Below are 60,948 nucleotides of genomic sequence, written 5' to 3'. Positions count from 1 at the left end.
TTAGTTTTTTAATTCAGAATAACCAATAAAATGATTTGTAACATTATGGTTTAGTTTGAGAATGTGTAATATCCTGGCATAGGGAATATCTGCAATATTTTGGTGTGTGTGTGCGTGCGCGTGTGTGGACCTCTGTGTGTGTGTGTGGACCTCTGTGTATGTTACTGTATGGTAACTGTAGTTTGATTGTACATGTAATGGAATATTGTGTTTGTATATGTGTGCTGTGGCACTATACATGTTTGAATGCACAAGACAAATGTCTCCTAAAGGAGACAATAAAGGCTTATCTTACATTATCTTATCTTAAATCTAATATCAATACAGATAAAAAATAATTAAGAGATTTTTGAAACATGCATTCAGCAGTGAAATTTTCCATCCATGTGTGGATGTTTGTCAAACTGTTAATTTTAAGGGGGAAATCTATTTTGGCGTGTGGGAGGAAAGAAAAACTATACTATTGGCAGTAGTGAAATACTACCATTAGTTCTACTAGACAGTTACATTTTCAAATTAAATCAAGGTCATCGAAATGCTGTTAAAGTCAGCTGATGCAGTCCTCAACAGAAACTGACATTGCTTCAAATTCAGAGAAAAGAAAGTGTCACTTCAATAAAATTATGTTTACTGGTTTCTCTTCTGCATCTCTGCTCCCGTCTTCAGTGGGAGGGACTAAGGTGAATGGTAAAGGAAACATGGATGCAATTAAATGACCAGTGTGAAGGATTTAGTGACATCAGGTGGTGAAATTACAGATTGCGACCAACTAAATATCACTTCCCTCAACCCTTCCTTTTCAAGCATGTAGAATACCTACCAAGAACATGGACATTGAGCAGTACAAAGCCAAGAGGAAAAACAAAAGCATCCATTGGGAGAAGATGCAAATTTAAGTTAAAAATTGTATTCTTTCAATGATTCATAAATCTTAAGACACAGACTGTCTATCACCGCCCAGGAATGTCATTATCTCCAATGTCTGTTACCAATGATCATCCATTAATCTGCTTTAATAATAATAATTTGTCAAACTGCAAATACGCACAGACAGAGCGACACATGGATAGCAACATGTTTCTGTCCTTTTATCTCAGTCTATTCTCCTGACAGATAGCTATCACAAAGCAGAAGCTCCATCTTGTGGTGAAACTCAGTTGCTACATCAACAATGTCCAATGCCTGTGTAATCTAGTTGGAGCCTAATAACTATACATCAAACACATAACATCAGCAATAAATGATACACATACAGAGATCTGAGACAATAAAACAAACACATATGTTGGGGGTGTCCTTGTTTTAAAGTCATTATTCTCACACTATCCTATACATCTTTAAGAAAACTGAGACTATGAATCCCCGCAGACACACATGGCAGAGATCTGCACTCTTCTAGTCAAAAAACATCTGTCATTTACTTCACTGTCTTGATAGTTCCAACATTTAGTGGAATTATTTGCAGAGTTCAGTATTTTATTCATAGTAGTAAGCACTGTAATACTGTGACCTCAGAGGTTTTGATAAATATCCTGTTGTTCTACGTAAAATACGGTTTGTTCACAAAATAATCAGTTTAGCCCACATTTTCATAGTCATCTTCATCATCACTGAATTCATCTTCTTCTTCTTCTTCCTCTCTGATGTCCTCTACAGTGACCTCCACTTTTATGTAATTTGCATCATTGTCCACGTCCTCATAATCATGATCTTCGTCACTCTCTGGCTGCTCATAATCATCACCGTCCTCCTTCTCAGCTACCCCCGCTTGCTCTCTGAGTTTCTTCTCATTGTACACTGGCTCAATGTTCTCATAGTTTTCCCTGTCCTCCTCATCTTCATCATCTTTGAGTTTCTTCTCAGTGTACACTGCCTCAACATTCTGATAGTCTTCCCCATCCTCCCGTTCCTCCTCTTCACCGTCATAATGGTTCGAAGCACTGAAAGCCACTGAAACGCAAGCATCAGAACAAAACTGTGTCATTAATGTGAAATCAGTTTGTTAAAAGAACTAAATTCCTTGGATTAAAGTGTGTATTAAAAATGAAGGAATTGTGTTTTCTCCACAGACCTGGACTCATGGCGAATGCTATGGGATATTTGGCTCGTTGTCTTCTCCTGCAGACCAGACAGAACACCAACAAGACCAGCAGGAACAGCAGCAGACTCCCAGCAGCTACTGAGGACACCAGCAGCAACAAAGGGACTATAGGAGGAAATAACATCATAGTCAGTTATGGTTCATCTTCACTGCATACCTGATACTCTACAAGTATATATTACTCCACAAGTCATTGCTACAAGATTGCTGTATGTTTTCTGACTGTGATTATGCTATTTAAACTAAATCATTGCTAAATCTGTAGGCTAACCCCAATCCTAACCTTAACCCTTAACCCAAATTTAAAATAAGCCTGACAGAGCTCCAGAGATATCATCTAAAGCAGGGGTCACCAACCCTGCTCTTGGAGAGCTACTGTCCTGCATGTTTTAAGTATCTCCCCACTCTAACACACCTGATTCTAATAATTAACTTGTTATCAAGCAGCTGAAGCTTGTCGATGGGCTTGATAACGAGTTAATACTTAGAATCAAGTCTCCTCTCTTAGTTTGATTTTCATGCTCATCCATGTTCTGTTTTGTGTGTTTCATGTTTCTCTCTCTGTCTGTCTCAATGGCTTTCTCTCATATATATATCAAGGCTTGTTTGTGTGGTGGGAGGAGAAATAGGAAGAAACTGTGCCTGAACCTAGTCTTTGGTGGTTGATGATTACAGTGTGCATGTGAACCTACACACTTTATCCTCCAGTGAAGAAGTGTGGAAAGTAACACCAGTGGGTCAGTCACCATCTTTAGTTGTGTTTAAGTTCATAATATTAACAGGTTATATGACTGACACGAGGGCCATTGTCATATAATTGGCAAATGTATCTTTCAGTGATGTTCATAAAATATAACAATGCTTAGTTTAAATTCTACTGTCTACTTACATTTAATGATGACAATAAGTGGTGCTGTCTCTGGTGACCTGAAGTCCCGTCTGGACAGAGTGACTTCATACACACAGCTGTAGTTGCCCTCATATTCATACTCAGCTACAGGGAAGTTAAAGGAGGCTGACAGGTTGACTGCTGGCTTGGTGGTGATGTTGGAGCCAGAGAAGATGAGCAAGAAACGGCCTTCACCATGGCTGGAATTAATGGAGCAGGTCAAGACAAAGCTGTAGCCCCTAGTGACCTCTGCACCTTCAGGACCCCAGACCAGTCCTCCATTAGGAGATGTCAGGGAGATATTGGGCTGTTGCAGTGGCACTGAGGGGAAAAGGGGAAACAGGCTTTGAAAACTTCCCTAATTTTTAAATCAGCAAAGATGAGATTTATTCTGAACTCTGTATATTCAAGTTACATTATGTCAAATCAATGGTTCACAGAACTAATCTACATGCAACTTTTTAAAAATGAAAGAAAAACAAACTTAAAAAACATCCAAAAAACATTATATAAAATAAGAGAAAAAAACAAAGAACAGAAAGGATAAGTGATGATACTATGATTTTGAATTAGAGCTGGCCTGTGACGATAGTATAATTGTAGATGTTTCTGTGATTGATTATTGTCAATCAACACACTGATTTGCTGTGAAAACAATGAAGTCAATAATAAAATGAGTTGGTTATGGATTACTACTGTATTCTACTATTATTGTAGTAAAATAATGAAAAGAGAAAAAAATGAAAAGAATTCATAGAAAAATACTAATGAACATATTTAGAAGGCTTTTAAATTTCACAGTTCACAGTAAATTAAATGTTCACAGTTAAACACATGAAACACATTAACAATAACCCTAACCTTCATTAACCTGAAAACCATGATGTGGACCTCAGGAAGAGCATCTAATGAAGCTTAGCGAAAGTTCAGACAGGAAGACCACCTTTTTGTATGCTCATATCATAGTTTTATTTCTCATTCTTTAGTCATCCTGATCCTTCTTACAGCTCATACTGATCTCTTTCAAAGCTCATATTTTCCTTGCTGTTATTTCTGGAGCATCCATTGACACATCAGCTGTTCACATCACCTGGTCAAGTCTAACCAATAGCATGGTGACACACCTTCATTGTCAGCCTATCATATTGCAGCTGTCTATTTAAATGTTGTCCCTCTCTGCGCAACCTACCACCTCCCCATCAACACCCAGTCTTCAGATTCCTCAAAGCAACACTTCAACTTCATCCGCCCGATCAGTTTCAGCCTTAAAATGACTTGTTGGGATTTGGCCCAAGATTGATCGAAGTCACCAGCCACCACCACCAGTGTCTGGACTCCATGGGGGATCTATCATGCTGATGCTCAGGACTTACGTCCTTCGATTGAAAAATTCTCCCTGCAGAGTCCAAGCGCCAAAGGCTATGACAATACCTAATCATTAATATCATCTGCATAATAAACATATTTTACTTCATATCTGGTCTCTCCTGATTGAACTGCTTTTAGTTCTTACTATTAATTACTTGTTGGTTATGCAGACATTTTGGGTTCTTTTAACAATAACCGTTTCTCAAACATTTGTAACATGACAGCAAAGAAAAAAGCACATTTAACTGCATCACAATTTGATTTGTTGCGAGAGCATAATGCCTTTCATCTTGTGATGTTTTCAGACAGATTTGATGAGGTTTTTGATGGTGTGCTGCAGTATAGTGTTGTGTGATTTTTGTTTTGTTTTAAAAGTGATTGCATTATATCAATTCATTTGATTTTCTTACCAGTGACAGAGAGACTGAAAGAGTCACTCAGTAGGGAGCTGAACGATAGACTTGAAATGTTTTTCTCATACTGACATTGATATGATCCCTCATTATCAAAGTTCACGTTATTGATGTTGAAGGTAGCAGAGTTGGTACTTGATGTTTGATTGTCTCTGAATGAACCTGAAGTCTTATTCAGAGTGAATGTTCCACCTAAAAGCTGAGTTGAGATTGAACAAGTGATGCTGATGCTCTGACCCCAGCTAACCTCACCAGCAGGATTCATGGAGATGCTGGGCTTTGGGAGATCCGCTGAAAAAAAAAGCAGAGTAATCAAGTTGAGTCACAGCATTAAGTGTTAGCATACATGTTTGCCTGTTGTTTTTCCCTTTTTTAATAGTTTTTTTTCAGAGCTCAATGAGAATGTAGTGGACACAGAGGCAACTATGTGGACTACTACCAAGGACAGAATTGACTCCAACTATCAAATAATTACCAACTTACATTTATTTTTATCCAATCCTGCCTTTAACTGGATTAATGATCATTCCAACTTCGCCTTCGAAAAGATGTAGTACATTAAGCCTACTTAAAGTATCATTTAACAATACCGCTTCTGCGTTGATATACTATTATACTGTATATTGTATTATTAGATCGTTATTGTAAAGGGTGGGGAAAAAACCTTTATCAGAAGTTAATGGAAAATGATAAAACAACTTGGGGGGTTTACATACTACCTGGATGTTAGAGAAGCATTGGACTAAATTGAATCTGAAATATTACATATGTTTTAAATTGTAGCAATAACTGAAGATACAGAAGATAGTATCAGTTTAAAGGGAATGTATGTTTATTTTCGTTATATAAAGTCACTTTTGGTGAATGAGGATTATACTAATTTGAAATGATTGTAGTTTTGTTGAGACAGTATAAAATGGCTCTTGAGTTGGTCCTTAGTGCTCCACAACCATCAAGGACTGTGTAGCAAAATAGCTACTGGCCCATGTGGGCAAATGTGAATAATCTGACCTGATCATGAGGAGGGAGTAAAGGTAGCTGTAAATGAAGAATTCAGGACATGTTACAGCCCTGGCTTTTGCAGGGAAGATTTTTTCTCCTCAAGTTTGACCATTTTTAACATAAACATCCAACAACAGTATAGAAGTAACAGAAAGTCTCAAACCGCACATTTAAAATAAATGTGCACATTTTATTTGTCTGTATTAATGCATGCATGAACTTATGAAGAGATATGATACATTGATGACGTGGTAGGTTATATTTACTTGTGTAGTGATAGTCATCCCACTAAAGAATTAATTAGTGATTCTTTTTGTTTAATAATAATCTAATTGTTTACTCCTTATGTGATGTTGATTTACTGAATGAAGTTGACAGGTTATCAAAGCCTGAACAATACATTCTCTGTTATGTGTCTCTTTATTACAGTATATCATTTATACTCATGATTAAATGCCCTTAATGAAAAAATTGTGCAGAAAACTAGAAATCAAAAGAATTATTTAGAAATTATACCCTCACCAGTGAGACCAAAATAAGAAAAAAAAGGTAACCCGATTGGCTGGGACACGTCACCACACCCAGCCTACAAGCCGCCCCAGGGGAAAGAAAACAGTCTCTTCCACTGGCTCCTATTGTGCTCCTGTACTTTTTTTTCTGAGGACTCTTTTTTATCGTTTTCCCTATTTCTATACTTTGAGTGCCAATCTATTATTCTTGCTGATTTGGTCATCTTTTTCTGATCACTCAAGCGAGTGCACAGAGAGGCCAATTACAAGCGTCTAAAGTCTAACAAGTTTGTGATGTTTCTTGAAGTTTTTGTAGTGTGGCCAATGGCAATTGCTCCGAAAAGTTATTGAATTAGTTAGTGAATTGGATCTTTTTCCTCCATCTGTCATAAACCTGAGTGAGAGCTTTTAGACAAATACAATTTGAGATTAAAGTGATCAGCATAGTATGTATGCTGATCAGACTGCCAATATTATATTATATTATTACAGTACATTGTTATCAGTGATTCACATGTTTCCTCACCTGAACAGACGACACTAGCATCCTCTCCATGTTCACAGTCATGTGTCCCATATTCAAAGTGTTGACACTCAGTTAGAGACTTTTCACTGCCTGAACAGCTCACGTAATGATGCCAGATTTGTCCTGTTCCTTCACCAAAAACAGCAGATGGAGGGGAACTAACAGCTGTCCCACAGGACAACTCTCTGCAGACAACCTCAGCATCCTGTAAGTCCCAGTCGTCATCACAGACTGTTCCCCAGGTGTTGTTGTGATAGATTTCAACTCTTCCAGAGCACTGAGTGGACCCAGACCCAGCTAATCTGACACCTAGACACAGAACACAGAAGACAAACTATTGTTGGATAGAACAAGTTTCTATTGTGTGTTTATCTTGAGAGTAGTTTTACCAAAATCATTATTATTCAAAGGCAAACAGACTGTGGAGCTCTTAAAAATGAAGGAGTACATTTATTCTTTATAGTTAATTACAAAGTTTTCTCACCCAAACAAATAACACCAGCGTCCTTATTGTGTCCACAGTTGTGTGTCCCAAATCCGTTATGTTTACACTCAGTGAGAGACTTTTCACTGCCTGAACAGCTCACATCATCAAGCCAGATTTGTCCTGTTCCTTCACCAAAGTGAGCTGATTGAGGGACACTGAGTAATGGCCCACAGCCCAGCTGTCTGCAAACCACTTGAACATCCTGTAAGTCCCAGCTGTCATCACAGACTGTTCCCCAGGTGTTGTTGTGATAAATTTCAACTCTTCCAGAGCACCGAGTGGACCCAGACCCAGTTATTCTCACATCAACTAATATAGAACACAGAGGACAAACTATTGTTGGATAGAACAAGTTTCTATTGTTTGTCAACAAAATATTAACAATTAAAAAATGGAAGTACAGACAAGGAATACAAAAGATTAAATAAACTAGTGCTGCTCAATCAAGTGAAACAGAAAGATCACCATGTTTTATTCTAACTCTCGCTACAGCCAATAGACCAGCCCCACATGTCTGAAGGTTGATATGTTTACGAGCATATCAGACATGTACAATATTTACACCAGAGGCACAGATTGATTTGTAGACTAGCAGGTAGGAATTTTCACATCACATCTTGTGCTGCAGCCACAAAGCATGAAGAAAGTGAAAGAGATGACGAGATCAGAGGTCTGGTTTGGTGTTAAAAGAGAGAGACAGGCTGTATGTACTACATCTATAAAAGAAACTATTTCAGTAGAACACATTTTGAAAATCTTTTCATTAATTTCTCTACTTAGCATCATACGGAGCCCATAAAGGGACATGGTGGAAATAAAATAAAACTTTGGTTTCCCGTGAGCACGAGAAACATTTCTGGTGAGCACGAGAAACCGAAGGTAGCCTAATTAAGGATAGTTGTGCCTCCTGTGCTTAAGCCTCCAGGCTGCTCAAAGAATGGCAGCAGAAGTGGATTTATTCTCTTTTCTCCAAACACTAAATATACCTGAAAGCGTCATCAAAAAGATCAAAGATGATAAGGTGAAGATAAATGTTAACTTTAGTCACATAAGGTAAGCAATAGCCTAATGTCCTAATTCTCCTTGCATTTTATGTACATCCACCTATATCCACAGAGCTGGCCAGATGTTTGTAAATGTTCATGAATGAAATTAACTACGCGATCCAAGGTGGTGTATCCCTTGCGCCGAAACAGACTACAATACCTCAAAATTTGTTTTAAATGTCTTTCATGGTGCACTCAGACTAGGGCCAGTTGTTCCCTGCCGTGCCCCACAGCTGTTAAAAATGAAGGTTTACTCTAAATACTTTAATAAAATGTTTCCTCACCTGAACAGATGACACCAGCGTCCTCATTGTGTCCACAGTTGTGTGTCACAAAACCACTGTGCTGACACTCAGTTAGAGACTTTTCACTGCCTGAACAGCTCACATCATCAAGCCAGATTTGTCCTGTTCCTTCACCAAAAACAGTAGATTGAGGGGCCCTAACAGCTGTCCCACAGTTCAACTCTCTGCAGACAACCTCAGCATCCTGTAAGTCCCAGTCGTCATCACAGACTGTTCCCCAGGTGTTGTCATGATAGATTTCAACTCTTCCAGAGCACCGAGTGGACCCAGACCCAGCTAATCTGACACCATCTAACATAGAACACAGAGGACAAATTATTACTGGATAGAACAAGTTTCTCCTGTGTGTTTATCTTGAGAGTAGTTTTACCAAAACCATTATTATTGATACTCTTTTATTATTGAGACTCTTGAAGAAACAAATAACTATAGTCACAACTGCCAGTAAGATATAATGCTTTTCACAGTTATTAAATGCTCAACAGACATCTACACTTACATCACAGTTTCATGAACAGTGAATTAAGCAACATTTCACACTTGTTATTCTGATTTTTGATTTTGAGAACATGCTGCTTTTCAACGACTGAACATCCAGCCCAGCCACTTCGTCCAGCTCTTCCCGGGGGATCCCGAGGCTTTCCCAGGCCAGCCGAGAGACATAATCTCTCCAGCGGGTCCTGGGTCTCCCCCGGGGTCTCCTACCAGTGGGACGTGCCCTGAACACCTCACCAGGGAGGTGTCCGTGGGGCATCCTAACTAGATGCCCAAGCCACCTCATCTGGCTCCTCTCAACACGGAGGAGCAGCGGGTCTACTCTGAGCTGCTCCCAGATGACCGAGCTTCTCACCCTATCTCTAAGGGAGAGCCCAGCCACCCTACTGAGGAAGCTCATTTCGGCCGCTTGTACCCGTGATCTTGTTCTTTCGGTCACTACCCAAAGCCCATGACCATAGGTGAGGGTAGGAACGAAGATCGACTAGTAAATCGAGAGCTTTGCCTTTCGGCTTAGCTCCCTCTCCACCACGACGGATCTGTGCAGAGCCCGCATTACTGCAGACGCCGCACCGATCTGCCTGTCGATTTCCTGCTCCATCCTTCCCTCACTCGTGAACAAGACCCTGAGGTACTTGAACTCCTCCACTTGGGGCAGGATCTCATCCCCGACCCGGAGAGTGCACTCCACCCTTTTCCGGCTGAGGACCATGGACTCGGATTTGGAGGTGCTGATTTTCATCCCGGCCGCTTCACACTCGGCGGCAAACCGGTCCAGTGAGAGTTGGAGGTCACGGTCTGATGAAGCCAACAGGACCACATCATCTGCAAAAAGCAGTGACCCAATCCTGAGGTCACCAAACTGGACCCCCTCTACGCCCTGACTGCGCCTAGAAACCAAGCTCTGACACCGGTCGTACAGGGAACGGATGGCCCGTATCAGGGGGTCCGATACCCCGTACTCCCGGAGAACCCCCCACAGGACTCGAGGGACATGGTCGAATGCCTTCTCCAAGTCCACAAAACATATGTGGACTGGTTGGGCAAACTCCCATGCACCCTCAAGGACCCTGCAGAGGGTGTAGAGCTGGTCCACAGTTCCACGACCCGGACGAAAACCACATTGCTCCTCCTGAATCCGAGGCTCGACTATCCGACGGACCCTCCTCTCCAGTACCCCCAAATAGACCTTACCAGGGAGGCTGAGGAGTGTGATCCCCCAATAGTTGGAACACACCCTCCGGTCCCCCTTCTTAAAAAGAGGGACCACCAGCCCAGTTTGCCAATCCAGAGGCACTGCCCCCGATGGCCACGCGATGTTGCAAAGTCGTGTCAACCATGACAGCCCCACAACATCCAGGGCCTTCAGGAACTCCGGGTGGATCTCATCCACCCCCGTGGTCCTCTTCGAAGCCACCCGGAAGTCGTTCTCCATGACCTCTGCGAACTCCTCCCATGTCCAGGTTTTTGCCTCAGCGACCGCCGCAGCTGCACTTCACTTGGCCTGTCGGTACCTGCCTGCTGCCTCCGGAGTCCCACAGGCCAAAAAGGCCCTATAGGACTCCTTCATCAGCTTGACGGCATCCCTCACCGCCGGTGTCCACCAGCGGGTTCGGGTATTGCTGCCGCGATAGGCACCGACCACTTTACGGCCACAGCACCGGTCAGCCGCTGAACAGCACACATCATCAAGCCAGATTTTGCCAGTTCTTTCACCAAAAACAGTAGTTTGAGGGGAAGTGGTTTGTAGCTATTTGGCAGCAGTGAATGGTGTTGACACACATCACAAGCCACACTAACTGGGTGAAAGAACTTTTAAATTTAAGGACAACATTTATTCTTAATTCTTTATTAAAATGTTTTCTCACCAGAACAAATAACACCAGCTTCCTTATGGTGTCCACAGTTGTGTGTCCCAAATCCGTTATGTTTACACTCAGTGAGAGACTTTTCACTGCCTGAACAGCTCACATCATCAAGCCAGATTTGTCCTGTTCCTTCACCAAAGTGAGCTGATTGAGGGGCACTGAGTGATGGACCACAGCCCAGCTGTCTGCAAACCACCTCAGCATCATTTAAGTCCCAGCTGTCATCACAGACTGTTCCCCAGGTGTTGTCATGATAGATTTCAACTCTTCCAGAGCACTGAGTGGACCCAGATCCGGCTAATCTCACATCTAGACACAGAACACAAAAGACAAAGTATTACTGGATAGAGCAAGTTTCTCTTGTGTGTTTATCTTGATAGTAGTTTTACGAAAACCATTAGTACCAATACTATTCAATGACAACAAATATGACTAGCAGTAAAAAAATAAAAAAAAAGGGAAAAAAAGAAGAAATAAAAGGGTGATATATGCAGATATATCAACAACACTAAACCAACCACAAGTAATATGAACATACACAAATGATCCCAATACATGAAATTATATTATCAATATCACAAGTAGGCTTTATGAGACTTGAAGCAGATTTTGGTGAATCTTGGACAGAAACAATGTCAGAGTCACTTTAACTTGTTTTTTATGGCAGAAGCCTCAAACCAGTGGGCTTTGAAAACAGTCTCTAGGCAGGGCAAGAGTAATATAAATACGGTAAATAAAAAGGAGATAATGGGGGTCTCCAGGAAGTTAGCTGGTTTAGAGTGGCAAGGTATGGGGAGTGTGTCCCGATTAAAGAACACGGATACAGATGTACGGAGTTATTTGCTTTATTACAGCTGTGGTCTGCAACAATAACACAAATGAAGACAATGATCAGTTCACTAGCATAAACAGTAGGCTAGCATAACACCTCTTTAGCTTAGGATTGCCTGAACAAACATGAACACAAATACTCATTATTCACCACAAATATAATCAAACTCACCCTTATACATTCACACACAGCAGGAAATCAGGGCAATAAAGATGCAAGATGCAAAAAGGCAAGGGAAAAACGTCAGCTCTCTAGCACATGGAGAAGGAGAATTGCACAGGTGTGGTGCGTTCAAGACTGTCTGTAAAACTCAGCTGCATTCAATAACGTAGGACAAATGAAACCTACAATGCAAACAGACTATAAACAGGTAAATATCACTCAAAACAATGTGGGCTTTTTAACACAGCCGCCCCCGACTGTCAACATGGACAGTCGAATCCAAGGCAGAAAGGCCACTCAGGTCAGTGAATCCTTGGATCCATCATCTTCAAGCTTAGGAAGCTGGACCAAACGGGCTACTGGTCGAATGTATGTCCGATCTTTGACCTTAACGGCAGCGGTCCGAATGCGTCCATCAGCTCCAGGGTAAGTATCCGTCACCATACCAACAGGCCATAAAGCTCGCGGGAGCTGAGGATCTACGATGAGCACCACTTGGTTTGGCATGAGGCTTTTCCCGTCTTTCTGCCACTTCTGTCGCTCTTGTAAACTGGGCAGGTAGTGACTAATGAATCTGGACCAGAAGTGGTCGACGAGGACTTGACTATGTCTCCATCTGCGATTTCCGAGGGTGTTACTGGGGTCATAAATGGCCTGAGGGAGTGATGCATCATAGCGTCCCATCAGTAGAATGCTAGGCGTGATGGGATCTGGATCAGATATGTCTGAAGAGACATAACCGAGGGGCTTAGCATTCAGAATCCCTTCCACTTCCACTAAAACTGTCTGGAGCACAGTTTCATGTACAGTCTGTTCTTTAAGTACGACCTTGAGAGCAGTCTTCACAGACCTCACTTCTCTCTCCCACACTCCACCAAAGTGGGGAGCACTGGGAGGATTGAAACAGAATTTAATCTGCTGTTCTGCCAGCTGTTCCTTCAGGTGAGGAGTCATGGCTTCGAAGGCCTCACGTAGCTCTGGGCTCCACCGACAAAATTTGTCCCATTGTCAGACAAGAGCTCAAAAGGTTTGCCTCTTCTGGCTATAAAACGAAGCAAAGCCATCAGGAAAGCGTCAGTGTCGAGCTTCTCCAGAAGGTCTAGATGCACACATCGAGTGGTCATGCATTTGAAGACTATGCCCCAACGCTTCTCTGTTCGGCGTCCAATCTTCACCGTGAAAGGACCAAAGCAATCAACACCAGTCGAATAAAAGGGTGGTTTATGCAGGCGCAGACGAGCTGGTGGCAAATCCGCCATCTTAGGAACTGAAGGCTTGGCTCGCCACGACTGGCACTGCATGCAGTTGCTCTGACACCTCTTGACTGCTTCCCTCCCTTGCAGAATCCAAAATCGGCGACGCAGTTCAGCCAGGACTCTCTCTGGTCCAGGATTCAGGAGGGTCTCATCGAAATCCTGGATGATGAGCTTAGTCAAAGGATGCTTTGGGTCTAGTAAGACTGGGTGGATGGTGTCTGACTCTAGCTGCTCAGCTCTTCGTAGTCTCCCCCCGACTCTAAGGAGTTCTGTCTCCTTATCATACTCAGGAGATAGGGAGCTCAAACGGCTATTGGTTGGTAGAGGTCGGTCTGACATGAGCGCCTTCACCTCCTCTGGGAATGACACAGATTGGGCATGCTTTAGAAGGAGATTCTCAGCTTTGATGTAATCAGCTGCCTCACTGGGTGAGCTGGAGCTTGGATTGGCCGCCCCATCCATGCATGAGGTCCTTCCATGTGGAGAACAGGCTAACTTCAGGAAGCTGAGGACAGGAGTCGACGGACACATGTCTACAGAAAGAGGATTTCTTCAGTTCACTATCCTCTGGCTCTGGATAGGCTGTTGGGCTGGTCGGCCAATGATCTTCAGAATGATGCAGAAAGTCAGGGCCTTGGTGCCAACGGTGTGGTCGAGACAGCTCCTTCAAGGTCTTACCTTGCGTGATATCATCAGCAGGGTTATTGGCACTATCCACATACCTCCAGTTATTCACATCTGTAAGGCTCTGGATCTCTGCCACACATATGCCCACGAAAACCTTATAATGGCAAGATTCCGACTTGATCCAGTGGAGAACCGTAGCGGAGTCCGACCAGAGAATGACCTTCCTGATGGGTAAGGTGAGCTCAGTTTGAAGGACACTGGCTAGTTGAGCCCCGGTGAGAGCGGCACTCAACTCCAACCGGGGCATGGATAATTGCTTCTTTGGCGACACACGGGATCTGGCTAGGACGAAGGAGACCTGAATTTCCTTCTGATCATCTTCTGTTCGTAGGTAAGCGACAGACCCGTATGTTCTCTCAGAAGCGTCGCAGAAGATATGGAGATCTCTGTTGGATGTCGGTGAGTCTGCAGATGCTGGTGCATAAGATCTTGGGATTTCCATCTGGATCAGGTCGGGAATTTCCTGTTCTCAGGTTAACCATCTGTCTCGCAGGCTCTGTGGCTGGATCGGATCATCCCAAACGATTTGTTCCTTCCAAAGATCCTGGACAAGAATCTTGGCTCTCGTTGTGAATGGTACAATGTATCCTAGTGGATCATATTGACAGGCAAGCACCTTATAGACGTTCCTCAATGTGGGTTCAGCTCTCTCCACTGTCGTATCTCAAAGCCCCCGGAGTGGAGCAGCTGGCACAGTCCTTCGACCAGTTCCTTAGCTTCCTCCTTCGAGTGGGTGCTACGGAGGCAGTTATCCACATAGAATGACCGCTCAACACAGTCAACGAGGTCGCTGTTGGTCTCACTTGACTCCTGAACGTGCCGCTGCAGGGCATAAATGGCACAGCAAGGACTGCACGTAGTGCCAAATGGCAGGACTTGCCATTCGTAGATCTTTGGCTCCTCAGTCCTCTGCATCTCCCGCCAGATGAAACGTAGGACTGGTTTGTCGGCTGGCAAAAGGCGTATCTGATGGAACATACCTTTGATGTCACCGCTTACCGCAACGGGATACTGCCGAAACCGAATGAGGACTCCTAGCAACGATGGACCTAAAGTAGGTCCGGGGAGGAGGAAGTCATTGAGGGACTTCCCTTCGTACTGGAAAGAGCAGTTAAAGACAATTCTGTCCTTGTTGTTGTGTCGCACCATATGATGAGGTATGAACCAGGATTCTGGGGTTGATGTAGCTACCTCAGGTGGCACCACCGCTACATAGCCCATCTTCTGCAGCTTCTGGATCTCCTGGCAGTATACCGTGGCACGTTCTGGGTCTTTACCAAGTCTCCGCTCTGTGCTTCGTAGGCTAGGCAACACCGCTTCCATAGGAGCCTGAAGGGTTGTGGAGTTGGCTCGACGAAGAAGAGGTGTAGCATATCTCTGTATCCCATCAACAGTGACCCTGATGGTGGATGTCTGGAGAAGGTTCAAGGCTTGTTGATCTTGCTTCGATCGAGTCACCTGCTTCTCACTCATATAAGGCAGAGTGTCAATCTGCCACAGACGCTCCACGTTCTTCAAGAGCTCACAGGTAGGTGAGACTGTTGTGGTGAACATGCACTGCTGCTCGGAGAAAGAAACTTGGTCGACGCTGGTGGGACCTTGGAGCGACCAGCCAAGCTTTGTGTGAACTGCGATGGGTCCTCCTAGTGGGCCAAAATGCACCGGCTCTGTAGGTGTCAGGAGATGAGGCATGTCGGATCCGATGAGCAATAGAGGTTGAACATGGTCCACAGGAGGTAAAGGTAGGTTGCGGAGGTGTTTATATCTCCGTTGGAGGGTTGTCACTAGATAGGAATGTTCTGAGAGACTCAGGTTGTCAGATGTAAATGCCTGACGTATATGATACTTATCGGCAGGTTTAGACAGGGAAGACACATGAAAGGCAACCGAAGCACCGTGAAGCTGCACTACATCTTGGTGAACAGTCCGGAGGGTGAGCATTTCAGGCTGTAAGGTGAGGTTCAGGTGTTGCACAGCTTGTGGCAATATGATGCTTCGCTCTGAGCCGTCGTCCAGCAATGCGTAAGTCTCCAAAACTCGACTTCCATTGTGAAGTAGGACTTTCAAAATCTTCAGCATCACTTTGGGGGATCTGTTTGGTCTATCTAAATAAACCTTGGTAGTGGGAGCAGTCACCATGAGCACACTCTTCTGGGTTTGCTGGACTGTATCATGCAGTACCGTCAGATGCTGCTCTTTGCAGGTATTGCAAGGTCGCTTGAGGGTACAGACATCAGGCTTGTGAAAGCGTCCACACCTCCAGCACCGTTGCCCATCAGTTAGCCACTTCACAATCTGTCCTGTGTTCAGTGTCTTGAACTTGGCGCAAGCATTCAAGAAGTGCTCTTTATTGTCGCAGTGGGGACAGTATGGTTTGGGTTTGGATGAGGACTTTGGCTGCGCAGACTGTCCTTTGGAGCCTTGCTCGTCACTAGCAGTGAGGAAAAAATGCTGTTGATTTCTCCTTTGGTTTACCGTAAGGATGTTGATCTTTCTTTGTTGGCTTGGGAACTTCATAGTGGTAGAGCAAAGCAGCTCTACCTGCTATGCGTTTCGCCTGGGATTTCATCTGCAACCAAGAACTCAGGTCAGGTAAGGTATAGGTTTGGTCAGTTCCTGTCCGAAGAATACCTTGGTTCAGACAGTATTCTACAAACCCATCGCGATAGCTCGGCGGCATCTTACTTAACAGTCGGTCAACATGAGATCCACATCTTAGTTCATAGCCGTTCTGTCCCTCCAGAGTCCTAAGCATGCCTACTAGCGATTGGATGGACAATGCGAACGCATCAAATGCTTCAGAGTCTCCAAACTTGATGGCTGGAGCATTCAGGATAGCACCCAGTTCGCTTTGGACAAGCTGGCGGGGTTGGCCATACTTGTCCTGTAGAGCTTGCATGGCCGTCGTATACAGCCTCAGGTCGTGCATGTAGGCCTTAGCGAGCTGGAGTGCACTTGGAAGTTTCAGGTGTCCAAGGAGCACTTGATACTTGTACTGTTCATTGAGGTGCTGATGACTGTTTAACAAATTGTCGAGGGCCATCTTTAGCAAGGCAAAGTCACTTTCTTTACCACTTTTGAATAAGGGGATCATCAGTTTCGGAATGCCGTAGGACGATGCGAGGATTGGATACGTATCAGACGCCTGTGGTTGATGTGGAACGGGTTGAGTCAAGGCTGGAGTGGTATATGACACTGCATGGACAGGGTGAGTGAAGGCTGCACTGGATTGGTGGTAGTTCACCGCTGCTGAGTTAGCAGGTAGGGTTGCAGAAGGTGGAGGTGATTGTAGCACAGGAGGCAAAGGTCGATGTTGAACTGCAGGCGGAGCCACGTGTAGCGCTGGAGGCGGAGCTGCGTGTAGAGCTGGTGGAAGAGCTGAATGGTTGTCTGATGGCGTAGGTGAGGCTCTGGCGCCATCAGGTTCTTGTGCTTTCTCTTTAAGGAGAGAGGTGACCATCTTGGCTATCTCCAGCTCATTAGATCTCTTCTTTAGTTGTCGCCTTTGTTCCAGTTGTCTGGTTAATGACTCTCGGGTTCTAAGAGCCTCCTCCTGTAGCTGTTGGGCCTCTCTGGCTTGAGCTTGGAGTCACTGACATTCTAATTCGACGTGTTGGTCCTCTTCCATCTGCTGCTGCAACTCCTCAAGCTCCATCTGCTTCACTCGCTCTTCAAGCTGGGCTGTTTCTAGGTCTGACAGAACATTGGAAGGGAATCTGCCTTTGGATGAACGCGTGAACCGTGTGGACCTGGAGCTGGAGCTCCTCCGGGATGAGCGTGTTCGCTCACTGCGTGAATGCTGGGAGGAGGGAGCCAGCTCTGTGGTATAGGTTTGTCCCTCTGGAGGTGGAGTTGCAACCACATAGTCATTCAGGTATGGTGGAGGGTGTCGTTCCCTCTGTGAAGCACGTTGGGGTGCAGATTCAGTCTGTGCATCCGCGTTTGTTGGTTCCATACCTTGATTGATGCTCTAATCCGGCTCGAAGGACCATAAAAGGAGATAATGGGGGTCTCCAGGAAGTTAGCTGGTTTTAGAGTGGCAAGGTATGGTGAGTGTGTCCCGATTAAAGAACACGGATACAGATGTACGGAGTTATTTGCTTTATTACAGCTGTGGTCTGCAACAATAACACAAATGAAGACAATGATCAGTTCACTAGCATAAACAGTAGGCTAGCATAACACCTCTTTAGCTTAGGATTGCCTGAACAAACATGAACACAAATACTCATTATTCACCACAAATATAATCAAACTCACCCTTATACATTCACACACAGCAGGAAATCAGGGCAATAAGGATGCAAGATGCAAAAAGGCAAGGGAAAAACGTCAGCTCTCTAGCACATGGAGAAGGAGAATTGCACAGGTGTGGTGCGTTCAAGACTGTCTGTAAAACTCAGCTGCATTCAATAACGTAGGACAAATGAAACCTACAATGCAAACAGACTATAAACAGGTAAATATCACTCAAAACAATGTGGGCTTTCTAACAGTAAAGGTAAAATATTTACAATTTAAAAAATGGAAAAGTACAGACATATGAAGTATAAGAAATTAAGAAAGACAAAAGATTAAGTAAACTAGTGCTGCTCAAATCAAGTGAAACAGAAAGATCACCATGTTTTATTCTAACTCTTGGGACAGCCAATAGACCAGCCCCACATGTCTGAAGGTTGATATGTCACGAGCATATCAGACATGTATAGTATTTGGGTCCAGAGCCACAGAGTGATTTGTAGACAAGCAGTAAGGGAGTTTCACATCACATCTTGTGCTACAGCCTCAATGCATGAAGAAAGTGAAAGAGATGAAGAGATCAGAGGTCTGGTTTGGTGTTAAAAGAGAGAGACAGGCTGTATGTACTACATCTATGACAGAAACTATTTTAGTAGAAAATATTTTCATTAATTTACCTACTTTGCATCACTCAAATTGACTGTTGAAGAAACAAATAATTATAGTCACAAAACCCAGTAAGATATAATACTATATAGAGTTATTAAATGCTCAACAAACATCTTCACTTACATCACAGTTTCATGAACAGTGGGCTAAGCAAAATTTCACACTTTGTGCTGCCCACAGTTTGTGGAGATTGTAGCCACCTAGTGGTTCTTTTGTGTAGTGTTTTTTTAGGTTAACCATAGTCTTTTGAGCTTTCCTTATGGCGCTTTTCCACTACACAGTTCCAGCACGACTCACTTCGCCTCGGTACGGTTCCAGAACAGACCTTTTCCATTACAAAAAAGTACCTACTCAACGTGGGCGGGGTTGTCATAGCACGGCTCCGCGAAACTGCCGTGACTTCGTTTTATACGCGACACAAAACACATAAACAATGGAGGACATTGAGGCAGTGGTGTACTTGCTGCTGTATGAGGCTTTTTGTCACACACAAAGCAAGATAATTGAGCCGTATAGCTCTAACGCTGCTGCCGGTATTTAAAAATGCCGGGTTTGATTCTTGTGTGGGACGGCTCATGACTCTTCCAGCGACAACTCTTCTGACCAATCAGTGGCCAGCAGTGTGTCGACGTCACATTTTAGTACCGGCTTGGCTCGCTTGGAACCTCACCAGAGCAGGTACTAAAAAAGTACCAAGTACCAGGTACTTTCCCTAGTGGAAACGCAAAAAAAAATCAAATCAAATAAAAAAATTTAAAAAACAGGCTCATTTAGCCCCATCTACTGCTCCTACTGCAAATTGGCAAATTGCCAGATTCCAACGCGACCAGACAAGAAAAACTAATCAGATTCAGGATGGTGTCTGATGGAGTGTCTGACAGCTGTCAATCACTGCTCACGCACACAGCCCCCTTCCCCTTCCTCCTCAGCTCGGGAGAGCGGCTTCAGGAGCGTAGAGAAAGTAATGGCGCAGCAACAACCATCAGCAAGGACAAAACTACCGATACCTCCGTTACCAACAAAAGCATACATGGTCACGTGCCTTCGCGCGCACGTCAGCCTCCTCTGGGGGAGGGACTTTGGAGGCAGAGCAGGAGTGAAGCGGGGAGGGAGGGGGAGAGATCTGAAAGTAGTACTTCTTCAAATTTGACGCTAAATCTTCTCTCTCCTCAAAGTTACCGACTGCAGCTGTAAAGCTTGTTAATTTCTAAAAGTTTCTGTTGCATAATAAGTCATGCTGTGAATATATTTGAACTATGTGATAGTAACAGCTGCATTTTTTCTTTATTTTCAGTTTTACAGATTACCCACGTGTAAATAAACAGCCTCAGCTTTACATCGACTTTGTGTTCACATGGAAGACTGTTTCCATTCTATTCTGCCAAACTAGCTGTCAGTTACACCTATGGGGAGGACAATATACACTTGTTATTCTGCTTTTTGATTCTGAGCACATGCTGCAGAGAGTGGTTAGCAGCTGTTTTCCAGCAGTGAACGGTGTTGAAAAAGCTGTTAAAAATGAAGGTTTACTCTAAATACTTTAATAAAATGTTGTGTCACCTGAACAGACGACACCAGCGTCCTCATTGTGTCCACAGTTGTGTGTCCCAAATCCTCTGTGTTGACACTCAGTTAGAGACTTTTCACTACCTGAACAGCTCACATCATCAAGCCAGATTTGTCCTGTTCCTTCACCAAAGTGAGCAGATTGAGGGGCACTGAGTGATGTCCCACAGGACAACTCTCTGCAGACAACCTCAGCATCATTTAAGTCCCAGTCGTCACCACAGACTGTTCCCCAGGTGTTGTCATGATAGATTTCAACTCTTCCAGAGCACTGAGTGGACCCAGACCCAGCTAATCTGACACCTAGATACAGTACACAGAAGACAAAGTATTACTGGATAGCACAAGTTTCTCTTATGTGTTTATCTTGATAGTAGTTTTACCAAAATCATTATTATTCATACTCAGTGTTAAAAAAACAAATATCTGTAGTCACAGATGCTGGTACGGTTTAATGCTTTTCAGTTATCAGTTGCTCAACAAGCATCTAAAGTTACATCACAGTTTCATGAACAGTTGATTAAGCAGTTTTTTACACTTTTATTCTGCTTTTTGATTCTGAGAAGATGCTGCAGAGAGTGATTAGCAGCTGGTTTCCAGCAGTGAACGGTGTTGACACACATCACAAACCACACTGACTGAGTGAAAGAACTGTTAAAAAATTAAGGACTACATAATTTATTCTTAATACTTTATTAAAACGTTTTCTCACCCAAACAATTAACACCAACGTCCTTATTGTGTCCACAGTTGTGTCTCCCAAATCCTCTGTGTTGACACTCAGTTAGAGACTTTTCACTGCCTGAACAGCTCACATCATCAAGCCAGATTTGTCCTGTTCCTTCACCAAAGTGAGCTGATCCAGGGGCACTGAGTGATGGCCCACAGCCCAGCTGTCTGCAAACCACCTCAGCATCATTTAAGTCCCAGCTGTCATCACAGACTGTTCCCCAGGTGTTGTCATGATAGACTTCAACTCTTCCAGAGCACTGAGTGGACCCAGATCCGGCTAATCTCACATCTAGACACAGAACACAGAAGACAAAGTATTACTGGATAGAACAAGTTTCTATTGTGTGTTTATCTTGAGATTATTATTGATACTATTAAATGACAACAAACATGACTAACAGTAAAAGAGGTGATATATGCAGATATATCATCAACACTAAACCAGCCACAAGTAATATGAACATACACAAATGATCCCAATACATGAAATTATATTATCAATGTCACAAGTAGGTTTTCTGAGACTTGCAGCAGATTTTGGTGAGTCTAGGAGGGAAACTGTCAGATTCACTGTTACTTGTTTTTTATGGTAGACACCTCGAACCAGCAGGGCTTTGAAAACAATCTCTAATGGAAGGAAGGCCAAGAGTAATAAAAATACAGTAAAGGTAAAATATTTATAATTAAAACATGGAAAAGTCTAACTCTTGCGACAGCCAATAGACCAGCCCCACATGAATGTTGATGTGTCATAGGCGAATCAGACTTCACATCACATCTTGTGCTACAGCCTCAATGCATGAAGAAAGTGAAATAGATGAAGAGATCAGAGGTCTGGTTTGGTGGTAAAAGAGAGAGACAGGCTATATGTACTACATCTATGAAAGAAACTATTTTAGTAGAACACATTTTGAAAATATTTTCATCAATTGACCTACTTTGCATCACTCAGACTGTTGAAGAAACAAATAACTATAATCGTGGCTATTGTGGCATATGGCCCCTCAGACTGCTGATCATCTATTATATTATTACTGTACATCATTATGAGTGATTAAAATGTTTTCTCACCTGAACAGACGACACCAGCGTCCTCTTCATGTCCACAGTAGTGTGTCCCAAATCCTCTGTGTTGACACTCAGTTAGAGACTTTTCACTGCCTGAACAGTTCACATCATCAAGCCAGATTTGTCCTGTTCCTTCACCAAAGTGATCTGATCCAGGGGCACTGAGTGATGTCCCACAGTCCAGCTGTCTGCAAACCACCTCAGCATCATTTAAGTCCCAGCTGTCATCACAGACTGTTCCCCAGGTGTTGTCATGATAGACTTCAACTCTTCCAGAGCACTGAGTGGACCCAGATCCGGCTAATCTCACATCTAGACACAGAACACAGAAGACAAAGTATTACTGGATAGAACAAGTTTCTATTGTGTGTTTATCTTGAGATTATTATTGATACTATTAAATGACAACAAACATGACTAACAGTAAAAGAGGTGATATATGCAGATATATCATCAACACTAAACCAGCCACAAGTAATATGAACATACACAAATGATCCCAATACATGAAATTATATTATCAATGTCACAAGTAGGTTTTCTGAGACTTGCAGCAGATTTTGGTGAGTCTAGGAGGGAAACTGTCAGATTCACTGTTACTTGTTTTTTATGGTAGACACCTCGAACCAGCAGGGCTTTGAAAACAATCTCTAATGGAAGGAAGGCCAAGAGTAATATAAATACAGTAAAGGTAAAATATTTATAATTAAAACATGGAAAAGTCTAACTCTTGCGACAGCCAATAGACCAGCCCCACATGAACGTTGATGTGTCATAGGCGAATCAGACTTCACATCACATCTTGTGCTACAGCCTCAATGCATGAAGAAAGTGAAAGAGATGAAGAGATCAGAGGTCTGGTTTGGTGGTAAAAGAGAGAGACAGGCTATATGTACTACATCTATGAAAGAAACTATTTTAGTAGAACACATTTTGAAAATATTTTCATCAATTGACCTACTTTGCATCACTCAGACTGTTGAAGAAACAAATAACTATAATCGTGGCTATTGTGGCATATGGCCCCTCAGACTGCTGATCATCTATTATATTATTACTGTACATCATTATGAGTGATTAAAATGTTTTCTCACCTGAACAGACGACACCAGCGTCCTCTTCATGTCCACAGTAGTGTGTCCCAAATCCTCTGTGTTGACACTCAGTTAGAGACTTTTCACTGCCTGAACAGTTCACATCATCAAGCCAGATTTGTCCTGTTCCTTCACCAAAGTGATCTGATCCAGGGGCACTGAGTGATGGCCCACAGCCCAGCTGTCTGCAAACCACCTCAGCATCCTGTAAGTCCCAGTCATCATCACAGACTGTTCCCCAGGTGTTGTTGTAATAGACTTCAACTCTTCCAGAGCACTGAGTGGACCCAGATCCAGCTAATCTGATCCGACCATCTATCAGACACAAAAGACTTGACTTCAAAATTTTACAAATCATTTTAAATTCTGATAATCTAAAATGATTCTATGCATCACACAGGGGAATGGACTGACCTGCAGTAGTTGAAGTTGAAGTGAGGAGAAGAAAGACTATAGGAAAGAAAAAACACGACATGGCTCATTATATAAGCTGAAAAGTGCTGAGATGAGAAATTGCCTTTTTTCTGATTTAAGTTTCTATTTTAATGAAAATAGAAAAATCTGTAAACTAAAATCTGAAAGTCCTCCTGCCTCTAAAATCTGTATACAGTATACAAACTGTTTTTTAGAAAATGCGTCGGGGTCAAAAAGCAAAGCCTTTTCTGTTGTATGCTCCTAATGAAGAGACAAAGACTTAACTTAACTAAAAATGAACTAAAAATTGCAATGTACAAGAAAACTTAAAAACACACCCTTTGCCTTTCCTGGACCACTTCTTCTTTCTCTTATGTTTTTTTTCTTCTTCTTAAAATAAAACCATAGTGTGAAAGGAACAAAAGCTGCAGCACTCAAGGGAAATAGGAAACACGGTTGTGCGTGAAAGGGAGTACAATTCTGACTTTTAAATATAAGAGCTGCACTTCTCTGCCATTACCAACAAATGATGTTGTATGTCAACATATTTACTGTATAATATATTTACTTAAAGTTATATTGCTTAATATTCTTTAGTCAAACCTGCATTTTTTTTGCAACTGTTATTCTATTTACTTAAATTCAGATATTTTCTTTCTAAATATTGGTATAGATTGGGTAATGTCAGAGTCCACCATGGTCACACACGAGAGACAATCTGAATCATGAAGGATTCACAGTAAACAACACATATATGTAGAAACAAGTTTATCTCATTGATAACATGTAATGTCCTAAAACTACTGTGCAAGAATGGAAACCTCGACAGTATATAGCAACAGTAACTATCCATACACTACTTTTACATACAAGTTAACATTTTAAGTGAATTGTAAACTTTTCATTAATACCACTGCTATAGCTGGCTCCTACAGGATGTAACAAAGCATTTAATTCAGTTTAAGAACCTTCACAGTTGTATAATCTGAATCTGAATGTGAACAGACTGAGTTTGGTATTCTGTCCTTGATATACTGTAGTTATGATATAGCCATAAGAAAAGTACAGGTCACATAGCCATACACTGCCAGTAACAGCAGTTTCATTTTAAGCAAGTTTTACTCACCAAAAACCAGTCTAGGTGTTAGTTTCAACATCCTGGTCAAACACAGAGAAGGATTCAGGCTCAGGAGGACTGGTATAGATGTAGATAGGCAGCTCTACTGCTTACTGCATGTGTTACTGCACTTCATCACACCAATACTTTCAAAAAAAAGCCACGAAGCAGTAGTTGCTTCCTGCCTACAGCTGGGAAACAGTATGAAACAGCACTAGTTCCTGTTCAGTTATCACTGACTTATCATGAACAAAAAACGTCTTACTTCTTTAAAATGCTCTTTTTAATAAACATCTACTATGCAGGATTTTCCACAAAAAAAACAATGCCTCGAATCATACAAGAATAATTCCTCTCAATCATCACTTATGACCCACTAAAAGTGTGTGGTGGTGTATCTACAGAAACCCTGCCCCCCTTCAACAAAACGTGTGTTGACTGGCTGCTTGCCTGCACGTGTTGAATAGGATTTGACTCTGGGTACAGGTGTCCAATTTGATTTGTTGCAGTGTACACTGTACGCATTTGTGTGACAATGTCATCTTTGTTTAAATAAAATGTAAATATTCTTCCTGTTTTATGTTTGCTTGCTTTATTTTACCCGAAAGACTGAAACATCGTGTTATTGGAAGTGTTGAAATATAGGAGCATTTGTGGGGATTCAGTGATTTCAGAGTCAGAATAACCTCTGGGACTGTTACATCAGACTGGCATTGATTGGAGAAGGAGATAATCACTGGATGCACAGTATCAGTCAACCTTTTAGCCATGGCTATGAACATGCTGGCTAAATCATCAGAGGTGGAGTACAGAGGCTAATTGTCCAGGTCCAAGTCTGTCAGCCACCAATCCAAGCATTTATTGATGATCTCACTGTAATCATAACATCGGTCCCAGAGTTGCAGCTAGCTACTGAGTGGTCTGGAGAGGCTTATCACATGGTACTGATTAGCTGTAAACCAATAAAATCCAGGTCTTTAGTGCTGAGGAAAGGGAAGGTGGCTGACCAGTTCTGCTTTTCCTACCTGGCATTCAGATTCCGTCCATCTCAGAGAAGCCAATTAAGAAGTTTAGAAAAGTGTTCAACAGTTTGCTGAAGGACACAGATTCCATCAAATCATCTGGGCCAGAATTTGAGAAACATCTGGTGGCAGTAGACTGTCTGGACTCCCAGGCAAGTTTAACACCTGGATCCAACAGCACGCAGTTTTTCCAAGGATCATGATAGAAATGATGGATTAGCCTATATGCATGCATTGTTTCATGACAGTTATGTCAGATATGTATTCAATTTAATCAATCAGACTTTATTTATATATATTTATTATTTATTTATATTTATAATTTTCATACAATAACATGTAGCACAAAGTGCTTTACACAATTAAAGCATGCAAAACAACCCCCCCCCCCCCCACACACACACACACACACACACACACACACACACACACTTTCTGTCACACATAACACATGCATACACACTTGAAAAAGGCAACTGAAGCACTTTCTTACTCTCAGCAATTTGCAGCGAGGAAACAACAGACTAGCTAAAAGCAAATAAATAAAAGGAGCTCAAAATAAATAATTAAATAATTAAATAAAATACATGAATATTAACATTAATACAAGGACATACAAATATAAACAACTAAAATTATACAAAACTAAAAGACTAAAATTAAAATAGATAAATAAAAGGACAGAATATAATAAAAACTATAATGAAATATAATCATAAACCAGGCTGAAAAGGTAAATCTTAAGTTTGCTTTTAAAAATGTGCACAGTCACAGCTGTTCTCAGGTCTTCAGGAAGGCCGTTCCATAGACGTGGGTCGTAATAATAATTATATTATATTTGGTTGGACACTACTAATGAATGACTGAGAACATATATGTAAATATGGATGGTAGCAGCTCTCATTCTGTGTAACCTAATCAGCATTTGACATTAGACACAATGACCCAAAACTCAAGATGGTTGCTCTAAAGTGTTTCCTGTTTAACATATAACCACGATGAATGATACTCATGCATGAGGCTTGTAAACAAACATGCTGATGTTCAACCATGTACAAATTTTCACTTCCTCTTCTCTGGTGCCATGAACATCTGCTGTCTGTTAATTGATTTTCTTTTCTCACACATTTGCTTTTCTCTCAATTATGCATGCATACTAATCTCAGCTGTATGAAAGCAGCAACGAGTGGCTGTGGGTTGGGATGTGAAATGGCCATATGTTCCTCATCATTTTCTTCAGTGTACCTCCACAGTGTGCAGACTTCTCTCTTTTCTGTCTGCTGCTGCAGAGTGGAAACGGATGGCACGTCAGATTTGTTTCCTTGTTGTTGTTTGTAATGTGTCTTTATGTGCCCTCGTTTGTCTTGATTCAAACATCAGCTGCAGATCTGTACACCTTGTCTCCAGTCAAGATTGTCTCTATCTTGATTGAAGACAATCAAGATGTATTTAACAGTGATCTTGTATGCAACATGTTTTGTGATCTACCTTCTATTGTTTCCAAGTCAATAGAAGCCCCAGCCAGTGATATTATCTGTTGCAGTCATAATCAACTCTGGGAGTTGAGGGAGCGCCATCACAGACTTTGGATCACAGGGTTCAGAGGCCCAATAAGAGTGGATCATGATTCACAGGTAACGGGAAGAAAAATGGGTGGAGGAGTTTGCATTTATGTAAATGAGCGATGGTGCAACAACTACAAACTCAGAGACATTGAGCTCTTATCCCTTTCATTTATGTCTTTCTACCTGCCCAGGGAGTTTGGACAATATGTTTGTCACTGTTGTGACACAGGTGTAACATATGACACAGTGGCTAAGTTAGGAAACATTGCACCTGATGTTCCTAAAACTTATACTCAGGGACTTCAATGGCTGTTCCATACTGTCCCATCACAAGCAAAAGGACACTTGATCTGTGTTTTGGGAGCATCACGGTTGCTTACAGGAGCTAACCAAAAGGTCCATCACGGTCCCTCACTATAAACAGAGGCTCAAATCCAGCAAGCCTGAACTAAGGCTGAACTATTACGGTATGGAGTGAGGCATCATTGGAGTGCTTTAGAGCTTCCTTTGACTGTACAACATGGGATACCTTTATTGACACTAGCAGGGATCTGGATTGGTTCAACTCTGTGGTGACAGATTATATACAATTTTGTGTGGATTGTGTGTTCCCAGTAAAGACAATGAGGAAACTCAAAGTGGCATTGAAGAATAAAAGGCAGGATTTTAAACAAGGGGATGTGTCCCAAATGAAAAGTATACACAAGGAAATAAGGTAAATAATCAGTGAATGCAATGTTCAAAGATAACACAGTAATGGCCTCATTCAAGATTTCAAAGATAGAAAATTCATGGTCTCTAATAAAGTTAAAGGACACATTCACAAGTTTTCAAGTCTCTCTTAAAACAGCAGTCAGGTGTCCATATGAAAAGTGAGGTTTTTCTCACTGTAATCATTCCTCCTGTTCATACTGACTATTAAAAGATCTCCTTCAAATGTGCTTTAAGTCATTTAAGTGTGTGTGATAGGTGTATATGTTCTGAGTACATAATGATAGTTTTGCTTATTATGTTTGTTTGGATTTTTTTTTCAATGTTGTTTTTTTCTTTTTCAAATTAAGAATAAACAATAAAATTGTTTGTAACATTATGGTTTAGCTTGAGAATGGTTAATATGGGGAATATATGCAATATTTTGATGTGAGCTTTGTTTTGTATGTGTGTGTGTATGTATGTGGACCTGTGTGTGTGTTACTGAATGTTAACTGTAGTTTGATTGTACATGTACTGGACAGTTGTATGTGTATATGTGTGTTTTGGTGCCATACTGTATATGTTTGAATGCCCAAGACAAATGTCTCCTAAGGGAGACAATAAAGGCTCATCTTACATTATCTTATCTTAAACTGCACAAAAATGCAGACAAAGGATATTTGAAATGTGCATTCAGCAGTAAAGTTTTCCATGCATGTGTGGATGTTTATCAAAGTGTTCATCTTAAGAGGAAAAATAAATTTTGGCGTGTGGGAGGACAAAACCAACTATTACTGCTACCAGTAGTGACATACTACCATACAGTTACATTTTCAAATTAACTCACGGCCACCAAAGTAGGATAATGCACATTTTTAATCTTTTAAAATAAAGAAAGATTCATTTAGATCTGTTAGCATGACTTAAATATAGAAGGGTCAATGATGTTTTTGTGTCCATGTGGTTTAGTCAAATTTAAAGGAGCTAAAATTTGAAAATAAACGTATGAATAACTTGCAAACCGAGCATCAAATTTCTGCTTTTAATCCATTTAGAGAGAATATATTAGAGGATTATGGCAAAAATGTCAAAGAGGTGTAACCATAAAAACTTTGTACCATATAATTCAACTTACTTAGAAACGCTAAATAATACAAAATGTACATTTTAACAAACCTGATGCTGCTTTTAAAAGTATTTTTAAACATATTTTAACATATTTTAGAACTGCTCATCTTGCCAACACAAACCAATCTTGCCAACCCACAAAGAGATGAACTGAAGTAAAGATTCTTACCTTCAATCACGTGGTTGTAGAGCTCATGATAGTCGTTTCCATCGAATGGAGTTTCACCCACCAGAAACTCAAAGAGGATGATACCTAGGGCCCACCAGTCCACAGGCTTCCCATACCCCGCCTTTAGTATGGTATTTGGGGCAACATAAACAGCTGTGCCTACTGTCTGAAGGTAGGAAACAGAAAATGATAAGAACAACAATCCAGGTTTGAGCCATGGTCTCCGCGACGTACATCCTGGCCATCTGCAAGGGAAAGTGCCCCATGTTCTCCAGCAAGGAGGCACAATCCCCACCTAGAAGGACAGGAGGAGACATGTTCTCAGTGTGGGTAGCATGGATGGGCTCCATAAATAATAGAGGAAAGTCAGTTCAAAGCTCATTTATCTGTTCTATCCCTGTCTAAAAAACAACCTTCTTACCTGCTACGTACTCCATTACAACACGGGGGTCTCTCTTGGTCTCAAATGCACAGAGCATTGAGACGATGTATGGGTTGTCAGTATAGGTGAGGATGGCTCTCTCCACCAACACCGGCTGAATGTCTTCCTCCGTGGTCAGGTTCTGCCAGTTGATAATCTTCATGGCAAAAGCCTGATTGGTTCCTTTGTGGCGCACACGGTTCACAGATCTGTACAATAAGGAAAAGGAAACATGAGCAGCTTCTACTAGTGAACATCAGCTCTGATTTAACAAGAAACTAAAAGATTATTCAGTATGACATCCTTGTTCCAGTTTCTCTGTGTTTGGATTGAACTCTCTGTGGAGTCCAAACAGACTGTTAGAATGGAAAGAATCAGATCAAAGATCAGGATCTTTGTTGTGTGATCCAGGATTGTGAGATCGCAGCGCACGTTATTTAGGGGGCAGTTCGCCACAGTGAGATTTAGTGGCATCTAGTGGTGAAATTGCAGATTGTGACCAACTAAATGTCACCTCCCTCAACCCTTCCTTTTCAAACATGAAGCTATAAATATGAAGAACACAGACGTTGTGCAGTACAAAGCCAAGAAGAAAAACAAAAGCCTCCATCGGGAGAAGATGAAAATGTAAGTTAAAAATTGTATTCCTTCAATGATTCATAAATCTTCACACACAGACTGAGTTACACTTCCCGGGAATGTCATTATCCCCAATGTCTGTCACCAATGATCATCCATAAATCTGCTTGAAAATCATTTTAAAACAGAATTTGAAGGTACATTGCAAATAGGAACCACTAATCGCTAATTTGGCACATTATTATTGGGGACGACCAAATTGTAAACATATATAGACTAAAAACATTTTTTTCTGTTTTACTCCCCCAAATATACTTTTTATGGTGGTGCTAGCATGTTTACGTCTACCAAATTACTAACAAACATTTCTCCTGCATTTTCACACAAAATCAAGTTTAACACCAAGCTGATAAAAAAAAGTAGGACAAGCAGCATTTCACTTTACAATCCACTTTAATATACAAGGATGTCACTCAACATGGCACATAATGTTAAAATCACCCAAAACATTTTTTGACACATTAAATTACATTGAATAAGACACACAGTTATATTTAGCCTTTACTGGGTTCACAGCTAACTGCAAATACATACAGAAAGAGCGACACATGGTTACCAACACGTTTCTATCATTATTTTATATCAGCAGTGAACAACAATGTATGGGTGCAGTACAAGGATTCTCCTGACAGATAGCGATCACAAGGCATGAACTCCATCTTGTGGCGAAACCTAGTTAATACATCAACAATGTCCGATGCCTGTGTAATCTAGAGCATAATAACTACATATAAATTATACAAATAACATCAGTCGTAAATGTTAAACGGAACAATATACAAATCAGATAATCTCAGATAATAAAATTTGAAAAATATGTAGCAGGCCTCATTCATTTGAAGCCACTATTCTCTCACTATACTCACACTATTCTATACATCTTAAAGATAACTGAGATTATAAATGCTTGCAGACACACAAACACACACCATACATACGCTAGAGATCTGCAATGTTCTCATTCAACAATTATCTGCTCCAGCCATTTCTCTTTTACTTCACTGTCTTGATAGTTTCAATATTTGGTGGAAATGTTTTTAGAGGGACAATGGTTCAGTCCTTTATCTCATGGTAAGCACTGTAATCAGGGTTGGGAAGGTTACTTTGGGAATGTAATAAGTAACTATTTCATTTACTTAATCAAGGTAATGTAACTTATTACATTTGATTACCTTTCTATTTGTTTAACTAGATGTTAGGGTAAGTGTACCAATTAAGCATCAAAATCTAAGTTCAGCTGTTTTTCATGGATACTAAGGGAGATCATTTCTTATAAAGCAAGATATATCTCTCATTTAAAAAAAATGTATTTATTAGCTCATTTTGCAATATAAAAATAAAGATATTTTATGAAAAAAGTCAGAAGTCTGGCATGGGCTATACTGTGATATACCATTTAAGCCGATGTTTGCTCCAAATATATATATAGTACTGTTCAAAAGTCTTAGGCCACCACCATACGAACAGAAAATACAGGAAATATGTAGACACCATTTAACATGAATTATTAGATATAATTTTAATTAGGGTTCCATTCCATTTAAGTTTAAGAGAGCCAGATTCCTGCTCTTTCTCACGTGTAAGGGGAGGTCACACTAATTACTTGCCACTTTAGCCTAAAGAAGCTGTTTTCTTTACTTTCTTTCTTCTGTTTTTTTAATACAGCATACACATTTCCTGTATTTTCTGGTTGAATTCTAATAAAGAGACTGAGAAATAATTATATCTGGTTATTATAGTATTACTAAAACAACAAATCTAATGGTGGCCTAAGACTTTTGCACAGTACTGTATATATATATTACATTTATTTATATCAAGGGCCATGTACAAAATACATGTATCTAAAAAAAGAGAAAATATACTTTGTAGCAGATTTTGCTACCAGCTCATTTCAATCTACTGTCCCCGGGCAGGTATAAAATACAGAGTAAAACATCACCACTACAAATAGGCAATTTACTATTCATAACCACGCAGAAAAACCCATACACACACACACACACACACACACACACACACACACACACACACACACACACACAATTGGCGGGGAGCTTATTCCATTCTTCTAGGCTTTGAAGGAAAAGGCGGATTGTGCAAAGGTGGAGCTTAGTGTAGAGACATTACAATCTCCCCTTGAAGCTCTGCTCATTTGCTCAAAGCAGAGCTGAACAAAGCTCTTCAACAGTGGAGGAGCAACAGCGTTATGAATATTATGAAGACGTCTGAATACAAAATTAAATTGTCAAAGCTTGACATTTTATGTTTAACAAGTATATTACAATGGTGATACTGTCTTGATTTCCTGTCCAGGACTTTAAGGGCTTGTTAATGAAGTGTCCTAACAGGTTTTAAGACAGTCTTGTGTCCCTTTAACCAACATGATATACAGCAATGGAAATAAGGAAAAATCACTGCATTCAGATATGTCTTAGATGCCTCAGTGGTTAATGAATTCCTAATATGTCTAAAATCAGCTGTGTTGTTGAATATAACGGTAGAATCTATTGTAACACCTAGGTATTTAAACGCATCAACATTTTTTTATCATTTGTCCATTGACATAAATATTTGGAAGAACACTTTGTTTTTCTTTATTCAGAAAATACATGGTCACTGTTTTCTCATTCAGAGAGAGACATGAATAACTGAGCCACTGTGTAACTTTTTACATTGCTAGTGATAATTTGGCAGCAACTTGTTCAGGGTCTTTCCCATGAACATATAAGACTGTGTCGTTTGCATACATCATGATTAGTTGTATCAAAAGCCTTACATAGGTCAAGAAATAAGCCTGAGTCATGATTTATTTACAAAATATAAAAATTATTGTTTTCAAAGAATTAAAAACAGCAATATATGTATTCAGTAACATATTAAATATAAAAAATAGGAAAAAACCCTCCAGAGCAAAGGATAGAGCTAGTCTTACACCTCCTCCTCCTCCTCCTCCTCCTCCTCCTCCTCCTTGGCACCCTCATCATGGTTCAAAGTACTGACAGCCGCTGAAACACAAGCATCGGAACAAAGTGTGTCATGAATGTGAAATCAGTTTGTTAAAAGAACAAAATTCCTTGGATGAAAGTGTGTATTATTAATAAAGAATGTGTGTTCTGGTGAGCACAGACCTGGACTCATGGCGATGGCTATGGGATGTTTGACTCCTCTTCTTCTCCTGCAGACCAGACAGACCACCGGCAAGACCAGCAGGAACAGCAGCAGACTCCTAACAGCTACTGAGGACACCAGCAGCCACAGAGGGACTATAGGAGGAAATAATATTACAGTCAGTTATTGTTCATCTTCTCTGCATACCTGATACTCTACAAGTATATATTACTCCACAAGTCATTGCTGCAAGACTGTTTCACTGATGGAAATTCTACACTTTAGTTTGAGACTATTGTATGTTTTCTGACTTTAATAATGCCATATGAACTGAATTATACCTAAATCTCTGTTCAGGCTGACCCTAACCCTAACCCTTACCCTTAACACAAACTTTAAAAAAGCCTGACTGAGCTTAAGAGATATCATCTAAAGTTTGGGTTAAACTGGAATTGAAGCAGCAGCTCTGTCTTTATGAGGCATGCACAGTAACCACTAGGCTAGCAAGACCCAACCAACCCAGTCTAACAGCAGTTGGTGAGATAGTCACGAAATGGGTTATTCTTTTTAAATATAACCACTTTATTACTCAACATTTAATGAGATTTTATTCTTGTTTTTATTCATATATACACTACCAGTCAAAAGTTTTAGAACACCCCAATTTTTCCAGTTTTTATTGAAAAAATGTTTTCAAGCTTACCATCTTGGTCTTTTTTCCTAAGGTTCTGGCGTAGCTTGGACTTATGTTTTGGGTCATAATCTTGCTGTAGGATGAACCCCTGACCAACTACGTGCATACCAGAGGGTTCTGCATGGCGCTGTAGAATGCTGTGGTAGCCAACCCTGGATCCAGAAAAACAGCCCCAGACCATCATGCTTCCTCCTCCATGTGTGACAGTTAATGTCACACACTGAGGAACCATCCTTTCGCCTATTTGACGGCGTACAAAACTCCTGCGTGATGAACAGAATATTTTACATGTTGATTCATCAGTCCATAACACCTTCTTCCAGTCTTCAGTAGTCCATTGATGGTGTTTCATGGCCCAGGCAAGCCTCTTCTTCTTATTCTGACATTTTAGAAATTGCTTTCTTGCTGCAACTCGACCTGTCAAACCTGCAACTGGAAGTTTTCTCTTCACAGTTGAAACTGAGACTTGCTTACTACGACCACTATTAAGCTGTGCTTGAAGCTGTTGTCCTGTGAGCCGCCTATCACGCAAGCTGTTGACTCTCAGAAACTTGTCTTCTGACTCTGTTGTGGCTTTGGGTCTGCCAGACCTCTTCCTTTCAGAGTTTCCCCCAGTTTCTGAGTGAAACTGTACTCACTGACACCTTGACTTTCTTCTCAATTTCTCTGTATAGGAAAGACCTACATTTTTAAGTGTTTTTGAATAAGTTTCAGTTTTGGACAACCTAACTTTTTTTTTTAACCTCTGGCAATTCACCACTTACCTTTGTACCATTTCAAGCTATTCATTGGACTTGAACTGCTTGAATTTCAATAAAAAACTAGAATTGGGGTGTTCTAAAACTTTTGACCGGTAGTGTATATACTGTATATATACATTTCTTCTGTGTGAGGTTTTCTTTGAAAGATATATTTAAGATTTAGCAACACAAAAACATGAACATCAAAAATATGATGGTTAATGTTAAAGCAATTCTATTAAATTATTTCTCCCTAGAAAAAAAGGTTTTTGTCAGATTTTGATAGTGGAAGTCGAGGGAAGAGCAGTGTGTTGAGGGTGTGTTCGACTACTCTTTAGTGGGCTTCATTCCATTTCAAATTACCGCCTTCTGTAGCAGTTTGACTGGTGAAGGTGAAATATTTAAACCGATGGTCAATTTCTTGTTTTTGTGTTAAGAATTTTTTTTTATAGATTTATAAAGACGTTAGGAGTAAAATCTCCTGGTTAAATGATGAATAATATACGGTTTATATTTTCAAAGTACTATATAATATTCGTGAATTCGTGGACATTAATCAATAGATAACATTTCAGGGCTATTTTAAAAACTGATGATTACAATGTGCACGTGAACCCACACACTTTATCCTCCAGTGAAGAAGTGTGGAAAGTAATAAGCACCAGTGGGTCAATCAGCACCGGTAGTTGTGTTTAAGTTCATAATATAAACAGGTTATATGACATTGGCAGATGTATCTTTCAGTGATGTTCATAAAATATAACTACTTACTTAAATCTACTTACATTTAATGATGACAATAATCGGTGCTGTCTCTGGTGACCTGAAGTCCTGTCTGGACAGAGTGACTTCATACACACAGCTGTAGTTGCCCTCATGTTCATACTCAGCTACAGGGAAGTTAAAGGAGGCTGAGAGGTTGACTGCTGGCTTGGTGGTGATGTTGGAGCCAGAGCGGATGAGCAAGAAACGGCCTTCATGGTAGTTCGAGTTAATGGAGCAGGTCAAGACAAAGCTGTAGCCCCTAGTGACCTCTGCACCTTCAGGACCCCAGACCAGTCCTCCATTAGGAGATGTCAGGGAGATATTGGGCTGCTGCAGTGGTGCTGAGTAAAAAAAGAGCAAACAAGTTTTTTAAAAAGTACAATTTTTAAATCAGCAAAGATGAGATTTATTCTGAACTGTGCATATTCAAGCTACATTATTCTAAGAAAATGAAAAAAAAATTCACAGAACTAATCTAGAGGCATTTTTTTAAATTATTAAATAAAAATGAAGAGAAAGAAACAAAGAACAGAGAGGATAACTGATGATACAATGATTTTGTCTTGAAGCTGGCATGTGGCACTGGAGTAATATATATTTTAATGGTTGGTTGTAGTTAATCATCAAACTGATTTGCTGTGAAAACCACTAAGTGGCAAAATAGTTTAATAGTTACCACAATTAGTTGGTTATGTATTTATAATTGATATTACTATTATTGTAATAAAATAATGAAATAGTAAGTGAATAGAATTCATAAAATAATACTTGTGACTCCTTCTAATATTTCAGCTTGTAATCTTTTCTCTGCCTCAAAGTTTACATTTTTTTTTTCTATTTATTTAACTTTTTTATTGACTTTTCTTTACAGATGCACAACCACTGTGCAAATTAATACAATGCAAGCAAATCTGAGTCAACATCTTAAGAAAGATAAACAAAAGACATAGATAGAGAGAAAAATTAAGAATAAAGATAAGAAAAATAAAAAAATATATAAAACAATAATAAATCAATAAAAAAAAAGATATACAAATAATAATGATCATACAGTAATAATCACAAAATAAATAGTGTAGAATGATAAATAATAAGATGCACATTCTTGACAGAGATTAGATTCATCACAAAACAATGTTACATGACATGTCCATTCCTTGGACTTACACATAAAAAGGGAGCGTAGAAATATTAGACATCATGATCATCAAATTCCAATCATTTCTCAATGTTTATATTTGAATACATTAAACACATTAACAATAACCTGAACTTCAATTAACCCGAACCAACAAGATACAATGTAATTTGATGTCTTATGATGTTTCTTTATTTATTTATTCATCTTTACTTTCACTTGACTTGTTTTTTATACAATATTTTATTGAGTCTTGTGTTATATTCTTGGAGAACATTTTAACTGACTATTTAAAATTTATATTTTGAAACTAAAGCAGCATTCCACTTGCAATTATACTTCTCACATTATACTACAACATGGTCAGTTCCTCTCAGTTCTTTTTGTTTCCTTTTTTTTGACAAATGTTTTTATTGTCTTTTTTAGTTACAATACAAAGACACAGAACATAACACATCAATATTCACAACAATAAGTATAAAAAGGCACTTGAAAAAATTAAAAATATGCTGATATTAGTGGTATATTGCTGGTTTGGTAACTGACTGATACATCATGTTTTTTTTTAAAGTAAAGAATAAAAACATTTCACAAGCATGTACATGCTGAGGTGAACATCAATTGTATCACACATACAAGTGTTCCCTTATTACATATTGGGATCAGTGAACAAAACAAAAAGCCACAAAACAAAAAAACAGTAGACTACAAAGCTGTCATGAAATCATCCCCTTCCAGAAACTCCATAAATGAGCCCCAGATCTTTACAAATGTGTTATATCTCCCTTTAATAGCATATGTAAGTTGTTCTAATGCTAGGCATTGCAGTAGCCCCTCAACCCAAATTTGCTTGCTTGGTCTGTGAACAGACTTCCATGATAGTGCTATTTTATGTTTAGCTTCAAGAAGACAGAATATGACCATTTTCTTACTGCTATTGCTAAGCGTACAGCTTGCTGGGAAACATCCAAAAATGCAAAGCTTGGGACAGAGTGGAAGTTGTTCCTTAATAAAGATGGATACTATTGTAATAACCTCTTTCCAAAAATCTTGAATGAGGGTGCATTCCCAGAGGCAGTGAAACAAACTACCTTTATGTATACCACATTTGACACAAGTATCTGGTGTATTGGGGTAGATGCGATGCATTAATTCTGGAGTAAAGTATGTTCTCATCAACCATTTGTACTGGAGGAGTTTAAACCTTTTATTTATTGTTTGCACCTGGCATCGGAAACATATATCCTGCCACTCTTCTACAGTGATCTCTTCATTTAGGTCTGACACACCATGCTAAACTTTTATCCTCTGAAGATTCTTTTGCTGCACCTATGATAATCTGATAAAACTTTGAGATTAATCCAGCTGCTCCATTATGGGTCAGGACTGTCCTTTCCAAAGAGTTTTGTGAGGGAGGGTTTACAGAGTTCTGTGTCTTTGTTATGAAGCTTCTTATCTGAAGATACTTGAAAAAGTGTTTAGGCTCAATGCTAAACCTTTGCTCGATCTGAGTATCATTCTCATACAGATCTAAAATCTTACTGATACCTCTGTCTGCCCATAACTTAAAACCAAATTCATTAGTACCTGGTGTGAAGTTTCTGTTCACCCAAATAGGTGAGAATTGAGATAGTGGAGCATTTTCCCGAAGATAATTTACCCCTCGTGCCATACTATCAGTGTATTTCTAACAAAGGGGTTTGCTGTGTGCTTTTTCAGAGTGGCTAAATTTGCAGAATAAATGTAGAGGTATAAGGGGATTTTAGAAGTTGTGATTTCCTCCATCCTTATCCAGTGCAGTGGTGACTGATGTTCAAACCAATATGAGGCAGCTCTTAGTTGAGCAGCCCAATAGTATCCCAGAAGGAAAGGGAGCTTTAACCCACCTCTGTCATACGGTAAGTACAACGGGGTCATGCGCAGTCTTGAGCGTCTATCGTTCCAAATAAAATTACAAAAAATTGTTTTCATTTTATGAAAGAAATTACCAGGGGGAGCGAGTGGGATGGATTGAAAAAGGTACAGGAACTTAGGAAGAATATTCATCTTCAGAACATTAATACGTCCTATCATAGAAAATGGTAAAGATTTCCATCTGTTAATAGATTCTACTACTGACTCGATCACCGGGTTATAGTTAGTTAGTATAATGGATTCTATTGTAGGTGTAATTTTAACTCCAAGATATGTAAAGCTGTCCATAATATTCCTAAAAGGAGTACTTAGTGGAGGATTCAGTCTCTCAGATCTTTTCAGAAAGAGGATTGTAGATTTAGATGCATTAACCTTGTAACCTGAGAAGCTGCCATATGTTCCTATTAAAGTTAATAAAATAGGTATGGATTGTTTCAAGTCTGTCAGAAAAATAACTACATCATCTGCAAACAATCCTATTTTATTCTCAATGTTATTCATTTTGATACCAGTTATCTGAGTGTTGTTTCTAATCGCAATAGCTAAAGGTTCAATGGCCATAACAAAAAATGTTGCCAGGAACATGATTCCATATTCCTTACGCATTTGGCGCAGACTTTGTTTCACCCCATCAAAAAGTTTTCGTTGTTTTTGGACTTCAGTGGAGAGGTCAGGAAAAAACATGTCATGGCTATCCTCAACCAAGATATCGTCTTTCAGACGTGCTGCTTTCATAACTCGATCTCTGTCTCGATATGTCAGGAATTTCACCAGAACAATTTGTGGTTGAGTTTTATCTGACCCAACCTGATCCTTGGTCTGTTCACCTTGTTGCGGCATTTTCCCCAGCCTGTAGGCTTGCTCTATAGTCAATGGTTGTCCTGTTTCAATATCAAGTGCTTTGGGAAGCCATGTCATTAAGAATGTACGGGCATCTCCATTCTCCGATCCTTCGGGTAGTCCAACCAACCTAAGATTGGAGTGGCAATGACGGTTTTACAACTCTTCCATCTGTGAGGTAAGCTTCTGTACTTTTTGTTTCTTAATGATGCATCGTTTAAGCTTCACAGCAGCTACATAGACTACTTAATTAATACTTAATTAATATTAATGACTTCTATTGCTGCTTATGCAGTATTTTTGATCAATTACTTTTTTAATAGTTTTTTTTAAAAATTTGACAGTAAAGAAAAAAACATTTAATTGCATCGCAATTATTTATTGGGAGAACATGAAGCCTTTTATCTTGTGATGTTTTCAGACTGATTTGATGAGGTTTTTGAAGGTTTGTTGTAGTATACTGTTGTGTGATTCTTGTTTTGTTTTAAGAGTTATTGTATTATATTGATTAATTTGCTTTTCTTACCATTGACAGAGAGTCTGACAGAGTCACTTAGAGGGGAGTTTCGTCTTGGACTCTTCTCATACTGACACTGGTACGATCCCTCATTATCAAAGTTCACGATAGGGATGTTGAAGGTAGCAGAGTCGGTACTTGATGTTTGAGTGTCTCTGAATGAACCTGAGGTCTTCTTCAGAATAAATGTTCCACCTAAAAGCTGAGTTGAGACTGAACAAGTGATGCTGATGCTCTGACCCCAGCTAACCTCACCAGCAGGATTCATGGAGATGCTGGGCTTTGGAAGGCTCACTGAAAAAGCAACAAAATATTAGTTTTAAATGTATTGCCTTTGAGCTGAGCTATGTATTTTGCACTCTTGTTAAGTTGCTTAATTTCTGTTGATTAAACACACAAGAGAATAAAACACCAAGTACAGGACCTGGATCTTACCAGTAACAGAGAGTCTGACAGAGTCACTCAGTGGGGAGCTGAATGATTGACTTGAAACGCTTTTCTCATACTGACACTGGTATGATCCCTCATTATCAAAGTTCATGTCAGGGATGTTGAAGGTAGCAGAGTTGGTACTTGATGTTTGAGTGTCTATGAATGAACCTGAGGTCTTCTTCAGAATAAATGTTCCACCTAAAAGCTGAGTTGAGATTGAACAAGTGATGCTGATGCTCTGACCCCAGCTAACCTCACCAGTAGGATTCATGGAGATGCTGGGCTTTGGAAGGCTCACTGAAAAAGCAACAAAATATTAGTTTTAAATGTATTGCCTTTGAGCTGAGCTATGTATTTTGCACTCTTGTTAAGTTGCTTAATTTCTGTTGATTAAACACACAAGAGAATAAAACATCAAGTACAGGAAATGGATCTTACCAGTAACAGAGAGTCTGAAAGAGTCACTCAGTGGGGAGCTGAATGATTGACTTGAAACGCTTTTCTCATACTGACACTGGTATGATCCCTCATTATCAAAGTTCACGTTAGGGATGTTGAAGCTAGCAGAGTTGGTACTTGATGTTTGATTGTCTCTGAATGAACCTAAGGTCTTCTTCAGAATGAATGTTCCACCTAAAAGCTGAGTTGAGATTGAACAAGTGATGCTGATGCTGTGACCCCAGCTAACCTCACCAGCAGGATTCATGGAGATGCTGGGCTTTGGGAGGCTCACTGAAAAAGCAACATAATATTAGTATTAAATGTGTTGCCTTTGAGCTGAGCTATTTATTCTGGAGTCTGCCGTAAATAAGTTTCTTATTTTCTATTGATGAAACAAACGAGAATAAAACATCAAGTACAGGACCTGGATCTTACCAGTAACAGAGAGACTGAAAGAGTCACTCAGTAGGGAGCTGAACGATAGACTTGAAATGTTTTTCTCATACTGACATTGATATGATCCCTCATTATCAAAGTTCACGTTACGGATGTTGAAGGTAGCAGAGTTGGTACTTGATGATTGGGTGTCTCTGAATGAACCTGAGGTCTTCTTCAGAATGAATGTTCCACCTAAAAGCTGAGTTGAGATTGAACAAGTGATGCTGATGCTCTGACCCCAGCTAACCTCACCAGCAGGATTCATGGAGATGCTGGGCTTTGGGAGATCAGCTGAAAAAAATAGCACAATAATCAAGTTAAGTCACAGTATTCAGTGTTAGCACAAATGTTTGTGTGTTGTTTTCCACTCTTTTTTTTTGTCATAGCTCAGTGATCATGTAGTGATGAGACAAACACAGGGCAACTACCATGGGCAGAACTGACATGCACCAACTATCAGATAATCACCAAGTCACAAGCTTTGTTTATCCAAGTTTGCCTTTAGTTGGGTTTATAATAAATGATAAAAAATAAAGAAAAATAATAAAAACATATGTAGATAGAAGACACTCCCCTCTATTTTGGCTTTACAATATTTCCTGCCTCTTAAGTTTTGATGGTAGCAGTCATGGTCATTTACTTGTTAAATACAGTGACAATAAAAACATATACAATGTTAAAGTTCTGCATTGAAATGCCATCTTCAGTGAAAGTAAAGATGTATGTACATGTACTTAAAGTATAATTTAGAAGTACTGCCTCTGCACTGACATGTATTGTATTATTAGATTGTTATTGTAGAGGTTGGATTAAAAAGAACTATCTTAGAGGTTAATAGACCCCCATTGTGTGCTGTAATTTTATAATGCTGGCCACCAGGTGATGCTGTTTCATGTAAACGTTTAATTTAGGGAGAAGAGAAATATGTGTAGCGATGTTGTTATTGTTATTTTAAAGGTTTTTATTGGTTATTATTTTCATGTATGTGACAGTGCAGTTATGTAATAGGACTCCCATGGTATAAAAATATTATTAGGGCTAAGATGCTGGTAGTTGAAACAACTTATTGTCAGTCAGAATTATACTGTTAGGAGTAAAAGCCAGTTGAATGTTAAGTGAGATGTACATGACGTGAAATATAAAATATGATAGAAATTGTAGCAATAACTGAAGATACAGAAGATAGTATCAGTTTAAAGGGAATGTATGTTTGTTTTGGTTATAGAAATATCTGTTTGGTTAATGAGGATTATACTGAATTTGAAATGATTGTAGTTTTGTTGAGACAGTATAAAATGGCTCTTGAGTTGGTCCTTAGTGCTCCACAGCCATCAAGGACTGTGTAGAAAAATAGCTACTGGCCCATGTAACCCTAAGGCTTGAGGTGGGTAAGATTTTAAAAAATGCATCAGTGTGTAAACAGTTCACACAAATGATCCCAATACATGAAATTATATCATTAATATCACAAGTAGGTTTTCTGAGACTTGAAGCAGATTTTGGTGAATCTTGGAGGGAAACAATGTCAGAGTCACTGTTACTTTGTTTTTATGGCAGAAACCTCAAACCATCAGAACTTTGAAAACAGTCTCTAATGGAAGGCAAGGCAGGGCAAGAGTAATATAAATACAGTAAAGGTAAAAAATTTAAAATTTAAACTTGGAAAAGTACAGACAAGAGATTAAAAAAAAAGATTAAAAAAACTAGCTGCTAAAATCAGGTGAAATAGAAAAGATCCTTGTGTTTTGTTCTTACTCTTGGGCCAGCCCAACATGTCTGAAGATTGATGTCCCACACACATATCAGACATGTAAAGTATTTGGGTCCAGAGCCACAGAGTGATTTGTAGACTAGCAGGTAGGAAGTTTTTATTTCCTGAGTTAGTCCATGTGTAAGTGTGTAATGGCCTCTGTGTGTGTGTGTAAGTGCACATATAAGAAGAAACGACTGAAGGCTTGAAATTCTGTAACAAAGTCAAGCTCACGTTTTATTCTCTGTACCTTAAAAATGCATGAATCAAAGAGAAATACTACTAATACTACTACTATAACAATAATAATAACCATGAGAACCACTTGCCTTTTGGTCTTAGGCAGAGGTGGACAGAATACTTCACTACTTGAGGAAAAGTACAGATACTCCTTGTCAAATATTACTCCAATACAAATAAAAGTAACTTAGTCAAAATATTACTTAAGTAAAAGTATTAAAAAATATATCTCAGGAAATAAAGGAAAGGAAAGTAGCTTTATTGTGATTCTACATGAAAAGAAAGATAGAAAATATGAACTGAATATCTTCAGTTAAATAGGCACTATGTAACCCAGTGGTTATCCAGCCAGTTTGTTATTCAGTGTCAATAGACCCTTTCATGGCCTACGTCACTGTGTCTTGCTGTGTTTTTGGGGGCCGAAACCGCAAAAGCAGCTGTTTTCCAGCAGTGAACTGTGTTGAAAAAGCTGTTAAAATCAAGGTGTGCATTTATTTCTTAATACTTGATTCAGTGTTCTCACCCGAACAAACGACACCAGCACCCTCTCCATGTCCACAGTTGTGTTTCCCAAATCCTCTGTGTTGACACTCAGTTAGAGACTTTTCACTGCCTGAACAGCTCACATCATCAAGCCAGATTCGTCCTGTTTCTTCACCAAAAACAGCAGATTGAGGGACACTGAGTGATGTCCCACAGCCCAGCTGTCTGCAAACCACCTCAGCATCCTGTAAGTCCCAGCTGTCATCACAGACTGTTCCCCAGGTGTTGTCATGATAGATTTCAACTCTTCCAGAGCACTGAGTGGACCCAGATCCAGATAATCTGATATGAGCAGCTGACACGAAGAAGACAAACTATTACTGGATAGAACAAGTTTCTCTTGTGTGTTTATCTTAAAAGTAGTTTTACCAAAACCATTATGATTGATAAACAGTGTTGAAAAACAAATAACTGTAATCACAACTGCCAGTAAGATATAATGATTTTCAGTTATTAAATGCTCAACAAGCATCTACACTTACATCACAGTTTCATGAACAGTGGATTAAGCAACATTTCACACTTGATATTCTACTTTTTCATTCTGTGAACATGCTGCAGAGAGTGATTAGCAGCTGTTTTCCAGCAACGGTGTTGACACATATCACAAGCCACACTGACTGAATGAAAGAGTTGTTAAAAGTCAATGTGTACAATTATTCTAAATACTTTATTCAAAAGTTTTTCTCACCCGAACAGACAACACTAGCGTCCTCTTCATGTCCACAGTTGTGTGTTCCAAATCTGTTATGTCGACACTCAGTTAGAGACATTTCACTGCCTGAACAGCTCACACCATCAAGCCAGATTTGTCCTGTTCCTTCACCAAAAACAGCAGTTCCAGGGGCACTGAGTGATGTCCCACAGGACAACTCTCTACAGACAACCTCAGCATCCTGTAAGTCCCAGCTGTCATCACAGACTGTTCCCCAGGTGTTGTCATGATAGATTTCAACTCTTCCAGAGCACTGAGTGGACCCAGATCCAGCTAATCTGACACCTACATACAGAACACAGAAGACAAACTATTACTGGATAGAACAAGTTTTACCAAAACCATTATTATTCATACTCAGTGTTAAAAAAACAAATATCTGTAATCACAACTGCCAGTAAGATATAATGATTTTCAGTTATTTAATGCTAGATGAATATCTACATTTATATCACAGTTTCATGAACAGTAGATTAAGCAACATTTCACACTTGTTATTCTGCTTTTTCATTCTGAGAACATGCTGCAGAGAGTGATTAGCAGCTGTTTTCCAGCAACGGTGTTGACACACATCACAAACCACACTGACTGAATGAAAGAGCTGTTAAAAATCAATGTTTAAAATTATTCTAAATACTTGATTCAAAAGTTTTCTCACCCGAACAAACGACACCAGCGTCCTCATTGTGTTTACAGTTGTTTGTCCCAAATCCTCTGTGTTGACACTCAGTTAGAGACTTTTCACTGCCTGAACAGCTCACATCATCAAGCCAGATTTGTCCTGTTCCTTCACCAAAGTGATCTGATCCAGGGGCACTGAGTGATGGCCCACAGCCCAGCTGTCTGCAAACCACCTCAGCATCCTGTAAGTCCCAGCTGTCATCACAGACTGTTCCCCAGGTGTTGTGGTAATAGACTTCAACTCTTCCAGAGCACTGAGTGGACCCAGATCCAGCTAATCTGATCCGACCATCTATCAGGCATAAAAGACATGACTTCAAAATTTTACAAATTATTTTAAATTCTGATAATCTAAAGTGATTCTATGCATCACACAGGGAAATGGACTGACCTGCAGTAGTTGAAGTTGAAGTGAGGAGAAGAAAGACTATAGGAAAGAAAAAACACAACATGGCTCATTATATAAGCTGAAAAGTACTGAGATAAGAAATCAACATTTTTTCTGATTTAAGTTTCTAATTTAATGAAATAAAATCAAGAATCTTCAAACTGAAATCTGAAAGTCCTCCTTCCTTTAAAATCTGAATACAGATAAACAGAATACAGTTTTTTAGAGCTCAATTTTAGAAGACAGAGCAGTTAACATAGAACTGAACTAAAAACTGAACTTCCTCTATCTCTTTCTGGTCTTTTTTTCTTCTTCTTAAAATAAAATCATAATGTGAAGACACAACACTGAAGGAACACTTTTGGGTATAAAACGAAGTACAATTTTCACTTTTAGAGTTATTACGTATAAATTATGTAGCATGTCATCAACATATTTACTGTATAGTATATTTACTTAAAATTATAATCCATAAAAAATTCTATGAAGTCAAATCCCATTTTTGATACTATTTGTGGACTATATTTTTCTGCAATAGTTATTCAATATATTTCAATTCAGATGTTTCCTCTCTATATAGTGGTTTATACTGGTAGTGTCAGAGTCCACCATGGTCACACTGGATTCAGAGCCAATCTGAATCATGAAGGATTCACAGTGAACGATACATATATGTAAGCACGAGTTTATATCATAGATAACATGTAATGTTAAATATAATATATATAACGTAAAACTACTGTGCAAGAATGGAAACCTCTTCAGGATATAGCAACAGTAACTAAAGGCTTTGTTATGGTCTTCACCAACTCCTAAGAAAAATATATGACTCTTCACTGTTTACGGGTTCTGTAAAATCTCTTTCCTGTTTGCTGAACTGGCTAACTTACAGAAATTATGACCAGTGGGAACATGTCGGTTGTTGTAGCTACAAGCTAAATATCTGAGCAGTAAATCATCTGATAAGCTGAACATGTATGACTAAAAACCCCTACACTACTTTTACATTTAAGTTAACATTTTTAGTAAAGTAGACGTGAACTTAATCATTAATAATACCACTGCTATAGCTGGCTCCTACAGGATGTAACAAAGCATTTAGTTCAGTTTAAGAACCTTCACAGTTGTATAATCTAATCTGAATGTGAACAGACTGAGGTTGGTATTCTACCCTTGATATACTGTAGTTATGATATAGCCATAAGAAATGTACAGGTCACATAGCCACATAAAGCCAGTAACAGCAGTTTCATATTAAGATAATTTTACTCACCAAAAACCAGTCTAGGTGTTAGTTTCAACATCCTGGTCAAACACAGAGAAGGATTCAGGCTCAGGAGGACTGGTATAGATGTAGATAGGCAGCTCTACTGCTTACTGCATGTGTTGCACTTCATCACACCAATACTTTAACACTTTTTTTTCAAAGCCACAAAACAGTAGTTGCTTCCTTCCTGTTCAGATATTATCGACTCATCATTAATACAAACCTCAGGTCTTAAAAGACTGGAGGAGTCTTGTATCCTGCATGTACTATGCAGGATTTTTTTTTTTTAATACAAAAACAATTCCTCTCAATCATCACATCATACGGAGCCAACAGGTCCACAGAAGACGCTATAGCCACAGCTCTCCACTTTGCTCTGTCCCACCTGGAGCTGCAGGGGAGCTGTGCGCGGCTGCTCTTTGTGGACTTCAGTTCGGCGTTTAACACCATCATCCCCAACAGACTGGTGAACAAGTGGCAGACCTGGGAATATCTCACTCCATCTGCCTCTGGATCAAGGACTTCCTGTCTGACCGCTCCCAGAGGGTGAGAGTAGGCCCCCACATCTCCTCAGCGCTCAGCCTAAATACTGGATCACCTCAGGGCTGTGTGCTGAGCCCCCTACTCTACACCCTCTACACCCACGACTGCACCCCCGTCCACTCCAGCAACAGCATCATCAAATTCGCTGATGATACCACTGTGGTGGGGCTCATCTACTGGCATTGATTGGAGAAGGAGATAATCACTGGATGCACAGTATCAGTCAACCTTTTTGCCATGGCTATGAACATGCTGGCTAAATCATCAGAGGTGGAATGCAGAGGCTAGTTCCAGGTCCACCAATCCAAGTATTTATTGACGATATCACTGTAACCACAACATCTGTCCCCAGTTGACATGGATAGAGAAATGAATCCTGTCCAAATCGAAAAGAATTACATTGACATTGACTTCTGCTTAGTGTCATGTCCATGACAAGGAGTGTCAGCTAGATTACTGTGCTCTCCTACTATGCCACATGTTTTCTTGGTTACATTTTTTTTTCTTAAATGAGTAAAAAAGACAGTAAAGATTTCCCACTCTACTCGACATTCAAGTTGTCTTGTATTGTATCATACAGGAATCCCCTAAAATAGTTTGTTACAGAGATCCCATTAAATCAATAATGCTGTTACATCATTATAATTATACCATGAACATACAGTTCCTGAATGGGGTCTGACTTAAACTTCATTTAGGTGAAAACGTTTTTTAAAAATGTAATTGCTGTTCGCTTTGGTAGGCTACTATCAAGTATACAAAGTATTTCAAAAACTTTGACATAATGTAGAGTTTGTAATCAGTGAAGGGCACATCCTGTAGATGTACTGAACAGCGCAGTATTCATAGGAAGCTGAGGAATGAGCATTTAACACCCCAACCACAGCTGATTACATCTGTGATTAGCATTTACACGAGTCCCTGAAGTATTATAATCACTATCTATATCTCAGACCGGTCTGTCACCATCTATGCACTGATGCAACAAATACAAAAAATATTTCAAAGAACATAGGAAGTGCATGTTTCTAATCCAATTCAAAATATCAAGCATAACAAATACAGTTATCCTGTAATGAGAAACACATGATTGAAACAAAATAAGAGAGTAGAGTAGAAAACAACAGTAAGTTAATATATACATTCAGAAAAGTGTCTTTTTTATTAAACAAAAGGGCCCTTGAGCAACCATGTACAATCTGGGTAGTTTTGTCAGATTTGTTTTATATGCTGGCCTCTGAATTAAGACAACTGATATGTTGATCTCTCTGATACTCACCAATCACTCTCAGGCCGGTATAGCTTCAGTTTTACTTAGATGTTAGTTTTTGGTGTTTTCTGGAGTCTTTTAATTCAAAATTGTAATCACGTTAGTAATTCCTACCTGTAAGGGGATGGCTGCATTATGTGACACTGTCCACCTGCATTATCACATGAAACATAACAAAGATATGAGTTCCTGGCAGAATCAAACCAGTTTTTTGTGTGGTGGTGTATCCTTTTAAGGTATATTGTTGATTAAACATCATGATCTGTCTGCACCTTGATGACTTCAATGTTGTTGATTACAAGTCTTAGTAGTAGTAGCAGCAGTAGTAGTAGTAGTAGTAGTAGTAGTAGTAGTAGTAATAGTAGTAGTAGCAGCAGTAGTAGTAGTAGAAGTAGTAGTAGTAGAAGGAGTCGATGGAGTAGAAGAAGAAGTAGTAGTAATAGTAGTAGTAGTAGTAGTAGTAGTAATAGTAGTAGTAGTAGTAGTAGAAGACATATGGCGCTTTTCCACTACACATTTCCAGCACGATTTGGCTCGATTCACCTCGGTTCTTTTGCCGGTACTAAAATGTGACGTTGACACACTGCTGGCCGCTGATTGGTCAGAAGAGTTGTCACTGGAAGAGTCATGAGCCGTCCGGCATTTTTAAATACCGGCAGCAGCGTTACAACTATAGTTACAGCTATACGGCTCAATTTTCTTGCTTTGTGTGTGACAAAAAGCCACAAAGAGCAGCAAGTACACCACTGCCTCAATGTCCTCCATTGTTTATGTGTTTTGTGTCGCGTATAAAACAAAGTCACGGCAGTTTCGCGGAGACGTGCTATGACGACCCCGCCCACGTTGAGTAAGTACTTTTTTGTAATGGAAAAGGTCTGTTCTGGAACCGTACCGAGGCGTACTGGGCGCATGTTCAGAAGAGCCAGGGGTATGACATGCACTGTGGCTGCCATTAACCCCAAGAGGCGGGGACATAGCCTCCAGGTCACCCTGGCCCCAAGCCGGAACTGGGACAAGCAAGCCCTGAGGGCGGCCTGTCTCACAGGAGTCAAGTAAAGAGTCCCTGTCCTGGCATCCAAATACATGCCTAGGAACTCTGTGGACTGTGAGGGCTGGAGCCTGCTCTTCTTCCTGTTGAGGTGCAGGCCTAGGTACTCTAAGTGCTGCTGGAGACGAGCCACATCTCTGCGGCACTGCCCCTCCGAGCGAGCACACACGTTGGCTGGCCTCCAAAAGGACCCGTAGATCACTGGAAGCAGCCGAACCTAATTGAGGTGGTCTTGGCTGTGGGGCTGGTCACGGCCCCGCCGGAGCATACCAGACATCTCTTGTGTGACCCGCAAACCGGTGTCACGAGCCGCCACGCTTTCACCAGCCCGGGTAGCAAAGACAGTCGCAGCAATCCATAGAGCTCTCCCAAACTCAAAGTAAGTGGATATTGTGCACACAAGCCGTCTAACGATTTTTCACAATAAAATTCCCCAAAAATATGCAAAAATATGTTTTTTTCTGAAATGACTGTTGTAGTATGATTATCAGGTGACCCTTGTTGTGTAGCATGATTTTGGTCATCCTACACTGTATAATATTAACGATATTGACGATTTTTCACAATAAAATTCCCCAGAAATATGCAAAAACACATTTTTCTGAAATAACTGTTGTAGTAAGATTATCAGGTGACCCTTGTTGTGTAGCATGATTTTGGTCATCCTACACTGTATAATATTAACACTATTGACGATATTTCAAAATAAAATTCCCCAAAAATATGCAAAAAATTTTTTTATCTTAAATAACTGTTGTAGTATGATTATCAGGTGACCATTGTTGTGTAGCATGATTTTGGTGAGTATACAGTGTATAATATTGACGCTATTGATGATTTTTCACAATAAAATTCCCCAAAAATATGCAAAAAAAATGTTTTCCTGAAATGACTGTTGTAGTATGATTATCAGGTGACCCTTATTGTGTAGCATGATTTTGGTGAGTATACAGTGTATAATATTGACGATATTGAAGATTTTTGAATATAAAAAATCCCCAAAATTATATCAAAACTAATTTTCCTAACATGGGATGACATATTACTACAATAGTAGTATTGCGGTCAATATAATAACAGCTAACACACACACACACACACACACACACACACACACACTGAGGAAAGCAGAGCCTGAAACATGGGAGTGAGTAGTGGATCATTGCCTATCATTTCTTAAAAATTATATTGCAAAAGAAAATGTCTGAGCACTCGCCTCATGTGAATTCCATCCTGGCCTGTTGCACCCCTGTGGAAAAGATCCCGCCTTTGCACTACCTTATCCAGCCTGAATGTCATAATGCTGCATATTTGGTGAGTATAAATCATGTCGTCCCATCTGCAGAATGGTTGCAGTGTCCAGAAACAGCCACCAGAGGGCATTGCAGTACAGGGTTTCTAATAAAAGACAAACCCCCTTTACCATACCTACAGTCCTCCAGTAACAGGAAGTTTGTTTACTTGCCAACAGCAAGGGATAGATAGAGATTAGCTGATAGTTAACTGTGTAGAATATTAAAACTATATCTGTCTCCTCCTTATTGCCAACAAGTTGTTGTTTTGCTGAAATGTATTTGTCACTATTAATCAGTTGTGTTTTGTTTTTTCCACATCCATTTGGTACCTTTCACCTAATCCATCTCTAAACACAGTCTGGGTGTTTGAAGCTTTTATGATGAGTTAGTGCACACTAGTATGCCCACAAAGCAATGCTGACAGTAAGCCTCATAGCGTGAGAAGGCTGTAGTGACTGGTGTGAGAACACTGCCACCGCAGCCCTGTGGCAAGGCCCAGTCTATGAAGTCTGCGGTAGTCTCGATTCACCCTCCGGTCCTTTGAACCCAACTTCAACCTGCTTTCAACTTCCACTGCACTTTCATTTCCACGTTTGTTTCAGCTTGTCCGTTTCTACAGAAATTACGCATGCTTGTGCACATACCACAGAAAAAATGCCTCTCTGGCACATCTATAAATTTTTTGTACTTTTGTCAAAAAAGAAACAAGCACCACACAGGTTTTTCCTATTCTTTAGGGAGGTTAAGGAGATCCCGGAGAGCATCAGCACCGTGGCTGAACTGTAAGTGCACTAGTAGTGTGTGAGTAAGCGTAATGCTCACTGACCGAATCTGCTGAAGCACTAAAACACACACAGGCACACAAATACACGCTGATGTGTTTGAGGATTCCATTTAAAAATGTTGATGCTGTGCTAATGTGGTGCTGCATTCAGGTGAAACAAGTGGATTTTTTATCCTCTACTGCTTTCTTGATCCCTTTTCTCAATTTGTCTCAAAGAATGGAGGCCTCTCTCTACACATACACACACACACATATGCACATAGAAGTACACACGCAAGGCAAGAGGCTGCCTATAAAGGTTACTGGGGGTCATGTCTGAGCAGCGGAACTTAAAAACAGGAAGACATTTGAGGTGTAAGGATGGCAGCAGTGTGTGTCTGGTGTGTGTGTGTGTATGTGTCTGATGTGTATGCGTGTTTAGTTGACTGAAGCATGAGAGTGGTTGGTTAAACACACATCTTGTGCAAAGCAGAGAACCAATGAGACGGAGATAGGAGGTGTGTGGGTGTGTGTTTTGGAGGTGATTAAGAGGCAGTGGTGACAAGAGAAGGGAAAGACAGAGATTCCTTCATTTTGTTTAACAGCATTGGGGCTGTGCTAGACACACACACACACACACACACACACACACACACACACACACACACACACACATACTCTCTCTCTCTCTCTCTCTCTCTCTCTCTCTCTCTCTCTCTCTCTCTCTCTCTCTCTCTCTCTCTCTCTCTCTCTCTCTCTCTATACACACACACACACACACACAGTGCCCAACAACTGAATGTAATTCGGACCGACAGCTAGCCTTCACGCTCTGACGCACCTCGCCTCCCAAAATGGACGCAGAAGGACCGTTTTACACACACACACACACACACACACGTACACACACACACACGCACACAGTGTCTAAATGGGCTTTCTGTCTGCAGCAGCTGAAAACCCAAAACATTAAGTGGGGAAGGAGGAGGTGGAGGTGGGGATGAATAGTTGAGGGGGGATTAGGAGGATGGATGATCAGGGGTGAGTTTGGCCCAACAGACAGACAGGAGAAGCAGAGAGACACACAGGCACACAGACAGACTTAACAACACACACGCAGACACACACCAAAGTGGTAAGAGACATACTGACAAATCAGGAATGCTGAAAAGGTAAATAAAGCTAGCCAAACCAGCAGCTGATACAGAGCAAAGGTTTATTTACAGTCACCTCATGTTGTTGACAGGCAATAAATGGCTTAACTTGTCTCCAGTTACTGTCAGTTTCTTTGTTACAGCCCAGTAAAGTTCATGCAATTAGAAATTTCAAAATTAAAGGATAGGTTCACAATTTTTTTAAGTGTGTCTTAAAGGAGGAGTCAGGTGTCCATATACAGTGATAGAGTTTTTTCCCCCCACTGTAATCATACTGACTATAAACAGATCTTCTTTAAAGGTGCTTTCAATGAAAGTGATGGGGGACAAAATCCACAGTGTATCCACACAGTCATTTAATGTAAAAAAAAAAAAAAAAAAAAAAGCACTTAAAAGTTGATGTGAAGCTACTATAGGGCTTCAGCTGTCCCAGTTGGTCGGCTCGGACAGTGTTTCCCTGTTGAGCTGTGGTAGGAGTATGGTAACTGTGAGTGCTGTTGCATAAATACTCTACGTTCACGATGCATGATGAAAAAACATTCATATTTCATACCACGATTTAATGCAATAAATGAATAAATAATTTGATTTAAAAGTTTGATGTAAAGTTAGGGTTAGGGTTTCTGATGTGATTCAACTGATTTGTCTCATGCAGTACAGGAATATATCGATGTGTAATAGACAGATTACTAAAACAGTTGAAGCCACAAGAGCATTAATTCATTGTATTTTCACGTTTCTGATCTGGAACTCACAATGACAATGCTAACATGCTGACATCTAGCAGGTACACGCTTTACTTTATTATTTACTTATTTTAATCACCTTAGTTTAGTTAGCGTGCTAACATTTGCTAATAAGCACAACATACAAAGTACAATCGTGGCAATGCATCCTAAAGTCGTTGAGACATATCTCACAAAACCGCAAATATCCACCTCATGGTGGCGCTAGAGAAAAGATCGGGGGATCAGCAGCATCATTGGGATTCACTTTCTGGCCACTATCAGTGTGGACCAACCAACATACAGACATTGCCACCCATGCTGATAGTGTTTCTGAAAAAATTTAAAAATGAATTCAACAACAAAATGCTCTACTTTCAGTACTCCAAGAGCACCAGGTCTTACATTTCCCATAATGACAGCAGCTTTTCATTAGATCCTCCTAGCCTGGAAAATGCCCACATCTTTTGAGCTTCATGACCAGTTTATCACACAGGCTTTCTGTTAAAATTTGTAGTCTCCAAATCCAGACTGAGATGATCACATTTTAGTACATGAGCTAAGTGCTCCCTTAACAAAAAGATACTCTGCATGTTATGATGGTGTATGCTGTACAAACAGGAAATGGGTGGTGTATGTAATCAGCTTTCAGAACAAAGTTTATAACCTCTCAGTACTTTACAAGTTCCCTACCCTGTCTGTTACACTAATCCTGAAACCCACTGGTTTCTGATTCTGCCTACTGAGGATAGAAAACACAAGCCACAAATAAAGAATTGTATAAAAGTCTAGTATTTTGCTGGACATTGTAGTTTTCAGCAAATGCTGCTCAAATAAGAGGAAACGTTGCATTTGTCGGGGACCATTTTCAGTTGTAGATTAATACTCATTGGGTGTCAGGCTTTGGATAGTTGTTAGTGGATCTACACGTTGTTGATTTGGGTCTGCACATGAGATTTATTAGGCAAAATATGAAATACCACCTGAATTATCCTTCATCTTTGGACAGATTGTAAAAAAATGTACATTCAGGAATCTCCTCTGACTATCAGTAGTTCCTGACCACATCATTTATATCTCAGCTCAATAAGGCATCCCAATGCCAAAGTCTCTTTATGCAACAACCAGATCTTTTTCTCATTAAAACAACATATGGAGGAGTGTCCTTGTAGCTGAGTGGGTACCGCGAATGCCATACACCTGCAATGTCCCTGGTTTGAGTCCTACAAGGGTTAGGGTTAGGCCTCTCTGCCACCAACTGTGCAATAAAGGCAAAAAAGTCCAAAAGATAATTTAATAAAAAGACAACATATAGGCTTTTCTTGTGCTAACAATATACCGACTTATCATGTTATAAGAAAGGTTTCCTGTTTTAATGAGATATTGATTTTGTGTAATAGAAAAAGTTTCATAACACAAGATAAAATGTTATGTTGTTATGATAAAATAAAAGTGTCTGCTAAAATTGCAATAATTTGGTATGTAGCAATAATGAGAATACGTCATAATATTATATAAAACAGAATGTTATAATGTGAAAAGGATCTCATACGGTATGTACCAGATTGGAAGAAAATGGGTTGAAAGCTGTAATTTCTGCATTTTAATCCTCAATTAAGTTGTTTTTTTTTTTACTTTGTTGTGGAAAATATGTGAAGAGTTTGTTTATAAAGTCAATAATACAATAATCCACTACAACTGAATGTCTAATTTCAACTAGGTTATCCATTTTTGTGTGTGAGTGGGTTTATATTGATCTATAAATTGGTGCTCCAATGATTCATACAATACACAGCTAGTAGAGGTTAGCAATAGTGGCTACTAGTCACATGTTAAAAGGGAAATCAGAAACATAATCCTCCAAATTCTCATTTTCATCAATATACCCAGTTATCATGTCGTGAATTGAGGAAAATGGTCCGGAACGAATTCACACAAAATTGTTCTCTCAAGCTAAGAGTTTATCTGGTTTCCATGTTTTTTTTATAAAAAACAATATCATATTTTACATCCCCCAAAGATAATATTAATAACCTGACTATATAGCAAAATAATGAAGAAAACAAAAAGGTATGGAGATTCCATCCCAAATTAGAAGCATGAAGAAGACACACTCATTTAAATGCGTCACACTGCTGAGCTCTCACATCCTCAAATCCTTCATAGCACTACACTGTCATCATTTTCAAACATAGGTCTGTTTCAATCTGCCATGAAAAGAAGAAGATATAAAAAGTGTTTATGACACACCAGAGAAAAGTATGATCCACTGAAGTAGAGGAGAAAAGGAACATAGAGGGGAAGTGATTTAGAGAGAGGTTGAGGTATGTAATAAGAGACAGTGAGGTGTGATTTAGGGGCAGAGAAGAAAATGGAGGAGTGGGGGCGCGTTCTTGGCAAAGATTGAGTGTCATTTAATGCGGGAGTGAGTGGAGAAATTATTGCATGGCTGCTACACTAGCTGACTATAGATGTGACACATCGCTCATAAGGCTGCTATCCCAGCTGAATGGGAATTACCCCATTAACGCAAGCTGAATGCTAACTGTTACGGCACATATTGGGCTGGCAGCAAAGAGCTGAGCTTGCTAATGACTGTATGTCACTGTAATGGTGTGTCTCTATCAAGTATTTCAGCCTCTGCGGGATGCTTAGGTCTTCGTTGCTCCGCCCGGCCTCGACTCTTATTCATCCTGCCACTGGATGACCTTCCAACTGAAGATTTAGCTGAAAAAGTCGTGTCTGCTAGAGGTCACAAGCACCTTGTATGTATCCTCATATTCTGCTTTGATACAGTATCGTCTTCATGTAACTTTTAAGCTACCTCACTTGTGGACAGATGGCATTTTCTTAAACTACAGTCTCATCTAAGTAAAGAAAGATTCTGATTACCCCTTTCACACTACTTGGGAACAATTAGCTCTAATGATCCAGGTGCTTCCAATATAGAAGGCAAATCTCGTTGGGTATCCTTCATTGGAATGTCCTATGGGCTGTCACCATATAGAAAAACAGATGTGTTTAGATGTTGGGTTCCATGATGTGCCAGACATGATTTTTCACACCAAGCATAGCAGAATTTGATCCAGCTCTTAGTCCTGATCTTGATTGGGGTCATTTTTGCAGGGTCAACATACCCACGGGGACACTTTCACACTGGCTATCTACCACTCACGCCTGTCTTGGATAACTAGCTATGTGTGAAAAGGCATATCAAATTCAGAATATGACATGTAATGCCTTTGATAGCAGTTGTTGAGGAAGAGGTTTAACCCTATCAGATAACTGCAGACTATCTCAGTAATCGTTTTGATTATCGTATCAGTTACTCACCGAGGTCATTGGTAAGATTTGGAAACATGGTGACATCACTAAAACAAAGTCCAATTGAGCAAGAAACTTATTTTTTGATCAGTTTTTTTGTTTTGTTTTTTGCTATTGTGGAGCAGAGCAAATGTAGTCATTATGTCATGTTGTCATGTGCTCATGCATACATGCATATAGAAAATGATGATCAGACAGGTTGTAGATAGGAAATAGTTTATCAGGTGATATAAACCACTTCATTTGGAATTAAAACCGAAAGTGAGCGTACAGCAGACCTGTGTGAGTAGACAACTAGTAAGTACTACAGTAGGTCAAAGTTGAAACAGGAAGTCTGTCTGTAAAGTGTTTCTTGCCCTGTTGGACTTTTCAGACATGTTGCTGTCTTCCCATATCTCAGCAATTAACTTGGTGAGTACAACATTATAATAAAGTGAAAAAAATGTGACAAAATAAAATCCAACTGGAGTTGGATTTTACACTTTAAAATGTGTTTACAGGTGTTGGGGTTGTTGGGGAGTATATGTGATTAAGCCTTTTGTTACTTAAGTCATGTCCCTTGAGTTGGTGTCACGTAATACACATTTGTGGCCAAAAAATAGGTAGAAAGGTGCGCACGAAATACTAATTAATAATATTAACATCATTCCTGGACATCATGTACAGTAGGTACGGGGCTCCGTACGTAGGCTATTGTAGGTTCTAGAGAAGGTGCGCTCGATTTGCTTACCCAGCTGTCCAGGAATGATATTAATATTATTAATTAGTATTTTGTGCGGACATTATACCTATTTTGTGGCCACAAATTAGTATTTCGTGTGCACGTTATACCTATTTCATGGCCACAAATTAGTATTTCGTGCGCACATTATACTTATTTCGTGACCACGAATTAGTATTTCGTGACCACGAATTAGTATTTCGTACGCACGTTATACCTATTTTGGCTCCCCTGGGTATTATTGATTTATTTATTTTTTGACCATGTCACCAGAGGGGCTCAAACAAACAAACTACCATAACCATACTCTTTAGGAATGAAGGAACATGTTGTGTGTAGTATTGTGACTCATTGACATGTCTATGATACAGAGGAATAAGATACACATATAGTGCTTCTACTTCTGCTTCTGCTATGGCTGTTTGGGTGTTGTACAAAGATTTTTATCTGGCACTTGGCTGTGCATTTTACCTTCTGACATCACTTTCATCTTGATATCTAACTACAATAAAGATGGCTCCCCTGGGTATGATTGCTATATTCAGGGGGACTGGACTTCCTAGTTGTTCCCCTGAGACTATCTATCTATTCTTGATACAGAGCGTGAGTCTGAAAGTGGTAGGCTATCTGTCATTCATGCTATTAGTTCATGGTTATCATCAGCGGTGGCCAAGGCCATTAGCCCAAAGACATTAGCGTCAGCCATCAGCAAAGCCATTAACTCCTTTCCCTGCTAAAAGGCTACTGTCCCTCACAAAGACTCATTAAGGAGAGGTAGGGAGAGATGGCAGGGGGAGATGGAGGGATGGAGGGGAGAGGAAGAACGAAAGAGGAGGGCGGAGGTGGGTGAGAAGAAGAAACACTAAAGGAGAAAAAGGAAGAGTGAAGGAGTGAGAGCTCAGTTAAGAAGGAAAGGGAAGACTTCGATCATTTTAATTGTTCATTCTGTCATTTCCCCCCACTTCCAATCTGCAGTTAGAGTGGGACATACACACTTAAGCCCATCTCAGAAATGCATCCTTTTACGTTAATCTGATGTCTCATGTCTGAATAAGCACCCTTGTCACTTTTACGTAAGCTTTCTTTAAGTTCTGAAAAACTAAACATTGCTGGCTTCTTCTATCTGTTGAAGTGATGGCTTTTTGTCATTCAGACAGAGGTGTCTTTTACGTTCTCTCCATTCGCACTCTATTCATTGCAGGACACCTATGTAAAGAGCTGCATGCTCGTGTGATATCTGGCACCTGAGCAGAGAGAGCGGTGAGTTTAAAATTATGATAGCATGGAAGAACATTGTTTTGCAGGCTGCATCACTGATCAATTTTTAAAGTGATTTTTCCCAAAAGCCTCAATTAATATCCATCTCTCAGTGAATGCACAAATACATTATCAACTTAATCATTTCATGTTATCAGAGTGAATTATGCTGCCTGTTTTTATAATATTTGACATTCTTTTTAAAACCATTGTTTTGGTTCTCTGGCTCTGTGGAGGCTGTACTGGATATTCATTTATTCAACAGTTGGCGGATGAAAATTAAAAATATAGAGGATTATTATTGTCAGAAGGATTTCCTTAAACTTTTCTACTCGAGTCATACCACGAGGCATAAATAGTTTTTATAGACTGATCTAACATGAGAAGATTGATCTCCCCAGTGTCTAAAAATTGTTGTTTCATTTGTTTTTTTTGGGTTTTTTTACAGTGTTTCATTAGTTTATTAAAGCAATTTTGGGAATAAGAGATGTTAGAAGATGAAACATGACATGCATTTACTTTCTTTCTGTATGTTTTATCATGTGCTGCTGTGGGCTTTATATTCATTTGATGACATTAAAGTAAGGCTTTTGCTGTGTTGTAAGTAATACAAAAATGTTACCATGTCTGACACCTTCAACAGAGAAAAACCTCAAGATAACTGTTATATTCACTCGTTATAATTTAAACATTTGGTTTGAATCAAATAACTGATTATTTAAAGAGAATTAGCGATCATCGAAACATAAGATTACATTATTTTATCCTGCTCCTCGTTTGCTTGGCCCTATATGGGTCACAGGGGCTGCTGTCAATTTGCTGTACAGTTTCAAATGTTCAGTCATATACAGTATCACACTGGCCTCTCCACAGGACATCAGACGAGAATACAGTAAGTTACAGTGAATACACTGAATATAAACCAGCAGAATTGTAACCACTTACAAATATAATGCTACTCAATTGCAAGATATGTCAATATTGGACCATCCTGCAAAATAACATGGATTAGGTCCAATGTCAATGAATTTAAAATTATTTTCCTTTTTCTTATACTTTCTACCTATGGTTAGTTGATGTTAGGGGAGGATAAATAAATGCTTATAGTATAGTGGTTATGTGGTTACTGTTAATAACATTCATTTTAGATCTGTAAAGGTTCATAAACATAAAGGACACGTTTGAACTGATTTGGCATTGAATGAAAAAATCCAAGTGATATTGGGCTGCATAATGCTAACACTATGACTGTTATATTAACCTTTTTGTGTGTGATTACAACAGAAGCCCTATCTTTCCTTCATTGTGCTCTCACATTGGAAACAGGTCTGCAGGCAAGATACTGTACCATTACCTGCTGCATCACTGCACTGTGAGAGGAAACTGTCACCTGGGATCACACCTGCATCTTCCTTGATGATAGTAGACTATGTCAACCACATAACCACATGTACTACACATCTAACATCATTTTTCTAAATAAAGAAACAGCATCTTGCAAGCAAACCTTCCAGTTACAGGAAATCCAACGACTCTGAATTTGGTTAAGATAATGAGAGAACTACACTGTTGCCAATAAGCAAAGATTGCAATGTTGATTTTACCAGATGTTCACCTCACAAAAAATTCCACTCCAAGCAACCCCAAAGTTGTGTCTTATAAGCTGTCTTGCTAATGTCAGCCAGATCGATAGATCTAATTATAACTATTCTATTTATCTTTTAGCTCCCCTGCTGTTTCATCTGGTTTACT

At 39.8% G+C, this 60,948-nt stretch overlaps 1 pseudogene; it reads right to left on the bottom strand.

Annotated features, from left to right (window-relative positions):
- Positions 1-627: 627 nt before the first annotated feature.
- LOC134000054 (deleted in malignant brain tumors 1 protein-like) lies at positions 628-46,474 on the bottom strand (annotated as a pseudogene).
- Between the last annotated feature and the right edge of the window lie 14,474 nt (positions 46,475-60,948).

Source organism: Scomber scombrus, chromosome 18 (genome assembly GCF_963691925.1).
Source record: "Scomber scombrus chromosome 18, fScoSco1.1, whole genome shotgun sequence".
Lineage (NCBI taxonomy): Eukaryota > Metazoa > Chordata > Actinopteri > Scombriformes > Scombridae > Scomber > Scomber scombrus.
Note: the sequence above shows the minus strand (reverse complement) of the source record. Positions and strands in the feature narration are given on the sequence as shown.